Below are 72,089 nucleotides of genomic sequence, written 5' to 3'. Positions count from 1 at the left end.
CCCCACCTCCACGGCACCGCATAAATAGAAGCTAAAATATGTGAAAGAGTGGAGGAAATGAGGTGGAAAGGTCTTCTTTTTAGCCCCAGCGTCACCGCAGATCAGGTGACATGCACCTATTGCATGTCACCGTGTGACATGCGGTTTAAATTCAAATTTGAACACTGCGAACAAATCTGAAAAAAATCATGCATGTTCATAGATATTAAGATAACCCCTAAAAAATTCAAGTCAAAATTCGAAACATACATCGAGAAACAAAAAAGAGAAATCTGTCATGAATAGTTCCCGAATTCAAATCTGAGTTTCTCTGTAGACTATTCACATCTGAGTTTCTCTTTTTTGTTTCTCGATGTATGTTTCGAATTTTGATCTGAAATTTTTAGGGGTTATCTTAATATGAGCTGTGAACGTGCATGATTTTTTTCAGATTTTTTCGCAATGTTTAAATTTGGATTTAGGCCGCATGTCACATGGTGATATGGTGCATGTCACCATGTCACCTCGCTACCGCTCGAGAAATGGAGCCCCTCTCCGCTGGGCTCCATAAAAGCTTCACTGCTCGTGTCAGACTGTTGAAGACACTGGCAAGTGCATGTCAGGGGGACAGAGAATAAATTTCGTCCACGCGTCGGCGCGTCTTTGTCTACCCCAAACCCTAAACTCTGTCTTATGAAGTCAAAGCATGCATGAAGAGAAGTGGTTTTTGGTTTCAAACATGGAAATTTCAAAAACCCTCTCAAGAGCTACATTTTGGAGTGACTAATTTTTCATATTCATGATTTAAACTTGTTTAAATGGGCATAAAAATGGGCATAAAATTCAAAATAAATCAAAATAAATGAAACACCAAGGCACATAGTCTTCTTATGTCATATAGTAAGCATTCAATTAAGTTGATAAACAAGGTCTAGACATACTCAAACCAGAAAAATCATGTATCTACCCCCTAACCCTAAACTCTATCTTATGAAGTCAAGCATGAAGAGATGTGGTTTTTGGTTTCAAACATGGAAATTTCGAAAACCCTCCCAAGAGCTTCATTTTGGAGTGACTAAGAAGCATATATGCTTACTTTTTTATATTCATGTTTTAAACTTGTTCAAATCTTGGTCAAACCTAGGATTTGACCAAGATTCAAATGGGCATAAAAATTCAAAAAAAATTTGAAAAACCAAGGTCTTCTTATGTCATATAGTAAGCATTCAATTAAGTTGATAAACAAGGTCTAGACGTATTAAACCTGAAAAATCATGTATCTACCCCCTAACCCTAAACTCTGTCTTATGAAGTCAAGCATGCATGGTGAAGAGAAGTGGTTTTTCGTTTCAAACATGGAAATTTTAAAAACCCTCCCAAGAGCTTCATTTTGGGGTGACTAAGAAGGATACATGATTACTTTGTCATATTCATGTCTTAAACTTGTTTAAGTCATGGCCAAACCTAGGATTTGACGAAGATTCAAATGGGCATAAGAATTCAAAAAAAAATCAAAAACCAAAGCACATAGTCTGTGTATGTCATATAGTAAGCATTCAAGTTGATAAACAAGGTCTAGACATATTCAAACCAGAAAAATCATGGAAATTTCAAAAACCTCCCACGAGCTTCATTTTGGAGTGGCTAAGAAGGATCGATGCAGGTTACTTTTCATATTATTCATGTTTTAAACTTGTTTAAATCTTGGTCAAACCTAGGATTTGACCAAGATTCAACAAATGGGGATAAAAAAATGAACCCCAATGCACATAGTCTTCTTATGTCATATAATAAGCATACAATTAAGTTGATAAACAAGGTTTAGACATATTCAAACCAGAAAAATCATGTATGTGGCTACCCCTAACCCTAAACTCTGTCTTATGAAGTCAAGCATGAAGAGATGTGGTTTTTGGTTTCAAACATGGAAATTTCAAAAACCCTTCCAAGAGCTTCATTTTGGAGTGACTGAGAAGCATACATGCATGCTTACCTATTCATATTCATGTTTTAAACTTGTTCAAATCTTGGTCAAACCTAGGATTTGACCAAGATTCAAATGGGCATAAAAATTCAAATAAAATGAATACCAAGGTCTTCTTATGTCATATAGTATGCGCGCATTCAATTAAGTTGATAAACAAGGTCTAGACATATTAAACCTGAAAAATCATGTATCTACCCCTAACCCTAAACTCTGTCTTATAAAGTCAAGCATGCATGTGAAGATAAGTGGTTTTTGGTTTCAAACATGGAAATTTCAAAAACCCTCTTAATTAAGAGCTTCATTTTGGAGTGACTAAGAAGGATACATGCTTACTTTTACATATTCATGTTTTAAACTTGTTTAAGTCATGGTCAAACCTAGGATTTGACCAAGATTTAAATGGGCATAAAAATTCAAAATTAAACAAAATCAAAAACCAAAGCAAGTCTTTGCATGTCATATAGTAAGCATTCAAGTTGATAAACAAGGTCTAAACATATTCAAACCAGAAAATCATGTATATATCTACCCCTAACCCTAAACTCTATCTTTATGAAGTCAAGCATGCATGAAGAGAAGTGGTTTTTTGTTTCAAACATGGAAATTTCAAAAACCCTCCCAAGAGCTACATTTTGGAGTGACTAAGAAGGATAGATGGTTAATTTTTCATATTCATGATTTAAACTTGTTCAAATCTTGGTCAAACCTATGATTTGACCAAGATTCAAATGGGCATCAAAAATCAAAAAAATCAAAAAAATTGAAAAATCAAGGTCTTCTTATGTCATATAGTAAGCATTCAATTAATTAAGTTGATAAACGAGGTCTAGACATATTCAAACAAGGAAAATCATGTATCTACCCCTAACCCTAAACTCTGTCTTATTAAGTCAATCATGAAGAGAAGTGGTTTTGGGTTTCAAACATGGAAATTTCAAGAACCTCCCAAAAGCTTCATTTTAGAGTGTGACTAAGAAGGATCCAGGCTTACCTTTTCATTTTCATGTTCTAAACTTGTTTAAATCCTGGTCAAACCTAGGATTTCACAAAGATTCAAATATATGGGTATAAAATTCAAAAAAATAGAAAAATAAAAACCAAAGCACATAGCATTCTTATGTCATATAGTAAGCATTCAAGTTGATAAACAAGTTCTAGACATATTCAAACCATAAAAATCATGTATATATCTACCCCTAACCCTAAACTCTGTCTTATGAAGTCAATCATGCATGAAGAGAAGTGGTTTTGGGTTTCCTACATGGAAATTTCAAAAACCTCCCAAAAACTTCATTTTAGAGTGACTAAGAACGATACATGCTTCCCTTTTCATTTTCATGTTTTAAACTTGTTTAAATTATCTTGGTCAAATCTAGGATTTGACAAGATTCAAATGGGCATCAAAATATAAAAAATCAGAAAAATGAAAAACCAAAGCACATAGTTTTCTTATGTCATATAGTAAGCATTAAAGTTGACAAAAAAGGTCTAGACATATTCAAACCATAAAAATCATGTATATATCTACCCCTAACCCTAAACTCTGTCTTATGAAGTCAAGCATGAAAGAGAAGTGGCGGTTTTGGGTTTGAAACATGGAAATTTCAAAAAAAACCCAAAAGCTTCATTTTAGGGAGAATAAGAAGGATCCATGCTTACCATTTTATTTTCATGTTTTAAACTTGTTTAAATCTTGTTCAAACCTAGGATTTGACCAAGATTCAAATGGGCAGAAAATTAAAAAAATGAAAAAAAATGACACCAAAGTACATAGTCTTATTATGTCATATAATAAGCATTCAAGTTGTTAAACAAGGTCGATCTAGACATATTCAAACCAGACAAATCATGTATCTATACCCCTAACCCCTAATTAAACTCTGTCTTATGAAGTCAAGCATGAAGAGAAGTGGTTTTGGGTTTCAAACATGGAAATTTCAAAAACCTCCCAGAAGCTTCATTTTAGAGTGACTAAGAAGGATCCAGGCTTACGTTTTCATTTTCATGTTTGAAACTTGTTTAAATCTTGGTCAAACCTAGGATTTGACCAAGATTCAAATGGGCATAAAATTCAAAAAAATTAGAAAAATGAAAAACAAAAGCACATAGTCTTCTTATGTCATATAGTAAGCATTTAAGTTGATAAACAAGGTTTAGACATATTCAAACCAGACAAATCATATATCTACCCCCTAACCCTAAACTCGGTCTTATGAAGTCTAGCATGAAGAGAAGTCGTTTTCGGTTTCAAACGTTTAAGCCAAAAGCCCCATTTCAAATATTTCAAACTTATTCAAATTTGGTTCAAATTTGAAAGACATACAAGTTATAGCACACATAGTGCATACATGTTCACACATATTGCACTAGATGCTAATTAACCCTATAGTTTGAGGCCATTTGGATGAGGTCGAAAAATTCTTGGATTAGAAATGGGGTTGTTCGAACCCCGTAGTTGGATTTTTGAACTTGATCTCGTAGTAATCTTGGGCAAAACCCTAGTTTAACCTATTTAATTATAGATTCGTAGGTTGATTTTTCTACATTTTTATTATTACTATGCAGCACATGTGTGTTTGCCCGTCGAGTGAAACTCGGAGGAAGAGGGATCACTCGGAAGGAGAGAAGAAGGGAGAGCATTATGGTGTCTCCCCTTTTTCGGGTGATGATGTTGACTTTTGTGCAGGGTTTGTCAGTGAGCAGGAGGTGCGAGCGAGCGAGCGAGCGAGTCGAGCGAGGCCGAGAATGAGAGAGATTTGTTTTTTTTTGTGAGAGGGACAACCGAAGGATCCTGAAGGACCCAGAGACTTCCAATACGCATCCTGATGCGTCTTCTCTTGACAAAGAAAATGGCTGGGAGTTTGCGTACCTATTGCACGTGACCTGTGCTCACTGAAGTGTGGGACCCCACACATGGGCACCACACGTAAGTGACAGACCTGTTGGTGTAAAAACTCGGTTGATTAGTATAGTGCATTAGAGCAAAGTTTCCTATGGATTCAAGGGTAGGAAATCCAAGTTAACTCATTTACATGACATTATTTTTTCCATTAAGCAAAGTTAACACATCTATCAATTGGTACATTTTGGAGTGACTAAGAAGGATCCAGGCTTACTTATTCGTTTTCACGTGTTAAACTTGTCTAAATCTTGGTCAAACCTAGGATTTGACAGAGATTCAAATGGGCGGAAAATTCAAAAAAACAGAAAAATGAAAAACCAAAGCACATAGTCTTCTTATGTCATATAGTAAGCATTAAAGTTGATAAACAAGGTCTAGACATATTCAAACCAGACAAATCATGTATCTATACCCCCTAACCCCTAAACTATGTCTTATGAAGTCAAGCATGAAGAGAAGTGGTTTTGGGTTTCAAACATGGAAATTTCAAAAACCTCCCAGAAGCTTCATTTTAGAGTGACTAAGAAGGATACACGCTTCGCTTTTCATTTTCATGTTTTAAACTTGTTTAAATCTTGGTCAAACCTAGGATTTGACCAAAAGATTCAAACATGGAAATTTCAAAAACCTCCCAAAAGTTTCATTTTAGAGTGAGTAAGAAGGATCCATGCTTACCTTTTCATTTTCATGATTTAAACTTGTTTAAATCTTGGTCAAACCTAGGATTTGACCAAGATACAAATGGGTGGGCACAAAATTCAAAAAATCAGAAAAAATGAAAAACCAAATCACATAGTCTTCTTATGTCATATCGTAAGCATTCAAGTTGATAAACAAGGTCTAGATATATCCAAACCAGACAAATCATGTATCTACCCCCTAACCCTAAACTCTGTCTTATGAAGTCAAGCATGAAGAGAAGTGGTTTTCGGTTTGAAACATGGAAATTTCAAAAACTTCCCAAAAGCTTCATTTTAGAGTGACTAGGAAGGATCCATGCTTACCTTTTCATTTTCATATTTTAAACTTGTTTAAATCTTAATTTGTCAAACCTAGGATCTGACAAAGAGATTCAAATCGGCATTAAATTCAAAAAAACTCGAGAAAAAGGAAAAACAAAAGCATATAGTCTTCTTATGTCATATAGTAAGCATTCAAGTTGATAAACAAGGTTTGGACATATTCAAACCAGACAAATAATGTATCTCTACCCCCTAACCCTAAACTTGGTCGATCTTCTGAAGTCTAGCATGAAGAGAAGTCGTTTTGGGTTTCAAACATGGAAATTTCAAGAACATCTCAAAAGCTTCTTATGTCATATAGTACTAAGCATTAAAGTTGAGAAACAAGGTCTAGACATATTCAACCTATGCAAATCATGTATCTACCCCCTAATTAACCCCTAAACTTTGTCTTATGTAGTCAAGCATGAAGAGAGGTGGTTTTGGGTTTCAAACATGGAAATTTCAAAAACCTCCCAAAAGCTTCATTTTAGAGTGACTAATTAATAAGAAGGATGATACAGGCTTCCCTTCTCATTTTCATGTTTTAAACTTGTTTAAATCTTGGTCAAACCTAGGATTTGACCAAGATTCTTCAGAAAAAATCAAAAGAATGAAAAACCAAAGCACATAGCATTCTTATGCCATATAGTAAGCTAGCATTCAAGATGATAAACAAGGTCTAGACATATTCAAACCAGAAAAATCATGTATATATATCTACCCCTAACCCTAAACTCTGTCTTATGAAGTCAAGCATGAAAGAGAAGTGGCGGTTTTGGGTTTGAAACATGGAAATTTCAAAAAAAAAAAGATTCATTTTAGGGAGACTAAGAAGGATCCATGCTTACCATTTTATTTTCATGTTTTAAACTTGTTTAAATCTTGTTCAAACCTAGGAGCATTATGGTGTCTCCCCTTTTTCGGGTGACGATGTTGACTATTGTGCAGGGTTTGTCAGTGAGCAGGGAGGTGCGAGCGAGCGAGTCGAGCGAGGCCGAGAATGAGAGAGATTTGTTTTTTTTGTGTGAGAGGGACAACCGAAGGATCCTGAAGGACCCAGAGACTTCCAATACGCATCCTGATGCGTCTTCTCTTGACAAAGAAGATGGCTGGGAGTTTGCGTACCTATTGCACGTGACTTGTGCTCACTGAAGTGTGGGACCTCACGCGTGGGCACCACACGTAAGTGACAGACCTGTTGGTGTAAAAACTCGGTTGATTATTATAGTGCATAGAACAAAGTTTCCTATGGATTCAAGCGTAGGAAATCCAAGTTAACTCATTTAATTACATGACATTATTTTTTCCATGAAGCAAAGTTAACACATCTATCAATTGGTACATTTTGGAGTGACTAAGAAGGATCCAGGCTTACTTATTCGTTTTCACGTGTTAAACTTGTCTAAATCTTGGTCAAACCTAGGATTTGACCAACAAGATTCAAATGGGCAGAAAAATAAAATAAAAACAAAAAATGAAAAACTAAATCACATAGTCTTCTTATGTCATATAGTAAGCATTAAAGTTGATAAACAAGGTCTAGACATATTCAAACCAGACAAATCATGTATCTACCCCCTAACCCTTAAACTCTGTCTTATGAAGTCAAGCATGAAGAGAAGTGGTTTTGGGTTTCAAACATGGAAATTTCAAAAACCTCCCAAAAACTTCATTTTAGAGTGACTAAGAAGGATACATGCTTCCCTTTTCATTTTCATGTTTTAAACTTGTTTAAATTATTATCAAACCTAGGATTTGACCAAGATACAAATGGGTGGGCACAAAATTCAAAAAAATCAGAAAAAATGAAAAACCAAATCACATAGTCTTCTTATGTCATATCGTAAGCATTCAAGTTGATAAACAAGGTCTAGATATATCCAAACCAGACAAATCATGTATCTACCCCCTAACCCTAAACTTTGTCTTATGAAGTCAAGCATGAAGAGAAGTGGTTTTCGGTTTGAAACATGGAAATTTCAAAAACCTCCCAAAAGCTTCATTTTAGAGTGACTAAGAAGGATCCATGCTTACCTTTTCATTTTCATATTTTAAACTTGTTTAAATCTTAATTTGTCAAACCTAGGATCTGACAATTAAAGAGATTCAAATCGGCATTAAATTCAAAAAAAAAACTCAGAAAAAGGAAAAACAAAAGCATATAGTCTTCTTATGTCATATAGTAAGCATTCAAGTTGATAAACAAGGTTTGGACATATTCAAACCAGACAAATAATGTATCTCTACCCCCTAACCCTAAACTTGGTCGATCTTATGAAGTCTAGCATGCATGAAGAGAAGTCGTTTTGGGTTTCAAACATGGAAATTTCAAGAACATCTCAAAAGCTTCTTATGTCATATAGTACTAAGCATTAAAGTTGAGAAACAAGGTCTAGACATATTCAACCTATGCAAATCATGTATCTACCCCCTAATTAACCCCTAAACTTTGTCTTATGTAGTCAAGCATGAAGAGAGGTGGTTTTGGGTTTCAAGCATGAAGACAGAGTTTAGGGTTTTAGGGGTAGATATATACATGATTTTTCTGGTTTGAATATGTCTAGACCTTGTTTATCAACTTGAATGCTTACTATATGACATAAGAAGACTATGTACTTTGGTTTTCATTTTTCTGATTTTTTTAATTTTCTGCGCATTTGAATCTTGGTCAAATCCTAGGTTTGACCAAGATTTAGACAAGTTTAACACGTGAAAACGAATAAGTAAGCCTGGATCCTTCTTAGTCACTCTAAAATGAAGCTTTTGGGATGTTCTTGAAATTTCCATGTTTGAAACCCAAAACGACCTCTCTTCATGCTAGACTTCATAAGATCGACTGAGTTTAGGGTTAGGGGGTAGATACATGATTTGTATGGTTTGAATATGTCCAAACCTTGTTAATTTATCAACTTGAATGCTTACTATATGACATAAGAAGACTATATGCTTTTGTTTTTCATTTTTCTGATTTTTTTTTTATTTTATGCCCATATATTTGAATCTTGGTCAAATCCTAGGTTTGACAAAGATTTAAACAAGTTTAAATTATGAAAATGAAAAGGTAAGCATGGATCCTTATTAGTCACTCTAAAATAAATCTTTTGGGAGGTTCTTGAAATTTCCATGTTTGAAACCCAAAACCACTTCTCTTCATGATTGACTTCATAAGACAGAGTTTAGGGTTTTAGGGGTAGATATATACATGATTTTTCTGGTTTGAATATGTCTAGACCTTGTTTATCAACTTGAATGCTTACTATACATATGACATAAGAATGCTATGTGCTTTGGTTTTTCATTCTCTTTTGATTTTTTTCTAAATTTTTAGGCCCATTTGAATCTTGGTCAAATCCTTGGTTTGACCAAGATTTAAACAAGTTTAAAACATGAAAATAAAAAAGGAAGTCTGTATCCTTCTTAGTCACTCTAAAATGGAAGCTTTTGGGATGTTCTTGAAATTTCCATGTTTGAAACCGAAAACGACTTCCCTTCATGCTAGACTTCATAAGATCGACAGGGGGTAGATACATGATTTGTCTGGTTTGGATATATCTAGACCTTGTTTATCAACTTGAATGCTTACGATATGACATAAGAAGACAATGTGATTTGGTTTTTCATTTTTCTGATTTTTTTGAATATTGTGCCCACCCATTTGTATCTTCATCAAATCCTAGGTTTGACCAGGATTTAAACAAGTTTAAAACATGAAATGAAAAGATAAGCCTGGATCCTTCTTAGTCACTCTAAAATGAAGCTTTCAGGAGGTTCTTGAAATTTCCATGTTTGAAACCCAAAACCACTTCTCTTCATGATTGACTTCATAAGACGGAGTTTAGGGTTTTAGGGGTAGATATATACATGATTTTTCTGGTTTGAATATATATGTCTAGACCTGGTTTATCAACTTGAATGCTTACTATACATATGACATAAGAATGCTATGTGCTTTGGTTTTTCATTCTCTTTTGATTTTTTTTCTAAATTTTTAGGCCCCCATTTGAATCTTGGTCAAATCTTTGGTTTGACAAGGATTTAAACAAGTTTAAAACATGAAAATGAAAAGGGAAGTCTGTATCCTTCTTAGTCACTCTAAAATGGAAGCTTTTGGGATGTTCTTGAAATTTCCATGTTTGAAACCGAAAATGACTTCCCTTCATGCTAGACTTCATAAGATCGACAAGGGGTAGATACATGATTTGTCTGGTTTGGATATATCTAGACCTTGTTTATCAACTTGAATGCTTACGATATGACATAACAAGACAATGTGATTTGGTTTTTCATTTTTATGATTTTTTTGAATATTGTGCCCACCCATTTGTATCTTCATGAAATCCTAGGTTTGACCAAGATAATTTAAACAAGTTTAAAACATGAAAATGAAAAGGGAAGCATGTAACCTTCTCAGTCACTTTAAAATGAAGTTTTTGGGAGGTTTTTGAAATTTCCATGTTTGAAACCCAAAACCACTTCTCTTCATGCATGACTTCATAAGACAAAGTTTAGGGTTAGGGGGTATAGATACATGATTTGTATGGTTTGAATATGATGTACTTTGGTTTTTCATTTTTTCTGATTTTTTTAATTTTCTGTGCATTTGAATCATATCTTGGTCAAATCCTAGGTTTGACCAAGATTTAGACAAGTTTAACACGTGAAAACGAATAAGTAAGCCTGGATCCTTCTTAGTCACTCTAAAATGAAGCTTTTGGGAGGTTCTTGAAATTTCCATGTTTGAAACCCAAAACCACTTCTCTTCATGATTGACTGAGTTTAATTTGGGTTTTAGGGGTAGATATATACATGATTTTTCTGGTTTGAATATATATGTCTAGACCTTGTTTATCAACATGAATGCTTACTATACATATGACATAAGAATGCTATGTGCTTTGGTTTTTCATTCTTTTGATTTTTTTCTGAATTTTTTAGGGCCATTTGAATCTTGGTCAAATCCTTGGTTTGACCAAGATTTAAACAAGTTTAAAACATGAAAATGAAAAGGGAAGTCTGTATCCTTCTTATTTACTCTAAAATGAAGCTTTTGGGATGTTCTTGAAATTTCCATGTTTGAAACCCAAAACGACTTCCCTTCATGCTAGACTTCATAAGATCGACAGGGGTAGATACATGATTTGTCCTGGTTTGGATATATTTAGACCTTGTTTATCAACTTGAATGCTTACGATATGACATAAGAAGACTATGTGATTTGGTTTTCCATTTTTCTGATTTTTTTGAATTTTGTGCCCACCCATTTGTATCTTCGTCAAATCCTAGGTTTGACCAAGATAATTAAAACAAGTTTAAAACATGAAAATGAAAAGGGAAGCATGTATCCTTCTTAGGCACTATAAAATGAAGCTTTTGGGAGGTTTTTGAAATTTCCATGTTTGAAACCCGAAACCACATCTCTTCACATGCTTGACTTCATAAGACAGAGTTTAGGGGTTAGGGGTATAGATACATGATTTGTCTGGTTTGAATATGTCTAGACATTGTTTATCAACTTTAATGCTTACTATATGATATAAGAAAAATAATGTCATGTAAATGAGTTAACTTGGATTTCCTACCCTTGAATCCATAGGAAACTTTGTTCTAATGCACTATAATAATCAACCGAGTTTTTACACCAACAGGTCTATCACTTACGTGTGGTGCCCACGCGTGAGGTCCCACACTTCAGTGAGCACAAGTCACGTGCAATAGGTACGCAAACTCCCAGCCATCTTCTTTGTCAAGAGAAGTCGCATCAGGATGCGTATTGGAAGTCTGTGGGTCCTTCGGATCCTTCGGTTGTCCCTCTCACAAAAAACAAATCTCTCTCATTCTCGGCCTCGCTCGCTCGCTCGCTCGCACCTCCTGCTCACTGACAAACCCTGCACAAAAGTCAACATCATCACCCGAAAAAGGGGAGACACCATAATGCTCTCCCTTCTTCTCTCCTTCCGAGTGATCCCTCTTCCTCCGAGTTTCACTCGACGGGCAAACACACATGTGCTGCATAGTAATAATAAAAAGGTAGAAAAATCAACCTACGAATCTATAATTAAATAGGTTAAACTAGGGTTTTGCCCGACTACTCTGAGATCAAGGTTCAAACCTTGTTTATCAACTTGAATATGCTTACTATATGACATAAGAAGACTATGTACTTTGGTTTTCATTTTTCTGATTTTTTTAATTTTCTCACAGATTTGAATCTTGGTCAAATCCTAGGTTTGACCAAGATTTAGACAAGTTTAACACGTGAAAACGAATAAGTAAGCCTGGATCCTTCTTAGTCACTCTAAAATGAAGCTTTTGGGATGTTCTTGAAATTTCCATGTTTGAAACCCAAAACGACATCTCTTCATGCTAGACTTCATAAGATCGACTGAGTTTAGGGTTAGGGGGTAGATACATGATTTGTATGGTTTGAATATGTCCAAACCTTGTTAATTTATCAACTTGAATGCTTACTATATGACATAAGAAGACTATATGCTTTTGTTTTTTATTTTTCTGATTTTTTTGAATTTTATGCCCATATATTTGAATCTTGGTCAAATCCTAGGTTTGACAAAGATTTAAACAAGTTTAAATTATGAAAATGAAAAGGTAAGCATGGATCCTTATTAGTCACTCTAAAATAAATCTTTTGGGAGGTTCTTGAAATTTTCATGTTTGAAACCCAAAACCACTTCTCTTCATGATTGACTTCATAAGACAGAGTTTAGGGTTTTAGGGGTAGATATATACATGATTTTTCTGGTTTGAATATGTCTAGACCTTGTTTATCAACTTGAATGCTTACTATACATATGACATAAGAATGCTATGTGCTTTGGTTTTTCATTCTCTTTTGATTTTTTCTAAATTTTTAGGCCCATTTGAATCTTGGTCAAATCCTTGGTTTGACCAAGATTTAAACAAGTTTAAAACATGAAAATAAAAAAGGAAGTCTGTATCCTTCTTAGTCACTCTAAAATGGAAGCTTTTGGGATGTTCTTGAAATTTCCATGTTTGAAACCGAAACGACTTCCTTCATGCTAGAATTCATAAGATCGACAGGGGGTAGATACATGATTTGTCTGGTTTGGATATATCTATACCTTGTTTATCAACTTGAATGCTTACGATATGTCATAAGAAGACAATGTGATTTGGTTTTTCATTTTTCTGTTTTTTTGAATATTGTGCCCACCCATTTGTATCTTCATCAAATCCTAGGTTTGACCAGGATTTAAACAAGTTTAAAACATGAAATGAAAAGATAAGCCTGGATCCTTCTTAGTCACTCTAAAATGAAGCTTTCGGGAGGTTCTTGAAATTTCCATGTTTGAAACCCAAAACCACTTCTCTTCATGATTGACTTCATAAGACAGAGTTTAGGGTTTTAGGGGTAGATATATACATGATTTTTCTGGTTTGAATATATATGTCTAGACCTTGTTTATCAACTTGAATGCTTACTATATATATGACATAAGAATGCTATATATGTGCTTTGGTTTTTCATTCTTTTGATTTTTTCTGAATTTTTAGGCCCATTTGAATCTTGGTCAAATCCTAGGTTTGACCATGATTTAAACAAGTTTAAAACATGAAAATGAAAAGGTAAGCATGGATCCTTCTTAGTCACTCTAAAATGAAGCTTTTGGGATGTTCTTGAAATTTCCATGTTTGAAACCCAAAACGACTTCGATCTCTTTATGCTAGATTTCATAAGACTGAGTTTTAGGGGTTAGGGGATACATGATTTGTCTAGTTTGAATATGTTCATAGTACTCCCTCTATAGGAACTTGGAGAAAGCAACTGTTGTGCCACACAATTTTGTTGTTTTCCTATTTGTCTTTCATGAAGCTTTACGATGTGGTTCGTGTGTGGGGATCAAGCTCGTAATCTCGTCTCAATTACACAACCAACTACTCTGCTCATCCTTGCATGTAATTAACCAATATAGGAATTTGATTCCACGGAACTTTTTCAGTACATAAGTCTCCTCCTTAACTCCTCTAGTCTCTACCAAGCCGGCCGCCTCGCTACTTCCCTAGCTTCCTCCCTACAGCACACCTCGCCCCCGTACGCGAGCTAGGTCCAGCCGGAGATGGGGCACAGCCGCCCCCGCTGGAAGAATGCTCAGAGGAAGTTCGGGCAGGAGGACAAGGGTGACGCCATCCCGGATGAACTTCTCGGGCTGGTGTTCCTGCGCCTCACCTCGCCTCTGGATCTCGTCCGCGCCACGTTCGCCTGCAGGAGCTGGCGCAAGGTCATCGTGGCGGAGGACTTTCGTGTCCTCTCCGCTCGCCACGGTGCGCCATCCTCCATAGTCGCCGGCCACTACCACATCAGCTTCTCCCATTGTCACTATCGGCCGTCTGGCTTGCTGCCCCACTTCATTCCCTCTTCCTCGTCATGTTGGGCCGGGGTCGCCGCAAATAATCTCGCGCTCGACTTCCTCCCACGGGCGCCAAACGGCGACCTCAGTTTGGAGCTCGCCGACTCTCGGGGCGGCCTCCTACTCCTTGCGGACTTCGACCACACCGAACACGGAAAGCCTTTCGAGCAGCCTTCACGTCTCGTCGTCTGCGATCCCCCTGGCAGGTCGCACGTGACGGTCCCTCCACCCCCTGCTGTTTCGCACACAACATTCGTAAGCTTGTTCCTGGGCGCCGCCCTCCATGGCGAGGACGCTGCGGCGCGCATCGATGCACAAATTACGGGGTGACGTGCCTGATCTATCATGACGGCATCTGCAAGACCTGCGTGTTCTCGCCTGGCCCCGGTGGCCACACTTGGACCTCCTCCGGCGCCATCGTGCCTCTCCACGCCACGCACACAGCTCGTTTGATATCCTCTTTGTGGGGTGCAACGCCCGTTTCTTCCAGTGGTACGTGTTCGGTGGGCTCGGAAACTTCATTCTTGCTCTCGACAGAGAATCCGGCGAGCTCTCACGCTTCGAGAGAGCTCGAGACGAGGACTGGCTTCACACCGTGCCGATTGAGATGCTGGGCGGGCCCTCGCGCGTGCTGAATTGGTACGTGCTAGAGCTTCCGTGGCCACCTACCTTCCGAGCTTGCTTATCCTAGGATTACGGCTTCTGGGTTGGATTAGTGTCGGCCATGGTGCTGTCGACACGGTCCTGGAGGTTGAAGACGAAGGGCATCTCAAGGATTTTGTTGTAATTTCGTTTTTGTTCAGGTGTTTTGTACTATTTGATGTTTCTCTTAATGCCAGAGGGTTTATTTGCACTAGTCATACTTGACATAGCTGTACGTTTTGAAGATTACATTTAACTTGTTCATCATGATCCGAACTTCTAACATACTCTTAATGCCAGAGGGTTTATTTGCACTAGTCATACTTGACATAACTTCTAACTTGTTTTGAGTAATACGTAGTATGGTATACTAGAATAGGAGGAGTAACACTTTTCGCATTTGGGCCACACTACCTCCATTTCAAGGAATAAGGCGCACACGTACTCCAAGACGTATCTTTTGGTCAGATTACCTTGACCATTGAATTGACAAGACAATACACAGAGCATTGGGGCGTGCTCGATGGTGCTAGCTGCGGCTATACAGACATGTGATAGGCATCGCGGAAGCGTCGCAAATAGAAAACAAATCATATTTTTTGGGGGAGGATGTTTTGGCTCCTGGTTGCGTATGCTCCCTTTAGTTTGAACTGCAACATCTATATATTTTGAAATGTAAAAAAATTCCAAACAAAAAATTAATCTTTTCATCTTCACATGCTAAGAGCGCATAAAGTCTTTCCATAAAAAACAAAATTGTCGTTTGGGCTATGTAAAAAAGATAAAATTTATTGCTAAAAATAAAGTTGTTTGTAATATGGAGTACTTGCTTTTATCTTCTTACATCAACCACAAAAAATATCGGCTTTTCACGAAACTACACGAACACACATAGATTATCGAGAAGTACATGCGGATTTTTTTGTTAGAATTTTTTGAAAATTAAAAATATGTGTTTTTGGGTCGAGGTAGCATATCCGCCCAATAGCCGAATTAAATTTCCGATTTTATTGGACTAACAATTTCATCGGGAAGACATGGATGCGCGCAGACGGCGTGCAAGGCAAGGCATCGATTTGACCGGACGTACTTAGGGCAGGTCAGGCTGCCAGCGTACTTATTTCGGGCAGGTGAGGTACTAGAACTCAAAGTCCTCCTCAGCGTCTCTCTCTCTCTGTCTTTATTGAGTGTACTAGCGCGCGTTCAGGGACTAAAAGTCAGGGAAATGTTTAAGATGCAAAGTAAGAGAATATTTACCAGTATAATTGGTTGATTAGAAGATTAAGTGGTGAAATCACAATAGATTGGAGCAGTACATGGTGGAAACCGCAAAATATCCTTCCAAATGGTGTTTTTGTGCAACATACGAAGTATGAGGTGGTGGAACTTGAGGCCAGTGACTTTACTTACTCCAAAATGCAACTTTACGTACATGAGCCATCGGATCAAGATCCAACGGACACAGTTGATCCAGAATTTGTAGTCACATTTTAAGTTGCTCGAAAAAAATCTAAAACATTACAGTAAGATATATATCTTTCTTAAGTATTCTGGTAAAGTTTTACTTCATTTGAAAATTGAGTTTAATTTTAAGTTTAAAATTTGGATCAACCATGTGCGTTGGATCTTGATCGAATGACTCACGTACAAGTCGCCAGTGAAGTCACTGGATCTCGTTCCTTGGTGGAATCTGCAATTCCCTCGCCTATATATACTATACAAGTCGAAGACTACGACCCTCTATCCCTATCTCCTTCACATCCTCTAAATTCATATTCCCATTTAGAATCGTTGGGCATGGAGGTTCCCCCTGGTAGCTTTAGAGCTTTTGTCGACGATGCTAAATTGAGAAGACTGCTCACCTGCGGTTTGTGCTCTCAATCCGCACAACCTCCATTTTGGCGGGTTAGTACTTTCTTCACTAGGTTCATCAAGATGTATTTTAATTTGGGCTAACAAATGTGTTAATTTCCTTGTATTAAGTAGTGCTGTTCGTGCAAGAAGGTTGCATGCGATACCGCGCTAGGAACCTGCCCTGGTGGCGCGTGCCGGGATGCCGGGCGTCTTCCAAGGTGAAAGTCCTCCATCTGAAAGCATGGACTTTTCCCGTGAATGTGTTATGGAAAAGAATGTGGTGAGAAGAATGTTCATCTGCGGTTTGTGCTCTCAAATCGCACGACGTCCACTATACCGGGTTAGTACTTTCTTCACTAGGTCCCACCCACTGTATTTTTCTTTGGGCCAACAACATGTAAATTTCCTTGTATTAAGCGGTGCATTCGCATGGGGGAGGGACATCACATTGCATGCGGAAGCTGCTTAAGAAACCTGCCCAGTCTCGTGTGCCCGAACTGCGACGACATCTACGAAGAGGATGAGGATTTAAGTAGATTTGCCTCCTTGTTTAAGGTGGATTGCAGCAACGATGGTTGTGACATGAGCGGCGACTTGCTCGAATACTTTCAACATGAGGCGACGTGCCCGCATGCGCCAACGAGACGGTAGGTGGTTGATCTTGCCGGTCTCGATGGAGAAGATGATCGCGCTTTGAGGCTAATCTGAGCTCGGTGGAGAAGGACCGGATGGAGTTTCCTTTTCTAGAACTAGAGTTCTTTTTGTACTTTTGGATGTCTTGTCTGTAGTTTCCTTTTACTTGGAGGGTCCTCCTAGATTGCAGTCTGTAATCCCACCGTCATCATCATAATATAAAAGCAGTGTCGCCAGGTCCTTCGGGACATTTCTGTGTTCAAAAAATGTATGATTTTAGACATGTCGTCTATTTATGTGTGCGATGTTGTATCATCTATTACCATGATTAGTTTGAACGTGTCCATGTCCTAGAACAAAACTTCGGCATGATGTGTCTTTGATTGTGGCAAAGGAACTTTTCCATGAGGTATTAGCTAATGGTTTTTTCCTATAAGATTTGCACTACAAGATTCCTATATGAATAGTTCCTATGAATCAAATGACTTGTATAGGAATTTTTCCCATAAGAACCAAATCCAACATAATTCCTATGACAATCATATGAATCAAAGGAGCACGATTCCCATAGGATTCAAGTAGACATGACATCCCAATTCTATGATTTTCCTTTTCCTATGAACCAAAGGAGGCCTAACTAGTTGGCCATACTGAAACAATTGCCAAATAAATGCCGTGCATCCTATGGCCCCCGTGAGTTTGACCTAAATTTGAAATCATGGTAAAAGGTGCTTAAAATAGGCAAATAAAAGCATGTAGTCAATTTTTTTTGGATGTACTACCTAGGGAAAATACCAAACATGCCATAATGCAAACTGTGTTTTAGAGAGTAGCCCTTCAAAAAAGTTGGCATCCACTTGTTGATTTTGCTATCGACATGACAAAATAACTGATCAGATGACCAAGTGGTAAAAATTGCAACAGATTAGACCACCACATGGTGGAAACTACTAAAAATCATGAAAACTGCGAAGAAAAAGTTAAAGTGGTGGTTTGTGCAGCATATGGAGGATTGAGTAGTAGAAGCTGGATGTGCACTACCGTGTGCCCGTGGTAATGTTCGCCTATTATGATCATGGCAAGAAAAAACTCTGCTGAAACTGTCCCGAGCTGATTTGACGAGACAAAATACAGCTACACGGCGTGCAAGGGACGGCTATACAGTACATTAGCTTCTTCTCGGGTCACACGCCTGCACCACGAAGTGCGATAAGTGCAGCAGAGACCAGAGAGAGAAGGAACGCCCGTATTATATTTGATTTCAATTCATATTGTTTTTTTCCTTGCCTCTCCGTCTTCTTCACCGCCATCTTCTCGGTGTTTTCAAGAGTGATTATCAAGTGGAGAGACAATTGCATTGGGAAAGTCTCTCCACTTGATAATCTCTGTTGAAAAACTCGCACGTCTTGTGAAATGTGAAGGCTGCACGCGTGGGGAAGGGAGACGCAAACGCCGCACCGCATCATTAGTAGTAGTATACCTTTCTCTCCTCAGGCACCCCGGCTGGCCGCCCGCCGCAATAGTTCCTTGCATAGCGCTTGCCGTCTCCTACCTAGACCGCAAGGGGTCTTGCATCCGCCATCCAGGTAAATCCACCGCCGAGTACCTTTCTGTCCTCACCACCGCCGCTGCGCCTATTCCCCTGCCCAGCAGATCCGCTCCGCTACCTGCTACACACTTCGAGCAGACGACTGCGGCGTTGCGTGTGTCGCCGCCGTGTCAAATGGAGACGGAGCCGCTCAACTCCCGAAGGCGGGTCGAGCCAGATCGGGAAGAGCCTCCGTCGAGCCTCGACCTCATCAGCCGCCTCCCCGACGAGATGCTGCACATCATCATCTCCCTCCTGCCCATGATATCCGCTGTAAGGACAACATTGCTCTCCAAACGGTGGCGCCACCTCTGGCGCTCCGTCCCACTTAACCTCCTCGTCGGCGACAACGACCTCATCAGCCGCCTACCGGACCAGATTCTCCACATCATCATCTCCCACCTGCCCACTATATCCGCTGTAAGCACAACCTTGGTCTCCAAACGGTGGCGCCACCTCTGGCACTCCGTCCCACTTAACCTCGAGATCGACGACCAACTCGCCAAGCAAAACCACAAACGCATCGCCGCGGTCTCCAGTATCCTCGCCGCTCACCCTGGCCCCGCCAGAAGCGTGTCAATCGACCCCTTCAGAACCACTTGCAAGGTCGACACCACGCTCGACAGCTGGTTCTGGTCCAGCACCCTATCTTGCGTCGAGAACCTCAGATTTGATGCTGGAACAGTGATGCGCTCCTTCCCGCTGTCCGCGTTCCGCTGCGCGCCCACGCTGCGCATTGTCAGCATTTCTACTTGCTATTTGCCCGAGATTCATGCCAACTCCATGCTTCTTTTCCCCCAACTCAAAAGGCTCTTGCTCTATGACGTCTACATCTGTAAGGCGACGAACATCGACCGCCTGTTCACCCGCTGTATTGTGCTCGAGGCACTTCACCTTGAGGGGGTCCACGGGTTCACCCAACTCAACATTCAAATGCCAAATCTTCGTACAATTAGTGTGGCTAGCTATTGGAAACGCAACACCACCGAACTTATTCAGTTAGACACGGTGCAAATTATGGATGCATCTTGCCTCGAGAGATTGGTCATATGCGTTGATGATTTTCCACTACTAATCCAGGTCGCCAACGCACCAAAGTTGATGGTGTTGGGCTTTGCATCGTACCCTGGCTGCCAACTTGTTATTGGACGCATAAACTTTTTGGTAGAACAGCCTTCTTCTTGTTGAATTAACTCACATTTTTGTTATTTTTTTTTGGCATATGTACCATTGTCCTGTAGAGGATGATGCCCATAAGCTTGGAAAATTCTCTCAGGCATGAAGAACTTGGTTCTAAAATCTGACGGCCCTCGTCTGGATCAACTACTTGCATTTCTTAGATGCTTTCCCTGCACGGAGAAGCTATATATCCAGGTAAATTCGTTGTTGTTAACTGTTTACCACTATGAGCAAAAACTGTAGAGTTACATGGAGTTAACCTATTATTAGCCTAGATCAGTTGAACAATTGTACTAGAAGAACATCCACAATGGAGTTATATTATGTTGGTTCAAAACTAAACTTCTTGTCATACAATGTGTTGTATCTTGTGCATCTGTGAAGTTTCATATAAACACATGATAATATGTGATCTGTGTAAAAAAGAGAAGACATATGTAAATAGTGTGACTTACTATTTACACATCATTTGTTCTTTTTTTGTGTAGATCACATATTATCATATTTTTGGATGAAACTTCACAGAAGCACATGATAGAACACAATGTATGTCCAGACTTTTAGTTTACATTTTTTTTGGAAACTTGGAAGTGTCAAAAGAAAAATGGGGTGCACCCGCAACTAGTTGCGGATTGGAGTTTCCCATGTTGGTAACCTTTCCCCAACTTTACAATGACAATAACAGATGTAAAAGTGCATCTATCAAATTGGAACGTGTCGGGGATTATGTTGTTCCACGGTCCTCAATTAACACATGATTCAACTCACCTGAGATATTCATTAGTTGATAGCTATGAAGTACTTTGTTATTGTACTCGACTACTTAATTTGACTTCTTTGCGCTTTATAGAACCGGCAATAAGGTTCATGTGTTGCATAATGAGCCACTGTCCCATTGAATGCCTTGATCTCCACCTCAAAGAAATTTCGATTTACGACTACCGAGGAAGGAGAAATGATGTTATTGTCTCCGTGTTCTTTATACAGTAACACTAGAATGCTCAAAGTAATGAATTTTGGTGTAAGATATCATCACAAGAAGATCTGGTGGGATACCCAGTTCAAGCGACTAGACACGAAGAACACCGCTTATAGAGATGTTGATTTTCAGTTTGGATATTTACCATCCTTAGATAAGTTCAGCTCGGACGGTGTTCTTAGCTGGTTGGTACATGACTTGTCAGTGGCTGATCCCTTTGCTAGAGGGATATATGCAAGAGATGGGCCAATTTCTGCATAGTGTTAGTTTAACTCCCTATATTTTGTACTGGTCTGAACAATATATTTTATCACTCTGTTAATGTAGTTCAGACTTGATGTTATTCTTGTGAACATGGTCTAATATTCTAATGCTTTCGCGATGTATGTACTACTAGTGATATATACAGAAGCTAGCAATTGGTTGACAAAATTTACTAAAAAAAGCCTGTAACGCATGTTCACATTCAGTTCGTCAATGCTAGTGTTCACGAGAGGAAAGGTTTATTGTTCACGAGAGGTGACATGTGGGGCCCATGAGCCACAGAGTCCTCAACGTTTCAAAGGCGGCAGGATCAAAAAAAAAGGAAGTAGCCACAAATTAGGGTAAAAAATAACTCCAAGAAAGGAAACTTTTTTTGTAAATAGAGGACGACATGCGGGTCCCATTTTGCACGGGATCGAAAGAAAAAAGGCAAGTGACCAAATATCAGGAGCCAAAAATAATCCACAAAAAGAAACTTTTATTGTACATAGAGGATGACATGTGGGTCCCATTTTGCAATAGCGGTCTCATAGTTTCCAAAGTGCACAGATCAAAAGAAAAAGGAAGTAGCCGTAAATCGTGGTGTCAAAAAATCCATGAAAAGAAAGATTTCAATTGGGCTGCATCTGGACATCTGGGCCTTCGAACTATCGTGTTGGAAGCCTTTTGACTCGTACAATTTAAGCCCACTCCAAAACAGGAAAGTCCAATGCTTGGCAAAAACAAAAAACAAGGAGATTCAACATATAAGTTTGTTTATGTAAAAACAAAGATTTAATTTATCCCTTTGCAATAGCTCAGAGCGAAATACACTGTTTATTGTCTGCAAAATAATCAAGATATCACATGTTTCTTGTATGGGGAGGCTGACATCAGGGACCCATGAGCCAGCAGCGTCGTCAACATTTTAAAGGCGGCAGGAGATCGAAAGAAAAAATAAGCCAAAAATCAGTTGGTAAACAAAACCAAGAAAAGAAACATTTACCTTTCTGAGGGGATGACATGCGGGACCCATGAGGCAGCAACATCCTCAACTATTCCAAGGCGGCAGGGGATCAAAAGAAAAAGGAAATAGCCAGAAATTAAGTAGGGTAAAAAATAAATCCAACAAAGGAAACTTTTATTGTTCATAGAGGATGACATGCGGGACCCATGAGCCAGCAGCCTCAACGTTTCAAAGTCGGCATGAGATCGAAAGAAAAAGGCAAGTGACCAAATATCAGGAGCCAAAGATAATCCAAGAAAAGAAACTTTATTGTACATAGAGGATGACATGCGGGTCCCATTTAGCGGCAATATCAACGTTTGAGAGGCGGCGGGCGATCGAAAGAAAAAGGCAAGTGACCAAATATGAGGTGCCAAAAAATCCAAGAAAAGAAAGTTTTATAGTACATAGAGGATGACATGCGGGTCCCATTTAGCATCAGCGGTATCACCGTTTGAGAAGCGACAGGGGATCAAAAGAAAAAAAGGAAATAGCCAGAAATTAATTAGGGGTCAAAAATAAATCCACCAAAGGAAACCTTTATTGTTCATAGAGCATGACATGTGGGACCGACCTGCCAACAGCGTCCTCATCGTTTCAAAGGGGGTAGGGGATCAAAAGAAAAAGGCAAATAGCCAGAAATTAGGGGTCAAAAATAACTCCAAGAAAGGAAACTTTTATTGTTCGTAGAGGATGACATGCGGGACCCATGAGCCAAGAAGGTTACTCCACGTTTCGAGAGGCGGCATGAGATCGAAAGAAAAAGGCAAGTGACAAAATATCAGAGCCAAAGATAATCCAAGAAAAGAAACTTTATTGTTCATAGAGGCTGACATGTGGGACCCATGAGCCAGCGGAATCCTCAACGTTTCAAAGGCGGCGGTGATCAAAAAAAAAGGCAAGTGACCAAATATCAGGAGCCAAAAATAATCCAAGATTTATTGTACATAGAGGATGACATGCGGGTCCCATTTTGCAGCAGCGGTCTCAATGTTTCAAATGCGTCTTGAGATCAAAAGAAAAAGAAAGTAGCTAGAAATTAGGGGCTCAAAAAAATCCAAGAAAAGAAAGTTGATGGACATAGAGGATGACATGTGGGTCCCATGAGCCAGCAGCTTACTCAACGTTTCCAAGGCGGCAGGGGATGAAAAGAAAAAGGAAATAGCCAAAAATCAGAGGGTGAAAAAAAATCCAAGAAAATAAACTTTTATAACACATAGAGGATGACATGCGGGTCCCATTTAGCAAGAGTTCCTCAACGTTTCAAACGTGGCATGAGATCGAAAGAAAAAGGCAAGTGACCAAATATCAAGAGCCAAAAATAATCCAAGAAAAGAAACTTGAATGTACATAGAGGATGACATGCGGGTCCCATTTAGCAGCAATATCAACGTTTGAGAGGCGGCGGGCGATCGAAAGAAAAAGGCAAGTGACCAAATATGAGGTGCCAAAAAAAATCCAAGAAAAGAAAGTTTTATAGTACATAGAGGATGACATGCGGGTCCCATTTTGTAGCAGCGGTCTCAACGCTTCCAAGGCGGCACAGGACCAAAAGAAAATTGAAGTAGCCAGAAATCCAAGAAAAGAAAGATTTCAATTGGGCTGCATCTGGACATCTGGGCCTTCGAACTATCATGCTGGGCCTTTTAACTCGTACAATTTCAGCCCACTCCAAAACAGGAAAGTTCGGATTTTTCTAAAAAAAAACAGGAAAGTCCTATGCTTCGCAAAAACAAAAAACAAGGAGATTCAACATATAAGTTTTTTTATGTAAATATAAAGATTTAATTTATCAGTTTGCAATAGCTCGGAGCGAAATACAATGTTTATTGTCTCAAAATAAGATATCACATGTTTCTTGTACGGGAGGCTGACATCGGGGACCCATGAGCCAGAAAGCGTCGTCAACGTTTCAAATGCGGCGGGGGATCGAAAATAAAAAAACCAAAAATAAGTTGGTAAAAATCCAAGAAAAGAAAACATTTATCATTACGAGAGGATGACTGCGGGACCCATGAGGCAGCAGATCCTCAACGTTTATTGTTTATAGAGGCTGACATGTGGGACCCGTGAGCCAGCGGCGTCGTCAACGTTTTAAAGGCGGCAGAGATCGAAAGAAGAAAAAAAGCCAAAAATCAGTTGGTAAACAAAATCCAAGAAAAGAAACATTAACCTTTACGAGAGGATGACATGCGGGACCCATGAGGCGACAGCATCCTTAACGATTCCAAGGCGCCAGGGATCAAAAGAATAAAAGGAAATAGCCGAGAAATTAATTAGGGGTCAAAAATAAATCCACCAAAGGAAACTTTTATTGTTCATTGAGGATGACATGTGGGACCGACCTGCCAACAGCGTCCTCATCGTTTCAAAGGGGGCAGGGGATGAAAAGAAAAAGGCAAATAGCCTGAAATTAGGGGTCAAAAATAACTCCAAGAAAGGAAACTTTTATTGTTCATAGAGGATGACATGCGGGACCCATGAGCCAGCAGCTTACTCAACGTTTCAAAGGCGGCATGAGATCGAAAGAAAAGGCAAGTGACCCAATATCAGAGCCAAAAATAATCCAAGATTTATTGTACATAGAGGATGACATGTGGGTCCAATTTTGCAAGAACGGTCTCAATGTTTGAAATGCGGCTTGAGATCAAAAGAAAAAGAAAGTAGCTAGTAATTAGGTGGTCAAAAAAATCCAAGAAAAGAAAGTTGATGGACATAGAGGATGACATGCGGGTCCCTTGAGCCAGCAGCCTTACTCAACGTTTCAAAGGGGGCGAGAGGGGATCAAAAGAAAAAGGCAAGCCAAAAATCGAGAGGGTAAAAAAATCCAACAAAGAAAAGTTTTATAGCACATAGAGGATGACATGCGGGTCCCATGAGCCGGAGGTTCCTCAACGTTTCAAACGTGGCATGAGATCGAAAGAAAAAGGCAAGTGACCAAATATCAGGAGCCAAAAATAATCCAAAAAAAAACTTGATTGTACATACAGGATGACATGCGGGTCCCATTGTGCGGCAATGGTCCCAACGTTTCAAATGCGGCTTGAGATCAAAAGAAAATGAAAGTAGCCGTAAATTAGGGGTCAAAAAAACTCCAAGAAAGGAAAGCTTTATCGTTCATACAAAGTGACATGTGGGACCTATGAGCCACAGCCTTACTAAACGTTTCAAAGGCCGCAGGGGAACAAAAGAAAAAGGAAAAAGCCAAAAATCAGTAGGGTGAAAAAATCCAAGAAATCAAACTTTTATTGTACATAGAGGATGACATGCGGGTCCCATGAGCCAGATTCCTCAACGTTTCAAACGTGGCATGAGATCGAAAGAAAAAGGCAAGTGACCAAATATCAGAGCCAAAAATAATCCAAGAAAAGAAACTTTATTGTACATAGAGGATGACATGCGGGTCCCATTTTGCGAGCGGTCTCAACGTTTCCAAGGCGGCACAGACCAAAAGAAAAATGAAGTAGCCAGAAATCGGGGGTGAAAAAATCCAAGAAAAGAAAGATTTCAATTGGGCTGGATCTCGGACATCCGGGCTTTCGAACTATCCTTCTGGGCCTTTTGACTCGTACAATTTCAGCCCACTCCAGAACATGAAAGTTCGGATTTTTCTCAAAAAAAAAACAGGAAAGTCCTATGCTTCGCCAAAACAAAAAACAAGGAGAATCAAGATATAAGTTGTAAAAATAAAGATTTAATTTATCCGTTTGCAATAGCTCAGAGCGAAATACACTGTTTATTGTCTGCAAAATAATCAAGATATCACATGTTTCTTGTACGGCGAGGTGACATCGTGGACCCATGAGCCAGCGGCGTCGTCAACGTTTCAAAGGCGTGGGATCGAAAATAAAAAAAACCAAAAATCAGTTGGTAAAAAAATCCAAGAAAAGAAAACATTTATCGTTACGAGAGGATGACATGCGGGACCGATGAGGCAGCAAGATCCTCAACGTTTCCAAGGCGGGGGATCAAAGAAAAAAGGAAATAGCCGTAAATTAATTAGGGGTAAAAAATAAATCCACCAAAGGAAACTTTTATTGTTCATAGAGGATGACATGTGGGACCGACCTGGCCAACAATGGTCCTCATCGTTTCAAAGGGGGCAGGATCAAAAGAAAAAGGCAAATAGCCAGAAATTAGGGGTCAAAAATAACTCCAAGAAAGGAAACTTTTATTGTTCGTAGAGGATGACATGCGGGACCCATGAGCCAGCAGCTTACTCAACGTTTCAAAGGCGGCAGGGGATCGAAAGAAAATGGCAAGTGACCAAATATGAGGTGCCAAAAATAATCCAAGAAAAGAAAATTTATAGTACATAGAGGATGACATGCGGGTCCCATTTAGCAGCAGCGGTATCACTGTTTGAGAGGCGGCAGGGGATCGAAAGAAAAAGTCAAGTGACCAAATATGAGGTGCCAAAAAAATCCAAGAAAAGAAAGTTTAATATTACGTAGAGGATGACATGCGGGTCCCATTTAGCAGCAGTATCAACCGTTTGAGAGGCGTGAGGGATCGAAAGAAAAAGTCAAGTGACCAAATATGAGGTGCCAAAAAAAATCCAAGAAAAGAAAGTTTTATAGTACATAGAGGATGACATGCGGGTCCCATTTAGCAGCAGCGGTATCACCGTTTGAGAGGCGGCAGGGGATCGAAAGAAAAAAAGGCAAGTGCCCAAATATGAGGTGCCAAAAAAAACTCCAAGAAAAGAAAGTTGATTGCTCATAGAGGATGACATGCGGGTCCCATTTAGCTGCAGCGGTCTCACTGTTTGAGAGGTGGCAGGGGACCGAAAGAAAAAGGCAAGTGAACAAATATGAGGTGCCAAAAATAATCCAAGAAAAGAAAGTTTTATAGTACATAGAGGATGACATGCGGGTCCCATTTAGCAGCAGCGGTATCACCGTTTGAGAGGCGGCAGGGGATCAAAACAAAAAAGAAATTGCCAAAAATCAGAGGGTGAAAAAAAACCAAGAAAATGAACTTTTATTGTACATAGAGGATGACATGCGGGTCCCATGAGCCTGCAGGTTCCTCAACGTTTCAAACGTGGCATGAGATCGAAAGAAAAAGGCAAGTGAAAAAATATCAGGAGCCAAAAATAATTCAAGAAAAGAAAGTTTTATAGTACATAGAGGATGACATGCGGGTCCCATTTAGCAGCAGCGGTATCACCGTTTGAGAGGTGGCAGGGGATCGAAAGAAAAAGGCAAGTGAAAAAATATGAGGAGCCAAAAATAATTCAAGAAAAGAAAGTTTTATAGTACATAGAGGATGACATGCGGGTCCCATTTAGCAAGAAAGCGGTATCACCGTTTGAGAGGCGGCGGGGATCGAAAGAAAAAGGCAAGTGCCCAAATATGAGGTGCCAAAAATAATTCAAGAAAAGAAACTTTTATAGTACATAGAGGATGACATGCGGGTCCCAGGTTAACGCAGCGGTATCACCGTTTGAGAGGCGGCAGGGATCGAAAGAAAAAGGCAAGTGACCAAATTTGAGGTGCCAAAAAAACTCCAAGAAAAGAAAGTTGATTGCACATAGAGGATGACATGCGGGTCCCATTTAGCAAGCAGCGGTCTCAACGTTTCCAAGGCGGCAAGGGATCAAAAGAAAAGGAAGTAGCCGTAAATCGTGGGGTCAAAAAATCCAAGAATAGAAAGAATTTTGGTTCATAGAGGATGACATGCGGGACCCATGATCCTGCATCGTAAACGGCTCGATCGGAGAACGTTGAACGAGATGGCGCGATCTAGAAAAAAAACAATGCCAGAGAGGCTGCCATCTGGGCCCTACATCCCTCGGCGGTGCGGATTTGCGTTGACTCGGCCGGCGAACCCGAGATTTCGAGATGCACCACGTCCCGGGCCACCATACGCGACGTTTTGGCCGCTTTCGTCGGGCTAGGTGGCCTCAAAAACGAGAAAAAAAAAGTTTTGACATGCACCACGGAGGGACCCAAAATCGTCGGCCATGGTACACCAGCAACCACGGCGCGACTTCAACTTCGTCGGCCATGGCAACTTTTCTTGTAGTGTAGGGGGTAGGGCAGCGCGGCCCCACCCTTGGCCGCGCCGACCTGTCTCCTGGGCCCCTCGCGACGCCCCCTGACCTACCCTTCCGCCTACAAATAGCCTTCGTCGCGAAACCCCCAGTACCGAGAGCCACGATACGGAAAACCTTCCAGAGACGCCGCCGCCGCCAATCCCATCTCGGGGGATTCAGGAGATCGCCTCCGGCACCCTGCCGGAGAGGGGAATCATCTCCCGGAGGACTCTACGCCACCATGGTCGCCTCCGGAGTGATGTGTGAGTAGTCTACCCCTGAACTATGGGTCCATAGCAGTAGCTAGATGGTTGTCTTCTCCTCATTATGCTTCATTGTCGGATCTTGTGAGCTGCCGAACATGATCAAGATCATCTATCTGTAATTCTATATGTTGTGTTTGTTGGGATTCGATGAATAGAGAATACTATGTTATGTTGATTATCAATTTATATCTATGTGTTGTTTATGATCTTGCATGCTCTCCGTTATTAGTAGATGCTCTGGCCAAGTTGATGCTAGTAACTCCAAGAGGGAGTATTTATGCTCGATAGTGGGTTCATGTCTCCGTGAATCTGGGGGAGTGAGAGAAACCTCTAAGGTTATGGATGTGTTGTTGCCACTAGGGATAAAACATTGATGCTATGTCCGAGGATGTAGTTATTGATTACATTACGCGCAATACTTAATGCAATTGTCTGTTGTTTTCAACTTAATACTGGAAGGGGTTCGGATGATAACCTGAAGGTGGACTTTTTAGGCATAGATGCATGCTGGATAGCGGTCTATGTACTTTGTCGTAATTCCCAATTAAATCTCACAATACTCATCATAATATGTATGTGCATGGTCATGCCCTCTCTATTTGTCAATTGCCCAACTGTAATTTGTTCACCCAACATGCTGTTTATCTTATGGGAGAGACACCTCTAGTGAACTGTGGACCCCGGTCCAATTCTCTATACTGAAATACAATCTACTGCAATACTTGTTCTACTGTTTTCTGCAAACAATCATCATCCACACTATACATCTAATCCTTTGTTACAGCAAGCCGGTGAGATTGACAACCTCGCTGTTTCGTTGGGGCAAAGTACTTGGTTTGTGTTGTGCAGGTTCCACGTTGGCGCCGGAATCCCTGGTGTTGCGCCGCACTACATCTCACCGCCATCAACCTTCAACGTGCTTCTTGGCTCCTACTGGTTCGATAAACCTTGGTTTCATACTGAGGGAAAACTTGCCGCTGTACGCATCACATCTTCCTCTTGGGGTTCCCAACGGACGCGTGCTGTACGCGTATCAGCGCGGGCGGCCATCGCGGCCCCTCCGGCCGACGCCGTCATCCACGACATCGCGGACGACGACGTCCCCGTGCCCATGCGCTTCGAGTGCGCCGGCGAGTAGCGGATTCTGCTCGCGTCCTTCGAGTCCCTGGCTGGGGACGCCCAGCGCCGTCAGGCTTGGGTGGAGGAGGAGGAAGCCCACAGCTATGCGATGGCCATGGCTCGGGGGTTAATGTGCTCCGACCTGGACTCGCTCCAGCGTAGGGGCCCTTCTCCCGCGCGGGTCGAGCAGGAGAACCGCGAGCTGGAGGCCGCCATCGCCGCCAGGGACGAAGCGGTGGCGACGGCGGCTAGGCACAGGGCCCGCTTTATCGCTGACATGGCGGCGGTCCAGGGGGCGGTCTAGGCGAACGAGGACGCGGCGGCGGTCCAGGCGGCGGCGGACCAGGAGCCCCGGGCGGCGGAGGCGGCGGTCCAGCGGTGGCGGAAGAGGAGGAGGCCCGGGCAGCGACGGAGGAGTCCCTGGCGACGGGCCTGTGGGACAGCGCCCTGGCCGAGGCCGTCGAACGCCGCAGGAGGCAGGACGAGATGTCCAGTCGCCGGCGTGCGCGGTGCGTGGAGTGCGCGAAGCGCTCCCGCTTCGATGACGCCGCCAGCCCTTCCGGCGGCCAGTAGTAGGGCGCGCGACTGCGAGTAACCGAGGCCGGTGTAGGCCGCGCGACGGCGAGTAGGTACGGTCGTTGTAGTTTGAGGTTAACTCGACTAACCATCTCTGTAAAGATGGTCCTTTTGGCTAATCAATAGTAATGAAAAAAATCTTTTGCTTACCTAGTCACTGCCGACCGGGCCCGGATGTACCCAACGCGGACACATTCCGCGACCGCCGAGCGTCATGAGACGCAAACCTGGCGCATATTTGGGCCAGGTTTGCGTCTCCGCGCACGGCCCGATCACTTTGCGTCGCCCCGCTGGAGCAGGTCCCAGACGCATTTCCGGTCACGACGGACGAAAACGGTCGCTCAGCGTCCGTTTGCGTCGCGCCGCTGGAGATACCCTTATATATATATATATATATATATATATATATATATATATATATATATATATATATATATATATATATATATATATATATATATATATATATATATATATATATATATATATATATATATCTTTTATCTTTAATAAAAATATTATAATTGATGATTTTTTTGGGGGGAAATAGTAAATCGGTGTATTTATAAATTGGTATCACTAAAAGTAGTTTCATAATGTACCACATACAATGTCATATACTTTCTCCGTTCAGAAATATTTGTTGCCGATCAAACCAGCTCCTACACGGGTTACCGCGGGCATGGTGCATCTGGACAGCTCTTGCGGTGTAGCGTGGTGCCCCAGCCACCCAACCTTATGTTCTTTCTTCCTCACCTCTTCCTCGTGATTTAACTTCTTTCTTCCCCGTTTGCCGAACAACATGTGCACACGCGCAGACACAGTGGCATGGAAAAATTGGCTCACATAAAAGGGTAGAGCCAATTTCGAGAACACGCCTTAGGAGCTGATGCATCCCATGGAGATGGTGCGAGCTCGTGCGCTGCATCGAAAATAAGGTCAACGTCCGCAAAAAAAAATAGCTCCCTAATTAGATGTGCCACTCTCACCGCCCAAATCCCAAATCCAAATCCACCACCCCCTCCCTTTTGAGGTCATCACTCTTTCGAGTTCCATGGAGATGGAAGGAGTTTATTAACCGAGTTCACCCACGTGCATGGGAACAACGGTCGTTAGCGGCCATCCGGCTTCCCTCTCTTCACCGAGCTATGTGTTGGATGCTTCTTCTGGTGCTTGTAATTAAGCAAACCTCTATCCCTTGATGGTGTAGCTTAGATATGTAAGAATGTGCTAGATATGGGTAGATGTGGATGAATCTGATGGTTCTTGTTGATAGTGATTCTCTATTTCGGTGATCTGCTGACGATTTGCATGATTAACATTGTACTTTCTAGCAATTTTCATGCTTAGCATTGTTCTTTAGTTGCATGCTATATATAGATTGCTTGTGTAGTACGTGATTTTCATAGCTCTATAGTATACGATTAAGGGTGATTGTTGGTTCGAGGATCACTTGTACACATGGTAGTGTTCTTTCTTGAACCAAGAAGCTCCTTAAGCGTGACATCATGCAATAAAAGTTTGTTCATTTGCATGCTTATCGTACAAACTATAGTTGTAATTAGGGATGATCAATGTAAGATTTTAGTTGCATTCTTACGATGTTACTACTGTAGGACATCATGTCACATAGTTCTTTGGATCTATTTGCTCCCTCAATGAAGCATAACATGTCTTCGATGCAGCCTCCCAATATTGTCTAGGACTTAGCTACGTATGTTCGCAAACCTGCAACGGTATGTCATCCTAAATAGGATTTTTGAGCTCTTGGACAACAGGCAGGTGTAAGAACGACTTCTGGGAAAGATACCTACAAATCATTTGCAATGGGTTCTTTACTTTATTTCAATTACAATCACCACTACTCGGCTTTTCAACCACATGAAAAAGCGGAGACAGTAGTCGAGCATGGTGTGCAAGCTCAGATAATTTGAAGGAGTCACACGCTGTCAGGAGACCATGGCCATTATAACGAATGATTAAATGTTGATGAAGCACCTCATGACTAGATAGCATACTACTTTTTTTGGTTTCACATGTTCATAGCTTATATATTGATATATGAACTAACACGTTGTCTTCTCGGTCTCAGGAGAACCCTAAGCACAATGAATATGTGAAGAAGTTTGTACTATGCTAGCTTAGCTTAGATGAAAACAATCTTCACATCTAAGTATATTCAGACTGGCCAACTCTTTGATCCACGTTTACAAGGCTGTAGAGTACCTTGCGAACAACAAAGCTTAAGGTAGCACTACGGGAGAATTGTTGTACGCCGATGCGATGTGTCGACGGCAAAATGTTGGGGCCGTCGGCACAGGAGCCTCCGGAGTGCGGCGACAAGGATGGCCGTCGGCGTTAAATTGGCCGTCGGTACAGGCTGGAGGTGCCGACGGTCACCGTCGGCACAGTTCTGGCCGTCGGCACAGGACCAGTCTGGCCGTCGGTACAACATTTTTTTCCTTTTATTTTTCACTACATACCTGTGCCGACGGTTATACCATCGGCATAGCTTTTTTCTATTTCTCCAAGGCAGTCTTCAGAAAAGCATAACTAAATCATTCTAATTGAGAAAAAATAAGTATAATATATCAAATTTTGCAAAAAACAAGATATATCATAGAAAAATATCAAAAATGGAATATTTCAAATACCTAAACAAATCTTCTTAGAAATGAGCTATAATGTTCGAGGTTTCATGGCTTTCACACACGCCAAAAATAAAAAATGATCGCTCGTGGGTCGGATTAGAAATCCGCGCCCGGGGTATTGCTTACCATCCTAGGGCCCACACATATGCCAAATATGACCTCGTTTCGGTAAACTATGTCATGTTGAGGCCGTTTCCCACCTCATTTCCCCTGAAATCCATAGAACTCCGGATGTGATAGCCTTTTTCGTGAAGGGTTTTTCAAACTAATTGCCATATCCCAGTTTTGAAAAAGAGATTTCTATTTTCGTGCACTCGGTTCCTTAGTTGTGCTCAGTTTTTCTCAGCTCCTTAGTTTTTCCTCAGTTTTCCCCAAGTCCTTGTTTGAAACCCGCAGAAGCAGCTCAGACGGCAGGATTCCCGTTAAGTTGACCGTTCCGTGCTGACGTGTGGGGCCGCGTCGTGTGGGCCCTCGTCGCGTGGAGCTGGTAGAAAGGGACCTTGTGGGATAGGACGAGATAGCGTTTGGTTGCACGTGAGCAGGAGCTGAGTTTTGTCTCTCTCGGCCCAAATTGGCATTTTCCCTTTTAAGAGCACATTTTTCCCTCTTTCTCTCTCTGTCTTTTTCACCAAATTAGTATGAAATCTAGAGAAGCTTCTATTTCTGCCTTTTGACCCTCGTTTTTTTCCCAATATGGCAGCAAATCTAGAAGCTAGTATATGATAAATTCACAGCAGCATAATCAGAAAACTAAGTATAATACATAAACTGCATACATCAGCCAAAAGCAGCCAATAACATTGTTAATGTTCACGACAAACTAAGATGAAAAAAATACAAGATGCACGCAATGTATGGCCAGCTAGAAGATTCCTCATTGCTCATATATTTCTTCGTCGCCCCATTCGTGCATTATCCCAAGGAAATATTCATTGAACTCCTTCCGTCTGCAGTGTGCGGCCAATACATCCTCCAGACGGTATGGCCTGTGTTCATTCCTCAGACCGTAGTTTCCCATTCTATCCACATATCGTGGCCACTCATCCCAGGCCTTTGTATCATGAATGTACTCTCTGATATAACCCAAATCGGCGTAGTAGATGCAGCCAGGTAGAAGTGTCGGGTGCACTCTGGTGTCGATGGAGATACACCGGATATAATGCACTAAGAAGGCATGACTGCTAATGTTACTGACCGGATGGAGAGAGCGGCTCTGAGTGTCCACACGGTACACCAATGGCTGGTCCTCCAAAAGCATGTTGTCCAACAACACAAGCAGCAGATCACCATCCGACTTCACAAGATAGAACTTGTCATTTCTAAGTTGTGGAAATTAAATTAGTGTCTCCATCTTGACAGTGCTCGCGCGCTGCTACAACTGTACATTGGTGCATACTATTCTTCCGAACTCAAAATTATCCACAGCTATTGCATACAGTTCACCATTGAACGGGGTAATGCAACGCAAACCATGGTTCTCCATTGAAAAACTACCATCTCCCCAATCTTCATATATATCCTTAGTTGGAGTGCTCTCATCGACCCAACTAATTTTGTTCGGGTAATGTGAGCAAACGAAGACCATAGTCGGGGATTTGATTACAGAGACTGAATTCAGAAAAACAGATGGCATCTGCGCCTCAAACATAGTGTTCGATGCCTTTGTGAGTGGGTTCAGAAGCCGTATCTTGTGCGGCGGGTTCTTCTGGGCAAGCACGATGACACCACAGCAAAAGCCGACGAAGTAGTATCTAAAATATATTGATGAAGATAGCATTCAGCACTAAGATTGAAAATAAGAATAGATTAACCCTATAGATATGGAGGAATTTGGAGGAATTTGAACCTTGCACGAACTTCCGATAGATCTATGGTGACGTAGCGGGATGTGCCGAGTTGGAGGAAGGTGAACTCAGCGGCGCGTGGAAGGGCGTGGTCTACCATGATCCATTCGTGCAGGTGCACGTCGGGCTCAGGTAAACCTGAGCGCCAATTTCTACATACTTGCCTCATAGCAGAGTAGGCGTCCACGTACTCCTCATTCGCCAATAAGCATTCGCCAATCTTGTGAAGTGGTCCGTCACCCATGAGAGAGGCCCAGCTCACGGAGGCGCCACGCTTGGATGCGCCGCCCTCGGAGGCGACGGGCTCGGCGGCGAAGGGCTTGAAGGCGATGGGCTCGGGGGGCGATGGGCTCGGAGGCGACGGGCTCAGCGGCGACGGGCTCGGAGGCGACGGGGCTCGGATGCGACGGGCTCGGCGGCGACGGGCTCGGCAGCGATGGGCTCGGACGCGACGGGCTCGGAGGCGACGGGCTCGGGGGGCGTTGACCGCCGGCGCATTCTTCTTCTCCATCGCCGGCAGGGCTCGTACGGCGATTGGGGTTTTTCCTTCGATTTGGAGAAGTTGATGGAACGTGAGAGGCGTGGTTTCGTGCGTGAGCGAGAATGAGACGTACTGTGTGCAGAGGGAGGGAGAGAGGGGCTTACGCGTCCTAAATGCGACCCGCGTCCTACGTGTCCACTAGTGCATGTTTGCACCGCGACACGCGTCAACAATGGCACGTCTTCCACTTCTGCACCGCAACACGCGTCCTCGAGTCTAACCTTGGAAATCTAGATATACTTAGGTATACCCTCGAGTCATATACTAGCATTTTTTGTGTGCTCAATTTTCCCCTTGGGTGCTAATACTGGCTAGTGCAATATACTCAGTTTTACCCTCAAGTGGCTGGTCAACAGAGAGTCAACAAATGGGATTAACTAGTTAAATGAGTTATTTAATGTGCAAAAAAACCTAAAAAGAGTGGCACTTACTCATTGAGTCTTTACCACAAGTTGCCACTTCTCAAATCATAGATAAATCAAGTTTTACCACAAATTGCCACTTCTCAAATCATCTAGTAGCTATGAAGGTGCATGGTTTTCCACAATAAGCCCTACCCAAAACAGCTTTCCCAAAACATACTTTGTCTGAATGAGGCCATAATTTTCACACTCATGTATATTTGTATTGCAAATAGTTTGAGGTAGGCCAAGATGGGTTTCATTGTACAAAACACACATTTTTCGTTTTTTAAATCTCATATTTGAATCCCTTAGTCTGTTTACTACTCACTTGCCCTTGGTTTCTTGATACTACTCAGTTTTGCCCTCTCCCTTCACAAATTCTCACAGACGCCCAATATTGTCCTAATTGGTCTAGCCCATGTCACGCGGATCGTGCCCGCCGACCGTTGATCGTATGATTTAACGGGCAGGATAACCCCTATCTCTCTCTGGTCGGGGCCACCACCCTCTCTCTCTCTGTCGGCGGTTAGCTTCCACCCTCTATGTATGCTAAAGGGCGGTTACCCAGTACGCTAAAGTTTGCTTTTCTGTATTATTTTTCACGAGCTAAATTATAAACTCTTTTAGGTATTATTTTTCACGCAAAAAATGATAAACCATCACCGATTTGTACTTTTCACGCAAAAAATGATACACCATCACCCATTTATTGTAGCCATTACTTTTCACGCAAAAAATGATACACCATCACCAATTTGTTGTAGCCATTACTTTCCACGCAAAAAATGATACACCATCACCCATTTCTTGTAGCCATTACTTTCCACGCAAAAAATGATGAACAATCACCGATTTCTTGTAGCCATTACGGTAAAATGATAAACTATCATGAATTACCATTTCTTTTAGGCATTACTTTTTACGGTAAAATGATAAACTATATCACGATGTTCCATTTCCGTCAAGATAGTCCGCATTACTTTTTTGTTGAGATATACTCCCTCCGTCCACAAATAAGTGTACTTTTAGCTTTTGTACTAAGTCAAATATATGATGAGATTTTGGTATAATTTGAAACTACATTTCAAAACAAATCTCGGGATACTAAATTAGTGTCATAAATGCTACTACTTTTTCCTATATATGTGGTCAAAGTTTAAAGGGAAGTTTGACTAAACACAAAACCTAGATGACTACCCCCACAACGATCATGTCCTCCTTAATTTATTGTGTAAACCCCCACGACGGTCACCTCCTCCTTAATTTATTGTGTAAACCCCTACAACGGTCATCTCTCCCTTATAAACACCCACAACGGCTATCCCTTGTGTCAATAGGTTTTGCCTCTCTCTTCTTCGTTCACATACACTTAATCCATTGCCATGGCTTCTACGTCTCGGACGCGGACCGGAAGGGGAAGGGGAAGGGGCGGCCGGGGTGGTGGATCATCATCATTGCCACCACCACCGTCAACACTGCCATTGATCATAGAGGAGTTCTTCATCGTCGTCTATGAAGACCCTTTGGTCAAGAAGGTACGTCCGCGTTTCCACATATATGATGCATGTGATTAATTATGGGCATGTTCTAAAAAAAACCTTTAATTTCAAACGGATCGGCGCTCGATCTCTTTGCAGGCACTCCCAAAAAAGTTTGCGGACTATCTTGATGGCCAGGAGCCAGCTAAGGTGTATCTGCGAGCAGCTGACTGTGGTCCTCGTCTCTGGACCGTGGAGGTCCTATTTGACGGTCAAGGCCGGATGTACCTCGACAAGGGCTGGGAGAATTTCGCCATCGCGCACGGTGTGGATTTCGGCTGCTTCGTACACTTCAAATATGAAGGCGATGATGTGCTCACAGTGAAGGTGTTCGACGAAACAATGTGCAGGAAGTACTACTACTCGGACGACAAAGATACTGACGATGAAAGCGACGACGACGTGAAACCATGCATCCATCCCCTTTAGATAAGGGGATTATGACCAAGAATATATATGTAGCTTCATATGCATCGATTTAGAGATCTAGCTATTTTCCTATATATTATGCATTTAAAAAATTATATCGCAATTTCCACCATGATTCGAGCACCACAGCCTCCAAATGATGCCGATATCGGCATGGTCAGAACGGCTATGCTCGCCGCCACTGCTAGGTCACCGTCGGGAAGCACCATGTTTAGTATAAGATTCACTTTAGATTAAGCTGCGAAAATAGTCACCTGCCATTGGCTGAGGCGGCCCCACATAGCGGCTCTATATGATATTCTCTAAATAAATAGACGACCCCAGCGGTCATTGGCTGCGGAGGCCCCACAGAGCGGAATATATGATTTTCTCTAAATAAATAGAAGACCACACTGGTCATTGGCTGCGGCAGCCCCACAGAGCGGTAATATATGTCTTTTCCTGAAAAATAGACGACCCCACTGGTCATTGGCTGCGGCAGCCACACAGAGCGGTTATATATGTATTTTCTTGAAAAATAGACGACCCCACTGGTCATTGGCTGCGGCAGCCCTATAGAGCGGGCCCATTTGTCATTGGCAGCACCGCGTATACAATCAGGAAATAAAACGGCCCACGCGTCAGCGACAAATGGATGGCTACCCGTCAGCACGAGACGGTCAGAGAGGAACTGCCCTCTGTGCAGCCCCACCTCTGTGCAGCCCCACCCGTCAGATTAACGGTAACGGTAAGGCCTCTGACCTGACGGCAACCCTCCCGTCCGAGGGGTTTCAAACTAGAGGGAGGAGAAAACTGAGAAAAAGTTAAGAGGCTGGGGAAAACTGAGCACAACTAAGGAACCAGGGGCACGAAAATAGAAATCCCTTTGAAAAATGGAATAGTTACTATGACATATAAAATGATGCCACGTAGCTCCGTGGGATTTTTTGACTTCATTCAAATTGCCATCTGACCAAAACAGGGCCCCCGGGGCATGCGGTATCGCCGTACCGGGCGTGCGGGTGCACCCATTCACGAACAAACTAAACGGACAAAAATTAGAATATATAATGATGCGTCGTAGAACTAAAAACATTTTTTCCGGAATTTCTGCAGCGATGGATAGTTGACTCCTAGTTCAAATCCGGTCAGTTTCCAGCGAATTCGGCAGGACACCGCCGGAAGCCGCATGGGTTCCCAAAAAACTAACACTTGCACATCTCATGTGATAGGTGGTGCATATGTGGTCTACTATCATCGCACGGAGGTTTCACGTTATACTAAAATGTGCCCCATGTAGCTGCTTCACAAATAAAAACCGTTTGGGCATGCTAAAAATGAAAAGATGGTCGCTCGTGGGTCGGATTAGAAATCCGCGTCCGGGGTATTGCTTCCCATCCTAGGGCCCACACACGTGCCAAATATGACCTCGTTTCGGCAAACTATGTCATGCTGAGGCCGTTTCCCACCTCATTTCCGATAAAGTCAATCAGATTTAAACTAGAGGTACTTGATCTAATGCTCATGATTTTGGGGTAAATTAACTTTGTAGGTTCAAATATGATATGGATGTCATATTTGTATTCCTCTCATTTTTCTGATCAATTTAGACATATTATTTGCCAAATTCGCATTTACTGATATTAATTATTCCATATTAAATAAAAAGACAAAAAATAAAATCATTTAATTGTTTTTCAAATTCTATATTATTATTATTTATATATATTCATTGTTGTTTACTTAAGTAATTGTTTAGAATTCAAAAATATAGAGGTGTGACATCACGGTCAAAGGGTTAATATGATTCATATGGTAGTATTAACAATAAGGTGTCATTTCTATCTTGGAAGCTCATCCGAAGAGAACCAAGGAGTTAAGCGTGTTGGGGTGGGAATAGTGTGAGGTTGGGTGAAGTTTGGCTACAAGTGTAATTTAACCTAAGATTAGGTGTACTAAGTGTGATTGTGAAAGATTATCAAGTAAAAAAGAATAAGAAAAAAATTGGAAAAAAAATCAAGAAACGTAATTTGAATATTTTTTCTAAAAATAAATTTGAAAATTTTGAAACACCGTCGGCACAAGCAATCTGTGCCGACGGCCAGTCTGTGCCGATGGTGATTGGGCAGTCCCCGACCAAAACTATGCCGACGATGCTGCGCCGACGGTCACTGTCGGCACAGCCTGTGCCGACGGCCTTCCGTGCTGTGCTGACGGCTGGCGACCATCGGCAGACTCCAGCTCTCCCGAAGTGTAGCATCTACACTAGGATGAAAATGGCAGGAGGACCTGCCTGCGTAGGCACTATACTCGTAGTGCTACTGCTTTGAGGTATCATGGTGGTTATGATTTGTTGATGAGGTCATGTATATTTTAAAAGATGATAATATTGAGGAAGGTGATATATATTATGCGATAAAGTTGTGATATTAAATTGGTCCAGCCATCCAATCATGCCGTTGATTGCTTCAGTCCGCAGCCATTCTGTGGTGGATCGAGCATATCTGCATATATGCGTTCATTGGAACGATCGAGCACACAATAAGTTGACTGAAGCGACACGTGTGGCAGGTATAATTGGGTGGGTCCGTGCATGCATAGCCAACTTGTGGTGGCTGTGAAACGCCTTTGCAGCGCCGCATCTGCGCCCTACACGTATGTACGTTCGCGCCTGAGTGTGCGTGCTAGCTAGCAAGCTTGTCATCGGACATTAACGTATCATTTGCTTTCGGTGGCCTTTTTCTTCATGTGGAAAAGAAAACAAGAGAACATGCTGTCCATCTCAACATTAATATAGTATATCTACTTTTTGGGGAAAATTATGTTCCTGAGCCCGTAGGTGCGGATCTTCAGAACGAGAAGACTGGTCGATCGATCGATAGTCCGTGGTAAACGTAGTTCTTAATGAATGTCGAAACGTGCAGTACAACGCAGCCAGATAAAGAAATGATGCAAGGAGCACCAATAACCAGCTTCATTGGTCCTCAGCTAGCTAGCTAAGCTAAGCTGATCTTGTCCGGCCGCCTGCATGTACAGGACTCGTTGCATGCTTTGATGTAACACAGTATACCTAACTAAAAGTATACACATATATATGTAGCTGATGTGCCATAAAAACCAAGTTAATTAGTCAAATAAAGAGACTATTTTCTCATGACAAGCCAGAGGCAAGCCTTAAGTGACAAATAAGCATGTGTGTATTTCTCTTAATGTATATATATGTTTTTTTTTTGGGACAAATTGTGTTCTTGAGACCAGCCATAGGTGCGGATGTTCTGAGTGAAACTAGTGATCATCTATGATGAAAGATAGTACTACCTCTGACCATAAATATATGTCCGAAGTTTGACTAAATTTGGATGTATCTAGCTTTAGTGTATAGATACATCCAAATTTGAAAAAGTCTTTGACATCTTTTCATTGGAGGGAGTAATTAATTCCTCTGTTCTCTAGCTAATTCTTGTTGTGTCGTATAGAATGAAACATATTTAAACTAAAACCATGACAAAAAAATATTGAACAGATGGAGTATTTTTAATGAATGTCCAAACATGTAAGACTCGTATGAGGCAACCCGGTGATTGGAAAATGACAGCGAGTAGGACCGCAACCAATGTAACAAGTTTTCTCGATCAATAGTCGGCCTATGCATAGCTGAGAATCTGAGATGCACACAGCCGCTCAACATTCGTTTGATCTTATCCTTTTGCATCTGCTGGATTCTTGCATATCGTTGGATGCAATGTACTTATGCCTAACTAAATACTCATGTAGCTTATGCTCTACCCAAACCAGAAAAAAGGTTAATTAGTCTAAAGATATCAGTACCTGAAGGAGTGAAGGATCTGTTCTCATGACAAGCCGGAGGCAAGCCAGCAGTGACAAACATAGGCATGTGTCGTATCTAAGGGGGTGTTTGTTGTGGCTTTTTTTGGCTTTTGGCTTTTGGGTTTTGGAAGCCAAAAGAATAGGATCTTTGTTTTTGGCTTCCAAAATCCAAAAGCCAAAAAAAGCACCTATTTAGGTGCTTTTGGTGGCTTTTGCCAAAGCCAAAAGCCAAAAAGTTATCCCAGCAAGTTGAGGCTTGTAGCTACTAGCAAGACACTGCACGGGTGTGTGTCTACTTACGTTGCATCATTCATGTTGTTTGTCTGCTGCTGTGAGACTGTGAGTGGCTACATAACTGCTCATGCATCCTGCGTGCGTGCGTTTCCTCGCATCGTTTTCAGGAGACCAAATTAGGAGTATACGTTTTGCAACATATACCAGGATCGCTCGGGGTGCTCTCACAATATTATGCATTTCCATTAGCCAAGTGGGAGACGCATCGATCCCTTTCGCTGGAAAGCGCCGTGTTTTGGGCTATGTGAGATGAACTGAATCTATCTCTCTCGCATTAATTCTCGTGAGGTTCTCTCGTCGTCATCGTCGTCACCCCCGGCCCATCACTTACCAGGGGCTTACCGGGGGCGGCCGGACCATGCATACAATGGGCGGAATTCATCGACGGGATCGAGCAGCCGGTTACTTGTTTCACATACTGCCTAGTGCCTAGGTTTCTGCATCTGATACCAACAAGATGCTAGCTAGCTAGGGCAGATGCGACCAGTCTTGTGTCGTCTTCAGATGCCCGATCGATCAACAGCAAATGTTGCAACAGCGTATTAATCCTTGGCGATATCTATATTGTCTGCAATAAAGATGTGACGACTGTGATGACGACGACGATGATGATATATAGCAACATCTACCATGCTGGCGCCTTAACATCATCGCTGCAGAGTTCCTCCAAAATCCACCACATTCATTCAAAACAAATATATATGGACTACAAAACAGTTAACAGTTTCATCCATCCTGCCAATCAACAATTTCTCAAGATTTCAGCAGTAACTAAGTCTAGAATAACCATACAATCCACCCAGCGCAGAAGAACCTAAAGCCGTTTCGCTTTCTGTTTTCCATGCCTTTTCAGCCTTACACTCCATTCAAAAACAAAACTGCTATGTGAATGGCAATGCGCATGCTACAACAGATCAACAACAACAACAACAACATTTCCACCAATTAGCTAGCTAGCTACATCGACCTCCCCCGAAAGTCACGCCTGTCATGCCCCCCGGTAATAATTCGGATTGATTCCGTAAGGTAACAGCCTGCCATTGCCATCATACTGGATCTGAGGAGCCCCGTTGAAACCATAGGGGTGAGATGACCCATTAATCGCCCCATGATTTAGCAGAGAAGCAAGCATATGCGGGGAATGCTGATGCCGTCGAGCCCCGGGATTCGGGTGGATGAAACTCCCTTGTGGCTGGCCTATCATATGAACACCTGGATGCAGATGCGCTTGTGGTGACCCGTAAGCAAACCGAGAAGGAGGAAATGGATGCTGCTGGGGTAGGGGGCCAAACTGATAAATTGGTTGGGAGGAACCCACTTGATGCACAGGAGGAAGGGGCATCAACACAGTGGGAGTTGGTAAAATAGGAGCATAATGGCCAGGTAGCGGGAACACAACAGCGGGAGTTGGTAACTTTGGAGTAGCGCCAGTAGCAGAACGGCGAGGTTGTGCAGTGTGCTTCCCTTTCTTTTTCTGCTTCTCATGTTGCGAGTCCATCTTCCTCTTGCTCTTACCAGGTTTCAGACTGGGCTGCCTGGCTGGGACATCCTCCTGATTTAGCGCACCGAATATACGGATCTTCAGTGTCGGCGCGTCAATGTTACCCTTAAAGAAATCACTCAATTTGGAAACAGTTTTCCTTAGGCATCCATGGATGGTTCGCAGCTCAGCCTTCCCTACCGCTCTGGCAAAATTCTGAGACCGGTCCAAGAAGTCTTCAACCTGCAAAAAAGGCTGTATTTAATAAACAATGCTCTGCAGAATTTGGCGCCCGGATTCATAGGAAACTTACGGTCAAGCTACCAACTCCTCTTCCCCAGGTCTTTGAGATCCAGCATCCGTCAAAATTGCTGGCACAGAGCCCATGTTCCCATAAACCCTCCACTGCTAGAAGCTGCATGAGATAGGCCACAAGTATCTGTGAGTGTGAGGATCAAGAGCTACATGTTGGCTGTTGCAGTATGATATCATCCCATAATTACTCGAAGCAAAACTTTAAAGTGACTCACTTTACTCATTAGTGATACAAATAGTTCAGCAACAGATTCTTTATTACGGCTCCCAAACCCCCCCAATAGCACAACGTTCTTCTGAATACTTGCAATGTCTGTACCATCTAAAAAGGACAGAAATTATCTTACTGTATGTTTAATTAATACTTTAACCAGAAATCAGATGATAGAAACATGATGCCAGAAAATGTAGTAGCAAAGAGCCAAAAAAAGAATAACATGTGTACTTCAATGGAGGGAGTACCTTTCAATAAGCCAGAAAATGCAGGTAATATTGGAGGATGCCGAGTCTGCACTTCACATTTACAAAGAATAAGTTCACGTATTTATCTTTGTTCAAACAGAAAAAGAGCTTAAGTATTAAATCTCAGCCTGAGCCCCTCTAACAGAAGTATCGTATAACTAACATCCAAACTACTCCTGACCATTAAGTTTGACAGAAAATCAAACCGAAGTAACAACCCCACTTTACCTGTAAATGGAAAGCAACTAAGGAGATAATTGCCATTGAGCTCATTGTTCCATCTTTGGGACAATTTACATTATGTGTCTTAGCCCAGAACTTCATCTGCAGAATAAACAGAAAAGTCATTGCCATATCTTTTACATACGTAACTTTTAAGGGGAATTTCATGCTACTTAGATTCCCCAAAAAAACGAACATCAAGACAGAGGATTGCAATACCAGAAAACAAAGTATCTGAAATCTTTCATCAATCGATGAAACAAGTTTAAATATCTCTGATCGTGACATGCCATCTTTGTTTTCGACAGAAATATCACACTCAACCCCAGTTCCCTTATCAGTAACCTTCAGCACGGGGACTTTAGCACTTATAATAGGTAAAACACCATAACAACGACCACTGCCTGAAATTAAAATAAAGATAAGAAACAAGGAACACATTAACATTAGCAACTAAAAGCTTCTACTAAGCAGTTGATCACATGCCAAATACGTATTTGTCGTGAACAATTTGCTGACATCAAACAGAGCAGTGCTGATGTTATTAAATTGTAAATGCACTGCAGCATCACTTCGAATGGAGCATGCAAGATAACCAATTAAACTCTTTCAATTCTACATATTTGGTACATGGCCTATCTTACAGTTTATAGAGAGAAAACACAGGGTGTACAAAATTACAAATTTGAACGTTAATTGGAATTGGGAGAGTTCCACAGACACCCTCCAAAATCACCTCCTCACAAATTGACCATTTCAGAAACAAAAATAATATTTTAAAAACACCTCAATCAACAAAACTGTAGTCACACCTCAATCAACAATACAGATCAGCTGACAGAACGGAGCAAACCAGCTTGAGATATTTTCATAACACACATACACTATTAGCTTCAAGATACCCACTTCTCACATCCACTCGTCCAGTGTCCCTACTTCTACAAGTGCCCACACAATTAAGCACTGCTGACTGCTCCCAACTCGCAATAGCAGTCATATAACCACTTTGTATGGCATTTAGAACACTTTGGCTTTCGTGGAGAATCCAGATTTAACATTTGCAGGGCCAAATCTAAAACTCGGGTAGGCATCAAACTAAGGTTTTTAATCCCATACATTAGTATTCTTAGCTTTCCTTTCAAAACAACTCTAATATGCACGTTTTAGTACATATGTGTCAGTACTTACTATAAATGTTGAATTGCATCATTGACTGTTATCTGCATATGCCGGTGCAAGCTAAGTAGAATATTAGTTTCTGTTTATTGCATGACCAGTTCCCTTACAACTACTTCTGCAGTCTTACAACTACTTCTGTAGTTATGCACTTAATTAAATTTTATGGCCACTTCAAGAATGATTGATGTGCCAGTCCAGTTTAATCCCTTGTTCAAATATATTAGTTCCAAATACACAATTTTCTAGAATAAATGGAATATCAATTTAAGATTGTGTTTTTAATGAACCTGAACCACAGAAAATGAAATGTTAGGAGAGATCTGAAGAAAATTCTGCTTAAGACAATACTTACTTTGATGCTTACGTAGAACTTTTGTCAACTTCCTAATAACTGAAATCTGATCAAAGCGAGCAAATTGCCCATCCATATCATTGCTAAAGTTGACAGAGAGGTCGAGGTCACTTTTAGCAGTAAATAGATCCATCGTGAATGACCCAAACGCTTCTACAACTGGAAAGCCATTTGTTTCACCTGAAAGGAAGCATCAATCAATTAGGTCACACCATGATGCACATTTCAAATATTCAGACGGAGACGAAACCTCCCAAGTAAAATTGATATCTGGATTTTGGAGATCAAGTGCTAGAATCAATTAACAAACTACCACAAAGAAGAACGGACATTGTTACTTAGGAATTTCCACTGTTAGAGTTAACTAATCCATAAGAAGTTTGACACTTTAGGCATAAGCTATCCAGAAGAGGTACATGGTGAAATCCAGTGGCGGCACTATGTACAAGCAGGGCCGGGCCGGCAAAATACGGGACCCTGTGCCAAACTTTGGATTGGGCCCTTGCAAAGCACAGGCATATTTTCTAGTACAATTAGAAAAATAGAACTTTTAAAAATAATGGTTCATATGGTAGAGAAATGTTTGCACATATACAAAATAAATGTTCACTGTGTTTAATATAAATGTGCGCAAGAGGAAAAAAAATGTTCATATAGTTAAAAGAAAATCGAGGCACACAATAAGTGTCCGCAAGATGTAAAAGCAAGGAAATATTTGCAAGGATCAAAAACATTTCATATGAGAGAGAAAAATTGCTGAAGATGTACTAAATATTTTTTGACGAGGTTTAAAAAAATAATCAAGTACCGCTCATATGAAGATTTATCTTATTTTTAAAATAGCGTTTGTTATGTCTAAGTCTAACAAACAGTTCAAAATCGTCAATGTTTTTTTATTTTTAGTTTCAAGTTTTTCCTATTCATGCCTTTAAACATCACGCGAACAAATAATATAGGGTTTAATAATGTCAATAAATAGGTGAGAGTCCGTGGAATAAAATCGCAAAACAGCCACAAACGTGGGCTCACATTCCAGAGTCACGACAGTGTGTCCGGCAGTCCGGCGGCAGCATCCAGACTGCAGTGGCCTTTGTGAGGTTGGCATGCCTTGAATCAGATATTTTTGAACATCACTCATTCTAATGGCATGCCAAGCCTATAAGGGTATATAGGCCCATACGGAAATTTCGGGCCCCTAAATATTTTGGGCCCTGTGCGGGCTGCACAGTTGGCACATCTGTTGGCTCGGCCCTGTGTACAAGCTGTAGTGTATATTTCCTTAACACCCTTTCAATTCATAGAAATTTGTGTATTGATCCTTGATACCTAAGCAGTTTGACCCCATAGGTTTTTGCTGCTGGCTTCGCCACTGGTGAAATATATTCATCTTAACTAGCAGGTGTCTGAAATAATAGACACTATTACTTAGAAATTTGCACTGTTGTCTGACTACCTGTGAACTCATCTAATTGCATATGTGCATGTGCCATGTGATCTATATATCATAGGTGTTCTACAACCATGCATGAAAGTGATATTTTCAATTGGTATATCTGTCTATAAAATTTCTCATTTTACATAGTCGATCCTTGGCGCAGCGGTAAAGCTGTTGCCTTGTGACCAGGAGGTCACAGGTTCGAGTCGAGGAAACAGCCTCTTGTAGAAATTGCAAGGAAAGGCTGCGTACAGAGACCCCAAGGTGGGTCCGACCATAGGCGTATAATTCAAAATGAGAGCAAGTTCAGTGGACAGAAACACCTCGTACCAAAAATATCTTTGGCGATTTTGTTGAAGACGTCTATCATAGTACGCCGCTGCTCATAGTCGGCTGGCTTTGGGCGCAAGATTTCATACAGTTCGAGAAGTAGACCTTCTAGAGTTGGAAGTAGAGCAGGATCAATAAAGAAGGCCTCCGCCTCCAGCTCGCAGGTTTCTGCATGCTTGCATAGCGCTGCATGAAATCCAAAATTGAAATCACACATTATCATCTTCAATGCCCATGGGAATATCAAATCATGGAGCTGAAAGGCCAAATCACTGGCGGCAAGCATGGTAAGAGACATCACCCCAACTGCATGCGAATTAATGTTACTTGGGAAGTCGTCGGAAGCGACAAAAAAAAAAGTTACTGCAGAATAACTTGGCCAAAGGGAAATAGTAGAGAAATAAAAAAACCTACACAACAAACCTACTATCACCCGTTGTGTCCTACGAGATTTAACGAGCTACTTTAGTCTATGTTATCGGATTCATCTTTTAACTCAAAGGATACAACACGTGTCTGCCTGTACTTTACCGCCGGATAGAATGGATAGCATTGGGGTTCATGACCGACCGATCTTCTAACGGGATTTTCTTTCGAACTGCATCTCAGAGACTGTACAGTTCTAAGCGATCATTCGACACGAGGAATTACATGACCGCATTGTTCTCCACCATCATTACCAGAACATGAGGGATGGGCATTGAACAGAATCTTTCGTTTGCTATGCTAACTTTGCTAAGGAGAGCTTCCACACAGAGAGATGGTACCTTGGGGATCCCATGAAACTGCCTCGCGTGACCTGCAGAATTCGACAGAAAAGGAAGTTCGCGTCACGCACCACACAAAGGAAATTTCTACATAGTGGAGATATATGATGCAGGAATACGTGGCAGCAAATTCTCAAGCCAAGCCCAAGCACGCATCTTTCTTGCATCTAACATAGTGTATCGAAGGTCCAGCCAAGATCAGAGTAGAATTTAGTCTAACAAGGTTACAATTTAGTCCGGAGACTCGAGTACCACCGTGTCTCCAATCGTCCCAAGAATCTGTAGATAGAACTTATGCGAAGGCACCGGCGAGAATTTTACCCAAATAGGAAAGGACGGCAAGTAAAGAGGAGGGGGTGGGGGGCAGCGGCCCGAGCGAGCGAGCGAGAGGGACCGCGTGACTGACCTAGGGAGGTCGTCGGACGGAGTTGGAGCCTCGGGTTTGGGCGCGGGGGGCGAAACGGCCGCCGTCGCCATGGAGATGGACAGAGGGAGACGGCAGACGGCGGCCGGCGGCCGGCGGATCGACGACGCTGGCGAGCCGGCGAGGGTAAGGAGGTTACTGGTTGCAAGGTCAACAAAACCGCAAGCCCGTTTTTTTGCAGCTTAAGCGCAGCCTATGAATAGCACCAGGTCGCCGACGGATGGACCCGACCGCCACGGTCATGCACGGCCCATCGGCAGACAGCCCAGTCCAGCTATACACACCGGAACGGCCCATCTGAGCGAAACAGATAAAACACGAGGTTGTTCTAATAATAAATAAATAAAAACGAGGTGGAGAGCGAGCTGTTCAAGGCACGAAGTTCTAAAAGTCTCTCCATATGTGACACATGGCGTGTTGTGGTGCCAGAATTTTGGTAGAAAATGATCTCTTTGCTCACCAAGTGTCACAAGGGGAAGCAACATGGGGATGATGGAGGGGAGAGAAGATAGAGGAGGGTCAGCTTTTCCTTTTTTTTCTAGATTCATTTTTTGAAAATAAAATATCTTGAGAACCGTAAGTTCAAATGACGAACCGTTTTCATTTTTGAGTTCCTCACGTCGAGATCTTTAAAATCAGATCTCATGTTGATAGGTTTCGAGATACCTTTTTTTCGTACTTCCAATACCAATAAGGATGTACTCGTGTTGTGTACCTAACTGTACTCGTGTTTCAACTAATAAGTACTTCTCTTTCTACTCCGTAGTTCATTTAGTGTAGTTTTTTCCCTTTACTCGATAATTATATTTGCTCGTGTACGCGAACCTGTACTTACTCGTGTGTGCGACTTTCTGGTCGTGTGCGCGACTTTACCTATTCGTGCGTGCGGCTGTACTTCTATACTTGTACTTACTCATGTGCGTGACTGTACCTGCTCGTGTGCGCGATTGTACCTGCTCGTGTGCGCGACTGTACCTACTCGTGTGTTTGATTGTACTTGTACTCGCCCATGTGTGTAACTGTACTCGTGTGTTATTCGCAACTATACTTGTGTGTTGTACACAACTATACTCGTGCGTTATACGTAGTGTCTTTTTTATACTTAGTCATCTGTGTGTTTTGAAAAAAAAAAGAATCTGCTAGCTGTACTTACGATCGAGCGTACGCGCCGGAGGGTCCGTGCGGGAGGCAGCTGCCACGTGGCAGACATTTGCTAGTCCAGCTTCCCTTTGCGAAGGTTGGTCTTTATGTAGTGGTACCCTTCAAGGCATCTACGGAAGTGTGATCCAAATCGGTGATCGAAATTGTCCCATTTTGTTCGTTTAGATCGGTCTGTAGATAAATTGCCACAGTGCACATCGCACGACCCATTCGGCCCACGCTGACCATTTGGCCCGCTGACCGCATACACAAAAATAGACTTAATCTAATAAAGTATAAAAACATGCCACAATTGATAAATAATAATTCGTTCATTCAAACATATTTTACATAGAAAGCAATTTTAAAAACCCTAATTTCCAGTGTTGTTGTCTTCTTCTTCATCGGAGACGAGGTCATTTCTTTGTTGAATTGCACCTTGAACCTCTTAGCTAAGTTGCTAGCCAATAGGCTACAATTTGTTATTCAATAGTTGATCTATACAAATCAGTATGGGCTTATCAAGTCTAGAACAATTCAATACTGTTTGGCTTGGGCTTATGAGCACATGCATCATTGTCACATATCTAAGAAAGAAGTGGTAACCCTCAAGCTAGATTTTAAAAAGGTTTTTGATAATTTGGATCACTCCCTCATCATGTATGTGTTGCATGCAAAAGTTTTTAGTAATCAATGGTGTATTTGGATCAAGCACTTACTTAACAGTGCTACTTTTGTTGTTCTCCTTAATGGGATTCCTGGATCTTGTAGCTGATGTGCTCCAGTCTATGATCAGTGCTTCCATGAAATATGGGTTGCTACGAAGACCTTTGAGTCCACAATGCTCTACTTCTTTTTCTATTATTCACTATGCAGGTGATACTCTTATCCTCATGCAAGCAGATGTTTAGCAACTAACATACCTTACTGATCATTATTATTATTATAACCTATATAAAAGCCAACCCTCTTTGCTCAAACCTCAGTGATTTGAGTACTACTACAACTGTTCACCAAAGAATTTTATCCAATGAAGGGATGACACGTTTTTACTGTTCATGAATGAACAGTTGTTGTAGGTCTTTCCACTAGATTTGTTTCCTTTTTTCCCGGCTCTTTTCCGGTGTATTTTCTTTCCCTTCCCCCACTGGTTTTAATTGGTCAAAGCGGTGCTCGATTTTCGAAGAGACACACCGCAGAGATACACCGCTTAACGATCTGAATAGAAAGAAGCTAAAATTGTTCTCCAACCACGTGTCCAACAATCATGCAATGGAAGAGCTCCACCGCATCAGAAAACTGACCACAAGGGAGCGGACCAGCACCAGCCCCACCTCTCCCACCTTCTCTCTCTTCATCCGCATCGCCGCTATTCTTGGAGCGAGAAGGGAGCAGAGCTGCAGCGTGCGCTGCGCGGTCGATCTAGAGGGCACCGGAGATGCCGGCGAGGCCGAAGGGACGATGGCATCGAGCTCATGGGCCACCTGCCCGACATGGCGAGACCTGGCCCACAATAAATGCGGTCAAGGTGACCAGGAGCCCTTCGACGGCGGCTGCTCAAGCAAGTGGGCCACTTGCGCGGCGGCGGGGATCATCTCCGCGTCCTCCGGTCAAGTACTCTTCCTCACGGCCACGCCGTTGCCGAAGGCGGTCGCGAGCGCGTCATGGTGTTCCTCTCCGCTGGAGTGTCCCAGCGCGGTGGCCACTGCCGATGCTACCACCGGCCACCGCGTCTAGCCGGTCGGTCGTCCGTCGTCGTTCATCCCGCCCTTGTTTCGCGCCTCAGCCACGACTTCGCCTTACGTCCTTCCCGTTTTGTGCAGCAGGAAACAGAGGATAGGCGGGAGCGCTGCGGGCGACGCGGCGGTGTCTCCACACCAGCTCAGCTACACGAGTTTCATACTTGCTCCGGCACCACCGAGCACGTGGAACACAAGTGTGGCGTCGAGTCCGGCAACCATCGGCGCGGGGGCTCCAGCCGGTGGTATTTCAAATTTCAATCCATCGACTTGATCTGGTCAATTTTTATTACCCATTTCAAGTTCAGTCAGGTCGGTTTGTCTAAAAGAAAGTTTAGTCAGATCAACAGCACCAGTTCACCGCAACGGTATTCTCCTCTTGATCCATTCCAGGTTTGCTATTTCAGTCCCACATTATTGCTGAACACACAAGCAAGTTTGCAGCATCTGCCAAGTGTCATGCAGCTGTGCCAAATTGGAGAACTTCGTTTTAGGTGGAGGCGTGGAGCTCTCAGCTCTGACAAATTGGGAGTGCACTGGTTCGTCTGGTAAATAGATGAATCAGTTATATTAACTCTTGCTGCTTCAGTCTTTGTAAACAGAACTAGCAATATTTCATTCGTCTTCATAGGAGGACATGAGTACGATGCTATTGGGAATAGATGTAGATGATATAATTAGAAGGCACCAGGCTATTATCAATAGTAGTTAATTTGATAAGTAGGACCAGCTCAATAGTAGTGAATTTTATAAAACACGTTGCTAGAGGTGTTGACTGTTGAGGCAATTTTTTTTTCTTCACTGAGAGCTTAGAAGTTCAAATTCAGATCAGTTGAGTATTTGCAATCCTAATGTACACACCGGTTTGCAATCCAATAAACTTGCAGGGAAAACGATACAAGCTACAAGTGGTTATTACAGAGGTCAGCACTCCTGATGATTGGTGTTATTTGTCATGCTAAGACTGCTAGAAAGAAACATACCCAAATGGGAGCGCATACATCTGCCTTAACTGCTTTGCAGGCAATATCATGTACTCCCTCAGTTGCAAAATAACTTATATCAAGCTTTTTACACATAAATATCTGACATAATACAAATTTTTTTACCCAGGGAAACAAGCTACACATACGAGAAAAAGAGAAGGAAAAAAATTGAGGGTCTATTGCTGCAGCAGCTAAAAAGGGTACATTTTTACCTCTATTCATGTTAATAGAACTACAGCAGGAGTATGAACTCACTGTCTATCCAGTGTAAGTCATAATTATAACCATCCCCTTAATTATCATGTACCCAGTATTGACATGGTATGTATATGTCAGTTCTTGCATACATTGCTTCGGCAGGTAAAGGGTGTCAAAATTTCATCACTCTGGTGCAGGATACATAATAGGCCGACATGCTCTGCTCTCAAAACTGTATGTATTCTGAATAGCTGAAATCAGTAGCAGGTATAAATGTACTATGCCGCATCTCCTCAAGAACCATGAATGATTATTCTCTTCTCCCTATTGCCTATTGTTTTCTCTCACTTAGAAGAGAATCGGCACATTGTCAGAAGGTGCTCTACTTGGCTAGGAATGTCCAACGTCGAGATGGCGGTGTTCCAAGAACTCCTGTGTGAGTTTTTTGGCCTGAAATGTTTGAAGTCTGTAATGGTTTTGCCTGAGTGTCTCGGCTTGCTCTTGTGTGAGCACTAACAATCTGTAAATCAATATTTGAGGTTTCTAACAGAGCTTGCCACTCTACGATCTGTAACCAATATGGAAGTGATTTTAGGTGGTGTTTTTTTTACCTTAGACTATAGATGGTCTGCCAGCAGACATTGATACTTATAAGTTTCGAGATTTTTTTAATACTACACTCTTCTATTTTTCACATCATAATTACCCTCGCTGCGCCACAGAGAACTATTTCACTGATGGCTACACCATGATGGTATACTGTATAATCTTAACACGGAAATTTAGATTGCATTGGTATCCAGAAAAATGAATGCAAACTATTCTGGACGCACCTCACAAACAAATGCATAGAAGGATTGGTAATCAGGGCGTAAAATCCTTCTGTTACCCTAAAAAAAAGTAAAATCCTTCTGTTACCCTGCTAACTGTTTTCTTGACAGCTTTGAGAGAAGAATAAATACTATGTTTTGATTATCCTCTTTTAGTTGTTTGTACCGACCTGTTCCTGTGCTCATGATTTATTTTTTATTTAGAAAAATCAATTTTATCATAGATAAGTGAGATGGGGACTATTTAGGTTGGATTGCAATTTTTTCAGTAAAATAGTATTTTATTGTATTGCACTGAAGTTCTATGTAGGACAATTATGAAAGCTGAATTTCTTGATGCATCTTGGCATGATTTAATTTAGATTCTAATGATTTCATCACATTTCATGTAATTTATTATGCTTTGCACCAGATTGTTTGCCATCTACTCTTTTATCAGCTTGGCTTCAGCGACGCATATCTCAAAAGAGTAAGACAAAACTATAGAAGTGTGTAGCGATTCAGATAAGGTTTGACGCTATAGCTCATAGAAAAGGTCAGGTAAGGTGTAATTATCTTCATAAATTGTTGTCTTTTTTCACTTCACAGATTTCATTGCTACATGTATAATGCAACTACCTTACGTACTGTCACTGGGATAAACGCTACAGCAGTCATGTAATCATGTAATATTATGTACCAAGAAGATCATCTATAATTATCCAGATTAGCCTTCTACATGTATAGAACTATCTAAAAGCATCTTCCTACTATGTGTAATTGCCTGCTGTGTTATCTGTATGCCAGATATAACCACTTGCTCTACTATGTTTATTGCAACATAGAAAAAAAAAGGTAACAGCACGGGCGCGGCGCCGCGCCCCCGCGCCAAAACTTCCTAGTACTATATATTAAAGTTGAAGAGGTTTGCTTGCACCACAGTGCTCCACGTTGATGCACTCTAGACAACTATTTTAATCCAATCAATCTCCGCCACATGGACTACTACAATGTGCTTTTGTTTCCTTTTTTCCTTCTTCTTTAAGACTCTTGGATTATATAATTTTACATGGAACAACTTTTTATCTTTAATTTCCGGATGTACGTCCACGTCTCAAACAAAAAAATTACATACATCTACAGCAATATTTTTATGTCCTTTCTTTTAAAACTACTTGCCGGTATTTTTGCTTGACAGGTCTTTATAGCCATATTTCGTATACCGTATATTTTTTAGCTCCTTAAAAAAATACTTGATGGTAATCTTATGGCACAACTTTCCGGCCTTAATATTTGATGCAACTCGATTTAATACATATTTTCGGCCCTAACATTTTGACGTTAGTTAGCCTGCATCAACGGTTGTATTTTCCCAACTCTTTTTATTTACTCGATGGCTATTTTCCAGCACAACTTTCCGTTTCAATCAGCCTGCGCCATGTAGCATATGCTACAATATGTTTTTTTCTCTTTTGGGACTTTTGGTATTTCAATATTTTATGGTGCATATTCCAGCGACGATAATTCCGCAATGGTGCAACTACATAGTAATTTCAACCTCAATTAGTTTCGATAGTAATTTTTCGCGAGGCGGCAACTACCTATATTTTTATAGAAAGCAATTTCTCAGTAGACATCTTGAACATTGCCTACTATTAATTATTTAAGGCCGCATATTTCTCCGTAGTTCATTTTGCAACAACGCACAAGGGTACTAATTTTTACACGAACCTTCAACCTCAACCGTGGTTCTAGACAATAATTACCCGCCAATATTTTTTTAGTAGTGAATAATTCTTCAACGGTGATTCAAAAAGAACCCTTTTACTCGGGGAAAATAATATTGTGTTCTTCTATGGTAACATCGAAAAAATATACTTACTCCACCATCCGTCACATTTTCACCTAGGATGAACTTCTTCTACGATAACTTTAGAAGATAAATTTACTCCATCACCCATTGCCTCTTTCGGCCGGAGAAATACTACCATTTCCTTTTGCAGCAACACCGAAAAAAAGCACTCCATCATTTGCAGCCTATTTCATCGGCACTTCCGCGGTACTTCAACAACCCAGATATTGTTTTATTTCTACAATCTTTTAACCAACAATTTTGAGACAAAAGCACTCCACCATTCACCGTCTATTTCACATGCACTTCCACGGTACTTCAACAACCCAGATATTTTATTATTTCTAAAAAAGTGTAACCAATGATCTTGATACCGAGGTGCGGTCGAGTTTTAGATGTTTCTTCAGCTGTTTTTGTAAAGAAATCCCGCATTCTTAAACCTAAAACATATTGTTTTTTAAAAAGAATGCCTTACCGTAAACAACACGGGCGCGGCGTGCGCCGCGCCGCAAACTTCCTAGTGTTCTACAAGTCTTTGGTATGAAGGTTAATTATTCTAAGTTAAATCTTATTCCTATCAATGTTGATGATGCTAGAATTCAGACTTTAACTGCTCTGGGTGAAAGTGGACAAGTTCACTGATGCAGACATCACACCATCACACCAAAAAGATAAGAGCCTTGTACTTGCTCATATTCCTAATTTAACCGCGGCATAGTTGTTCGAGCCTCAATCTCCCAAGGAAAAATACATGACCAGAGTATTCCTTAGTGCAGCTTCGTCCAAATTCCTAACTATAAACACAAGCTTGTTGATTCATATGCCCATTCATATGCCCTTGACTGTACCACTTTTCAGCCTACTCCTATAATCACTAACAACTCTCCCACCAATGCTAAATGATGGTTCGGATACCACAGTAGACGCTTGGACAACTAGCAGGTCCCGTGCAATACAAGATAGGATAGGAAACTTAGATGCATTTATTTTCGACCATCCCAAAATGTCAAACACTTTCCTTTTGGGAAATAGATCTTCATTCAGGTACCTATCAAGTTTTGATGCTACCTGTTTCTTTTGCACATTGTGATGGGATTCCCAATCAACCAAAGGATTCTCAGCTTCTGGCACTGCATCCACGCCATCTTCTTCTTCTGAGCTATCAACGGCAGATTCTCCAATTTGAATAGAATATTCTTCGAAGAGCTTATGCATGACCTCGTCCACTTTTGCTATATGATGTTCTGAATCCTTCTTTCCAAGAGCGTGTTCCAGTCTAAACTTAACAAACCCATGATTGTACCTTGGATCCAAGATAAGGGGTATGCAATTTTCTAAATAGGATTCTTTCCGGTACTTATCAAAAATTTCCTGCATTTCATATACCATTGATGCAATGATGACATTCGTATTCTTGGCTTGTCTATCTGACAACACCTTCACATTCCATATTTCATGGAAATATCTGTTTGATGTAGGATACTTTGTACCTGACACCACCTTTGTTGCTACAAAGAAGGTCTGTAGTAACTTCCGGAGTTCTTCAGCCAAAGCCCAATGTTTTTCTGAAGGCGCAAATGTAAATTGCTTATCTTGTTTCCCTAACTTCACAAATGCTTCCTGGTAGGGGAAAACTGACTCAATCATCAAATATCTTGAGTTCCACCTAGATGCAACATCTAATGAGGGCTTCTTGGTACACTCAATTCCTAGCTTCTCAACTACAAAGTCAAAGAGTTCCTCTCGGGCTTGTGAGCTTCTGATGTACTTTACAGATTCCCTGATGCTATCTATTATTCCACCCATCACTCGCAATCCATCTTGAACAATTAGATTGAGCACATGAGCAGCACACCTGATATGGAAAATTGCAACGCCACCAATCAAGAGATTCCTCTTGAACAGATTATTTCTCAAATCATCTATCATAGAGCCATTGACTGATGCGTTATCCAAGGTAATGTTGCATTGCTTGTCTTCAATGTTCCAATACTGAATAGTCTTCAACATTAGATTGTACATTTAAAGACCGTCATGTAGCGACTCCACAAGAGCAAACCTTATTATCCGTTTCTGAAGCTTCCATCTGTTGTCTATGTAGTGGCAAGTAACACATAGGTATCCGAGTCTCTAAACCGAAGTCCACATGTCTTCTGTGAGAGAGACACGACAACCAGAAGTGCAGATAATTTGTCTTAAAGCTAACCTTTCCTCTCTGAAAGACTCCAAACAATCATCTCTGACGGTTGTTCTACAAACAAGTTTGAATAGAGGGTTCAAGGACTTCACAAACTTCTGGAATCCAACATATCCTACAATTGAGAATGGGAAATCATGTAGAGCAATGTGGTGACCCGGCATACCACTGCATGGTGTAGTATGCAAGTCTGATATAACACCAATGAAACACCGTTCCACTAGTATTATATCGCTCAGAGTGGTACAATAGAAACATATGCGGGTCCAAGGCATGTCTATAGAATTACAACATTGACTCTGTTACATAAGATCATCACAGCCTCCTACTTTACAATGAGGTAAATCTGCAAATAAACTCCAGAAGAACGACTCGTAGTCTAATCCTATCACAAACTCTATTTGTAGAGTATTTGACTAGCTATAGAGGCTATGAATAGATTCTAGCTAAGTAGGAGCTAGGTTTAGGAAGCTAGTTCCATTCTATGGCTAAACTAGGTTTTCTCCTTGTTAGATGTGGTATCTGACTCCTCTGACAGGGTCCTGTCTCTTGAAGTAGTTGTTGAATCCTCGGCCTTCGAGTTGCACTGTAGATCCTCCTTCGATGCCTCCATATCTAAGCAGGGGATTTAAGAGTGGGATGAGTACGAGCGTACTCAACAAGTTCATTATAGGAAAGAGGTGTTTAATGCACTAGCTACGGCATTAGACCAGAAAGTCTAATACCAATGCAGGTTTACATAACCATTTCTTAAAAAGGTTGCTTTTATTCAGAAGAACTATGTCCGTCAGCCTTCACCGGTTTACTAGAACTTCATGGAGCTCCTTTCCGGCAGCGTTCGCAGTTCCATATCCCGGAACAGGGAGTGACAGGTCACGATTCATTACACTCTGCAGAGGTGTGTTGCTTTACCCATAAGAGATCTTAACCTTGGTGCCAACCGGGCTCGAGTTTCCCGTCCACACTTCCTTTGGTGTCAGGCCCGGTATAAGGTCATAGCCAATCATATTCCTCCGCTACCTCGCACACCCACCCTTTGTTGCAAACCCCGACCCTGGGTCCTCGTCGGTCCACTTACACCACTTAAGGACGGACCCCGACCACGACGACAGTCTGGGATCTAACCAAACTCCTTCGCCGGCAGCCGCAACCCATCATAGACCACATTACCATGGGGAATTAGAAGGGGATCCCCACCCACCAATTGTTCCACAAGCAGCAACCGCTACGGTAAGCAACAGCTATACCGTGGGGAATTAGAAGGGGCTCCCCACCCACCAATTGCTCCGCAAGATACAACCGCTACGGTAAGCGCATCCGTTGATGTACAAGAGGTGGAAATACGATTGACTATTCCGTCCCACTCCAGATCTTATGGTTAACACGGGTATTACGGCACAAGAATCACTGGACGACATTTGTTGTTTAATCCTAGATGGATATAAACCCTTGCAATGGAACCTCCACCATATCAACACAATCCATGGTTCCATTGCCCACCACATAGTCATATTCATAGTTATGAAAATAGTGGTTTTGGTTTTTATGCAATAGTGATAAACATAGTACTTTTTAAGTAATTTGTTAAAAATACTAGAATGGCATGAGCAAGTGATAAACTTGCCTTTCTTGACTGCAAGATTATGCAGGCAAGGTCTTCGATACGTAATAACTCCAAATTCTGAAATAGCATCATCGTCCGGTAAGGACGATGTTTAAAAGATTGGCAAGGATGCAATAATGCATAAGAATGAGATGCAATCGCTCTAAGCGTGACCTAACCCCGATGATTTAGGATCAGTGAGTTGTAATGATTGGTTTAGGGTGTGTTGTACTTTTAGAGTGATTCACATACAAGGTTCTTATTCAGGTGTGATTACTTGGTACCATGAACAGGTAGATAATAAAGCATAGTAATCAATTGAGCACATAAAGAATGATAATTGGCATAATGTTAACATGTAAAGAACAGTTGTCAGTTTTAGTACTATATGGCATGGTTTATGATTGATTATCATATACTTTAAAAGAATAACTTTTGAAGAACATGTTCTTTGATAAAGAACAAGTATGATAATTAGGTTGGGTTTCTATGGTTGACTATGGTTTCATGTAGTTGCTGGAGTAAGTATTAGATGGATCTCAACAAAGTTGGATTCATCAACACCTAGGGCTTGTAAGGTTAAGATAATCCTAGGCATCCTAAGTAATTCATTATACATGGTTGTTGTCAAGGGTGGTTTATCTTGCTAGTGATAGCTGGCTAGGGTTTATAGGTCCTTATAAGCAGGGTTTATGATGATTCCTTATTTTCTTCAAAAGAATAACTTTCGAAGAACATACTTCTTGAGTAATAAGAAGTATATCAATTAGGGTTGAGGTGGTCTAGGTTTTACTGTTGGTTCTATTAAGTAAGGAATAATTGGCTCCTAAATAGGATGGTTGATAAGTATCCAACACTAGTAGGGTTTAGTTGAATATGGTTAGGTAATGCTCAAGATTTGGCATAGTTGCCCCTGAGGTTCATCACATTGGTGTGATGCTAAATAGGAATGAATAAGGATGATGGCTTTGGTAATAGGATCAAGGGTTTACACTTGGTTGGCCCTACTTGATTATTTAGGTCTGATGAAGATGAACACGTGGGATGCCCATATATTAGTGATAGGTCTTCTACATTTTATGTGGCCAAGGCAAGTATTTAGTTGCTACTATGGTTCTATGCTTTGAAAGAAGGTACCATAATCACATGTTCTAACCTAGGGTTTAGGTTAGAAGTAATTTAGGGTTCACATGTAATAAGGGAACTAGGGTTTCTAGTTGAATTAGGGTTTTGGGTTTACACATGAAATGATGAGTTCCTAGTTTTCTTCCTTATGGAACTAGGGTTGCATAATTATTATTTAGTTCATAAGTTAATAAATTCATTAATAAATTTGAAGTTATTAATAACTTTGAAATAATAATATTGGATTTGGTATTTTATTAATTTTCAAGAATTAATAATTAGATAATTATTAATTAGGGTTTAATTCCTATTAATAAAGATTTAATAAGTTCTCATTAAAGAAAATTAGTTTTAATGTTTTCTATATTTACTTTACTGGTTTTTATTTCTTTTATAATCTTTTTCTAATTATTGAATTTTTAATTCAATTAAGAATAAAAAGAAAAGGCTTAAATAACAAGTATTAAATAATTGAATTTTTATTAAAAATAAAAATTTCATATTATATTTTTATTGGATAGAGTTTACTTTTCTAAGAATTTTGATATCTCATTTATATTTTTCTGACTTAATTTGATTTTTCTAAATTCGTTTGAAGTTGCAGTAATTTATGAAATTGAATTTAGACAAACGAAATACTAAACGTACCCGAACCTAAGCTAACCAGGGTCACTGACGAGTGGGCCTATGCCACGTTGGCTGCCACATGGTGCCGATGTGGCAACCATATGCTCTGCCAGCGGCCAGTGATGGACGGCGCCGGTGTTCCCGTGGTCCCGCGAGGGCGTGCTCGTGCTTGTTGGAAAGAGGACGCTGAGGCGAACCTCATAGTGGTGGCGCCGCTCCGGTATGGTCGCCGGAGGGTTCCCGGCGGCGAGGAACGGCGGCAGTGCTCACGGGTTAACGGCGCGACGGTGCTACAACGATCAATTGAGCGAGCTAGGCATGCTGGGGAACTCAGGAGCTCACCAGGATCACGACGCGCATGACGGCGAGGCATGCCGTGGCCTGGTTCGCCGGAATCGACTGCTCCCAACGTCGGAGAAGACAAGCTCGACGGCGGCGCTACAGGTCACTCGGGGTCGATTCCTCTTGCAGGTCGAACATGTCGAGGACGGCGATCTCAGCGGTGGTCACGGCGAGGCTTAGGGTTGCTCCAGTCGACGGCGATTGACGATGTCTGAGCAGCTAGGGTTCGGGGTTTGGGGACAAATCGAGCAGAGGAGGAAGAAAACCGAGCTAGGGTTCATGCTGGGGTTTTTATAGGCGCTCAAACGAGCCTCGTCACGTCGTCGATGAAGCAGAGATCGCCAGCGAGAGAGGAGAAGCTGGCCACGGCGTCGTGGTGGCCTCCATGCGCGAGGAAGAGATGAGGACGACCTCCTCTCTCAGATATTTTGGCGAAGGGGTACGGTGGTTTGCTGGGCTGGCTTATGGGCTGCGGTTTGGGCCGTGCTGCTGGGTTGCTGGTGGGCTGCCACGACCAGGTAAGGTTCAGGTATGCTTTTTCTCCTCTTTTCTATTTTCTATTTTTCTGTTTTATCTTTTCTATTTGAATCTGATTTAAATTCAAATTTGAATTGCAGGGTTCTTGTTATGTTAATTGAATTGAGATGTAGTGCAAGGACTATTACACCATTCTTTAATTGAAACAAATATTTTGTATTGGATTATAATGCATAGTTGTGGCTTGTTCATAATAGCAAAAAGGCATGGGTTTCAATTCTCATTTTTAATTTCCTTTTTCTTGTGAATTAATTCTGTTAGGATTTATGAGAGTTGATAATTGCAACTCAAAGTATTTCAGAGGTTATTATTAAGACTTGGTTCCCATTTGAGAAGTGGATGACTTACATATGATTTTATGTGATCACCAACTTATTAAGGTTTTAGAACTTCTATTCTAACCCCCTTTTAAGGTTAACACTATCATATCTTTGAAAGTATCTAAGGTAGGTATTGTTCCATCATGGTTGATCTTGGTTACAAAGGTAAATAGTTGATCACTACACATATGGTTTTAATTATAGTATTTAGCACTAGGCTAATCTTAGGTTCAATAATTGAAGCCTAAGATTTAGTTTGTGAGAAATTCTAAGGTTCTAATGATATTCACCTAATGGTAATTGGTTTGAATCTCAATTATGGTCTGGTTTTATAATTGTAATCACCCAAGTGATTCACAACTATGGTTGAGATATAATTCTAGGGTGTAGAGATGAGATGACACCATATTGCATGTGCTAGGGTTTAATCTCCCCTAACCATGATAAGGTGGTTACTTGCTTAATATTTCATGTGCTTCTCTAATTACTAAGGATTTGAGAATGGGTTCTATCTTATTCCATTGGTCTTCTATTAGAATCCTTAATTCATCATTGAAGTAACTAAATTGGTTATAGTTCTTTTTATAGTTAACTTTGGTCATATGGATGTATGGTTTCTCACCATATAAAGTATAGAGTTTAACTGTAAGGTTTTCTTAGGTTCTTAAATCTATGGAATATAGATGTGGTAGGATTCTACTTATGATCACCAAGTGATTCACAAGTTAAGGTTGGAATATAAGCATATGGTTGCTTACTAGTTACCTCCCTCTGATTTCTTGTGGTGAATAACATCTACTAATCCTATTAGGATTTAACTTATCCTCACATACCTCAAGAGCATGATCATGGATTAGGCATAATCAACTTGTTCTTAATCTCTCTACCTCAAGTTCTTAGGATTTATGATCATCACTCAATTTATAATGATAAAGGTTTGGCTTCCTAAGGTATCTCTCATTAATTAGGTTTCTCACTTCCATGATCAAGCATTGTCTTGATCAACTAGGGTATACTACTTCTAATTTACCTTCTTGAATGGGACTACTATGGTTGTCTCATTAGTTTATATCCCAGGAGAATGCCTGAGATATTATTTAGGGTTCTTTCCAGGGAATGATGATATAATCATCTGGGTATATGGATAGTTCTTTCCCTCAAATCCAAGTGTTGCCTCACTAACTTGAATGTAACACCATAACTTGAGCTCCCTCATAAATGAATAGTTATTCTTGGGTTTAGGGTGTACTATTAATATCTTCTTAGGTATCTAGGCTAAGACTCCACTTGGCTATCTTGGTTGGATTAGTCTCATTCTTACTTTATCAATTCATGGATATAATCTTGTTTCACTTGATATTAGGTTATCTCACCACTCCAAGAGGAAATGGTTTGCAACCTAATACTTTAGCTCAAGGTTGTTCTTGATTCTTAAATATGTAAAGATAAGATTGGTATGAGTGGTCTCTCTCTCATTTGGGGAAGGACTTTAATACTAACCTAAGGTTAGGCTCCATAAAAGTTGGTGTGATCTCAATATCTATGTTTAACATATTTGGGTTCTCTCTCTAGGGATGGTCTTGAATAACATCCAAGGGTTTCTCTTAAAGATGATTATTTGAATACATGGATGCATATCCAAGGTTTATCATTGATCCACTAATAAGTAACATAGACCTCTCACTTCTCTAGGTTTGATGTATATTAATATGTAGTAGAGAGGAATATATATTTCTAGAGTTTATCTCCTTGTCTTGTTTCCAAGAATGAAGTGAAATGGTTACCATGAGGTTCATGGTAGGATCAAGGATTAGTTTAAGGCATGGAAAAGATGAGTGAAGAATGATTTCTCCATTTTATTGTTACTTGGTTTGTAATTGAATAGATGTTCATATGCTATGGCAAGAATTACCATATTATAATCTTTTATAGGATCAAGCAATTGATCATTGAGTAAAGTGTTGTTGTGTTGATTATTAGTTCCATTTGATCTAACCCCTTAGATCAAATCATCTCTACCCAAAACAAGGTTTTAGCAAAGTCACTTTGAGGTTTATAGCGCTTGACTTGATGAGCTACTTCAATTCCACCAAGGTCAAGTGAAACTTCAGTTACTGTGACTGTTTTACTTTAAAGCGTGAAAATTCCCCATATTTTCTATGCATGAATGCAATGCACACATCTGTTTCCTCTATTTTTGTAACCCCATTATGTAACACCCCAAATTTCAATAAAAAGAAAGTTAGAGAATTCCAGAAAGCAAAATTTCAAACCAACAAAAACTTTTTAATTTGCATATAGTACCATGCATAGGACTTGTGCATTTGAGTGATATGCCATGATGATTGTTATTACTTGTATTTGATATGCTCTAAAACCCTAATGTGATCATATTAAGATCACCAACCAAATAAATCAAAGAAGGAGAAAATCCAGTAAATGAAAAACCCTAAAAACCCTCACATATGCCCTATGGCATTTTTATAAATTTTGACCCTAGACCTATTTGGTCTTCACCAATAGTTGAATAATGTTATTAAACACTTATTACAACTTTTGGAATCAAAGAATCACAATTCAAATGAAATTCAAACACAAAACTAGCTCACATATGATATTGGTCAAAATTGACAATTATAGTCTGATCACTACTTTGAGCCATTGCCATTCAATTTTCCCAAACCAAATCTTGCTAACTCTTTGCACCATTTCAAAGTCAACATCAAGGTGAACAACTTTGGTAAAGATCATCATGCCAAAATCATCTTGGATCATGAGCCATGCTCATCCAAAGTCACAACTTTTTAACATATGGAACATTCTCCACTTAGCTATTTTTTGCCATTTCTTGAATTCTAACTTTCCACCACCACCTCTAATAACCTCTGGTCAAATACAACTTATATCAACACTCACATTTCAAAAAGATTCACCATTTGAATTATTTCAAATTTGGATATTTTTGCAAATTGCAAAATCGGGCACTATTTGCAACTATTGCAAATAGTGATCTACACAACCTAATCTACTCCAAATACAATCTACATGGTCCCCTGGTCCCCTTAAACCAAATTAATGTCAAATAGCATGCTAGGGAGAGAGAGGGCAAGCTAGGGCATGGCCATGCCGGCCATGCCACACACGTCGAGCTCTCCCCTCCCTTTCTTCTTCCCTGGCCGTGGCCACCTTGCCAAACCGCACCAGCACGCCACCCTAGCGCCGCCTACACTCGCCGTTGTCGAGGAGGACGACGACACACGCCGGACGACGCGCGTCCTAGACGCGCTCACCATGCCGATGACGTCGCGCATGGACATGCGCGCGGACGTCACAGTACACGCACCGCGCCGCCACCTCGCTCTCGCCCTGGACCCGCTCTCGACGCCTTGAGCATCACCACGACACCTGGACGCCGCCAGACACCCGCCAGACCACGACCGGCGCCCACCGCCGCCGGAGAAGGAGACCCTGCTCCGCCGCGGGCGCGACAGACCTGGAAGCAATGCGACACAACCAGGCCCTCCCCGACCGAGCTGTCGCCGCCATTCGCCTCGCCTGGACACGTAGAACACCGCTACACCCTCGCCTAGCTCGACCAGCCACCGGAAGCGCCGCGCCATGGTCGACCGCCACCCTGCCCCGCAGCACTCAAGCAACGCTATAAAAGGAGAGCTCCCCTTGCTGATCCAAGCACACCACCAGACTCCCCACCCCTCACAGCCACTCAACCACCCCACCGTTCCTCTGATTCACGCCGGAGAAGGGCCAATTGCAAGATCGCCGCTGACAAGGTATCAACTTGTCAATGCCTATGGATTGTAGGCTAGGGTTTAGTTGGAAGTAGAGGGTAAGTAGATCTCGAAGGTTTCAGCCGAAAAGTACTCGACGATTATGAAAACTAGGGTTTGCAGATAATGATTCGATCGATTCTTCGTCCCTCGACTCCCCCTTTATATAGGAGGTGGAGCCGAGGGATTCGTGCTATACAAGTTTACAGAGTCCGGGACGGTTTCTAACTCATCCCGCCAGATTACAAGTAACACTTCCTATTACAACTCTATCTTTCCCTTAAATACATCTTGGGCTCTCGAGTCTTCTTATTCTTCGGGTAGTGGGCCTTCAGTAAACCCCGGGTACTATATTCGGCAGGCCCATTTGGGATGCTTATGTCAGTAGCCCCCGAGATTTTGCTTGAATCGTAGAGTCAGGGAAAATCTCCACTGTTTATTTTTATTCGAAAGCTTTAACTTTTTATATTTCTTCACATAAAATTCTATATTGTACAGGGATACTGGTAGTTGGGGCTAGTTCATCTGACGGATCAGGTACTAGTTAACTGCTCTAGTGGCAATCCGCAAAAACCTACTTCAAAATCACGTCCCCGGACATGATTTCGGGATACTGGTGTAAACGTCGACAGGTGCCGCTTAAGGTCTTACCATTCTGTCGAGTCCCAGTCAAATTTATCGGGTACCTAACGCGTCCGTTAGGATTTTTCTTCGTATCTGTTGATACGGATAAAAGTAGCAGAGAGCAGTCTTTGGCGATGCCACGCCCAGCAGAACGGATCTGGGGTCTTACCTTCGCAAATTTGCGGCATTCAGAAATTGATCGCAACTTCGGCGTTCTGAGAATATATTGTCGAGTGCTTTTCCGGCTGTTGGAATGGCACATTTTATCGAGTCAAATATGACTTATATTGTTCTCCCGATGGGAGTATATGTAGAGTTAATTATAACTCGAAATATACTCTCTTTGCTTTTCTATTTTTTCCTTTGTTAATTTCATCGGGCACGCGAACAGCGTTCCCGATGGGAGTAGCCCCCGAGGCTACAACCAAGAACTTGTGCTTGGTTGTAGGCTCAACATTTTAGTCCACCTTGTCGCTATATTGTCATTATTTCCCAATATGATCTCTTTCTTCTTCTTCTTCTTCTTTTTATCTCTCGGGTGCGCGAACAGCGCTCCCGATGGGAGTAGCCCCCGAGGCTACAGCCAAGGACTTGTGCTTGGTTGTAGGCTCCCGCAATTTCTATATTGCCATACTCGAAATTTTACTTTCTGTCGAAGTAGTCCCCGAGCATTTGGGCAAAAACTTGTTTTTGATCAAAGGCTCCCGAAGTATTGAATAATTCTTCCTGTTGCCAATCTTCTTTTATTTTTCTTGTCGACATGCTTCCCTTAATCAAATTTACTTCATCCTTCTCGAATAGTCGTGATTTTCCTGCCCTGTGGGTCCATTGCTTCCACCTCGTTGACACGTCGTGCAAGTGGGGGACACACGTCCTCCGCTTTTTCTGGCGCACGTACGGTAACGCCTATCTCAGTAAAAATACTTTTTTGCCCTTGTATCTAGAAGATCTATTCTCACCACACGATTTCTTCATCCAACGGCACACTACTTCACCCAATTCTTATATAAACCTTTCTTCAACCTCCGTTCATCCCCTCGCTTGCGCCGCTCATCTGTTCCTCTTCGCAAAACTTCCCCTGCGCCCAACTCTCTCTGATCTTCCGCACGCTCATACATTGCTTTGCCCATTGCCGTTGATGCCACCGCGCGCGTCGACTCGCCACAGCACTCCGGAATCCAAGATGGCCGCCGAGGATCTTGAGTGGGAGAGATCCAAAATCTCCAACCAAGACACCAACATGCTGAAGAGGCTCGGCCTCATGAAGAAGGAGGACGCCATCCGCTTTCCCAGCGAAGAAAGCTACCCCAAGCCTCCAATGGAGTATCGGGTTAGTTTTGTTGATCACCTGATCCGCGGCCTTTCGACCCCCATCCATGATTTCCTCCGCGGCCTTCTTTTCGTTTACGGGATTCAACTGCACCAGTTGACCCCTAATTCCATCCTTCACATTTCTATTTTCATCACGCTCTGCGAATGCTTCCTCGGAATCCCTCCCAATTGGGCTCTGTGGAAACGCATTTTCTGCCTCCGCCGCAATGGCTCCCACAACGTCACTTATAACATAGGTGGCGTTGTTATCTGTGTTCGTACTGATGTCGACTATTTCGACGTCAAGTTTCCTGATTCTGTCCAAGGATGGCGCAAAAAGTGGCTCTACATTCACGAAGAAAGCGCCAACTCCGTTGAGCACAACATAATCCCTTTCGACGGAAGTGCCAGAATTCAGCGCCGCCGTTCCTGGGATGCCGAAGCTTCCAAGGATGAGAAAAAGGCGACAGAGGCACTCATGTCTCGTATCCATCAGCTTCAAAACACTCGAGGCAAAGAACTGTCTGGCGTTCAAATTACTGCCTACTTCCTTAGGATTAGAGTGCAACCTCTTCAAGCTCGCAAAAATCCCCTTTGGACGTATTCTGGTAAAAATGACGCCAACAGAATCTCCGGTGATCTTTCCACCAAGGACTTGGAGAAGTTGGTTCGAAGACTTTCTCGCCTAGGCAAGGACCCAATTCCTTCCTCTTGTCGCGTGGAACCGTACAGCTCCACCAATCCACTCCCCGAGGTATTTTGTCTTCCCGAGTTTTTATCCTGTTTCGCACTTTCTCTGCCTCTCATTGTATTGTCATCTCTTTAATTTTCCTTTTGTCGCTATTTTTACAGAACCATCCTACTATGACTTCCCTTCCTCCTCTTCCTGAGGGTGGAGAAGTCGAAGAACAGGCCATCGTTGCCGAAGATACTCAAGGTTCTTCTGTTCCTGAAAGTGAAGTCGCGGGTTCTCACAAATCTGCGGCTTCTCATGACAAAGAAATTGAGTCTGAAGCCAGTGAATCGACGCAATCCCTTCCTCCTGCTGTTTCTCCAAGGAATAAAAGGAAAAGGAATGATGCCGAGGATTCTGGCACCTCTAAGGCTGAAGAAGTTGTTCCTTCTCATCCGAAGGCAGCTTATGATCCTTATGTTGAATCCCTCGTCAGCTCGTAAGTCGTCTTTATTTCTCCCTATTTTTGTACTCGAAATATTTATCTTGTCTTGCTTTTTATGCTGCCGATTTTTTGGTCAACAGTGATGAGGAAGAAGAAGTACCAACTACTGACGTGGCTCCTCGGACAAGCACGTCGCGTACTGTACTTGCCTCAGACACGCTAGTTGAAGGGGAAGAAACGTCGCCTCCTCAACAAAACGTCGTCACCACTACTCCACCGTCAAGCCCCCTTGCTCCTTCACCAAAAAGGACAAGGGTGGAAAAGATTGTTGAACCTGCCCCTCAGTTGGGCAGTTCGTCGACTCTGCTCCTAGATGATGTAAGCTTGTCGACATCTATATTTTCCTTATTTTGTTTTTTCACACCTTTTCTCTTTTTCATGCCGATGTTTCTCTTGCTGTGTTCACGTTGAACAGCCTATGATCAAGGATCTTCTCCGCATCGGTTCCCAATTTATTGGGTACCGTGAATATGCTAATAGAGCCGAAGGTAACGACTTTGATACCTGCTGTTTTTCCTTGATTTTTTACTCCTGTTGCTTGTCGCGATTTTTGATCTTTCTTCTCTCTCTTTTCCGTATCTCGACAGAGAAACTTGCAGAGGCCAACGAACGCGCCGACGCACTTGCTCGAAAACTTGAGCAAAGTGAGGCGGCCCGCAAGAAAGCCGACCTCGCTGCTAGCAAAGCCAAGACCGAAGCTGATGAAGCCAAGGCGAAAGCTGCTGGTGTCGAGGAATTGCAGAAAAAACTTGAGGATGCTACAGCTGCCTTAGATGAGCACAAAGCTGCGCAAGCTTCTCGTGAAGAAGGAATCCTCAAGCGCACTGAAAACTCGAGTCGCCGCACTTTCAGTAAGTTTGCTGATCCCTTCTATTTTTATGAGAATCGTTGTTTCTTGTCTTTTCACTAATGCTTTGTTTCCTTGACAGCCCAAACAAACCAGGATTTTGATCTAACGAATCCTGTCAATGACCCTGTCCTTGACGCACTTTCCTATCTGGAGCTTCATGGGTCCGAGATTCGTGAAGGTGTGTCGAATGCTAGCGCCGTGTTGTCGGCATTGTTCCCCTACTTCTTCCCGAAGAAAGAGGAGCCTGCGACTTTCCTCAACCTTGCCAAGATGTTCAATACACCGGAAGACCTTGGACTGAAGATGCGCCAAGAAAATATGAAGGTTGCCGTTGAGAACACATCGCGTTGGTTCTTGTGACGATGACAGACTATTGACTGGATGAAAGTTGGCGACACCGAGCAAATAGAGCAGTCAAGGTGGAAGTCGCTGATTAAGGCGGCCAAGCCCAACACAAAGAAGATCTTGGCCTATCTCGGGATTAAGCCATCGTCGACTCCTAGCTCGTCAAGGCCAGAGGTCTAGTTGCATGCCTCTGTTTTTCTTTGTTTCTTTTGCTCTTGTCGCCAAAGTAGTCATTTGGCGACACGTATTTCCTTAGCTCCACTGTAATGCCCTTGTAATTATTCCAAGAAATTAATGAAAAACTCTATCTTTGCTTGTTGTTTAATGTTGTCTTGTTTAAATTTCAGTTGATATTTGATAACTATACTCCATCTTCCGCTCCTTCCAATGTTTCGCCTTCTTCTCGCGCGAAGGGAGCTTTTGCTGATACTGCTCCTGTCGACGATACCTTGTCGCAAGAACTGGATGAACTTCGGCAGCAACTTCAGTATGCGAAGAAGCAAACACTTGTGATGATGGAGCAATCTCGTAAGTCATCTGAAGCCGAAAAAGTTGCTCTTCAGCAAGCTCGCGAGGCCGTGGCTGCTAAGGAAATTGCTGCTTCCGAGGCTGAAAAGGCGACTACTCGAGAAAATTTCATGCTCGAATTAATGAATGAAGCCAGTGCAGATATGTCGGGTATGCTTGTTTCATCCTCTGATATCTTTCATCTTCATGCTATTGTCTCTTAAAGGTTTCCACTCCGTTGTTTTGATAGGTGCCTTTACTGATGCTGCTGCCGAGGAAGAAAGGGTAAATGCCAGGACGAACCTCCTTGTTAATCTTTCCCTGGACCATGGTTCTTTGTTTTGGGCTACCCCAGAGAGGACTCGCCAGATTGTCAGATTTCAAGATCGCACCTCTCAAACTCGCGATTTCCTTGACTTTTGTACCAAGACCTTGTCCATGGTTTACAACTCCATGTTTCCTCGAAACGTCCAACCAAAAACTCTTCCTGAATTGATGGAAAGGTTCAAGGATGCTCGCAGTATCCACGATTTTGTCAAAGCTCAAGCTGGTAGTGGCGCCAGATTTGCTCTTATCATGCTCCAGATCTGCCACTCGAATCTTGACCTTACCCAAGTTGTCGCGAAAGTTCATCAAAAGGTAAAACGTCGAAGAGTTGGTGTTGACAGGATTAACACGAAGGTTACGCCTATAGCTGAAGAAATGATTGAGGACCTTCTTCGGATGGACGCCGACTTTTTTGCCGATGGCCATTACGCCGATTTTCTTGGTGCTGCTCCTGAAGAAAACAGAGTTACTCTTGATGACATATTGAATCAAGACTAGTTATTTTCCTCTTGTAGATATTTCTTCTTTGTAATCCGTGACTATATTGTAAAGCAATCATTATATTTCTCTGTTTATCTAGCCCCCGAGTGTTTCGGTGACTCTTTACTGTATTTGTATATTTGCGAGGTTTTGAACCAAGGCATTTATATTTTTATGGCGAATATGAGCCCCCGAGCTTTTTATTGAGTACTATTTTGTATTTTTATTGACTCACGAGGTATTTGAATACCAAGGCAAGACTTTTCTTTTGTCGATGAACTATATTGAAATTCGTCGGAGCAAAGACTTTGATCATGTCGATAAAGAAGAAAGGTTATATTTTTAC

General features: G+C 41.8%; 1 protein-coding gene and 1 long non-coding RNA gene across 11 annotated transcripts; one reads left to right on the top strand and one right to left on the bottom strand.

The window, feature by feature from the left end:
• Window positions 1-42,553: 42,553 nt before the first annotated feature.
• Window positions 42,554-49,021, bottom strand: LOC127315656 (protein HESO1). Its single transcript, XM_051346127.1, has 10 exons — window positions 48,841-49,021; window positions 48,435-48,466; window positions 47,668-47,853; window positions 45,903-46,082; window positions 44,591-44,775; window positions 44,378-44,473; window positions 44,150-44,195; window positions 43,903-44,009; window positions 43,686-43,787; window positions 42,554-43,615 (listed from the first exon to the last, which is right to left on the bottom strand). The coding sequence occupies exons 1-10, from the start codon at window positions 48,909-48,911 to the stop codon at window positions 42,881-42,883; spliced, it is 1,740 nt and encodes a 579-aa protein (XP_051202087.1). The 5' UTR covers window positions 48,912-49,021; the 3' UTR covers window positions 42,554-42,880.
• Window positions 49,022-51,310: 2,289 nt separating this feature from the next.
• Window positions 51,311-53,623, top strand: LOC127315658 (uncharacterized). Of its 10 annotated transcripts, none has more exons than XR_007860160.2 (4): window positions 51,311-51,738; window positions 51,822-52,015; window positions 52,131-52,770; window positions 52,851-53,623. It is a non-coding gene; the product is annotated as an uncharacterized lncRNA (long non-coding RNA). The 10 variants fall into 10 exon arrangements; XR_007860154.2 differs by having other exon boundaries at window positions 51,312-51,738; window positions 51,822-52,049; XR_011748269.1 differs by having other exon boundaries at window positions 51,312-51,738; window positions 51,822-52,770; window positions 52,851-52,923; window positions 53,060-53,623.
• The last annotated feature ends 18,466 nt before the right edge of the window (window positions 53,624-72,089 follow it).

The sequence above is a fragment of the Lolium perenne genome, chromosome 7 (genome assembly GCF_019359855.2).
Source record: "Lolium perenne isolate Kyuss_39 chromosome 7, Kyuss_2.0, whole genome shotgun sequence".
NCBI lineage: Eukaryota > Viridiplantae > Streptophyta > Magnoliopsida > Poales > Poaceae > Lolium > Lolium perenne.
This window is presented reverse-complemented; position numbering and strand designations above follow the sequence as displayed.

Coding starts and splice junctions, on each gene's coding strand:
- LOC127315656 (XM_051346127.1), bottom strand. CDS start 48,911: ATGGCGACGGCGGCCGTTTCGCCCCCCGCGCCCAAACCCGAGGCTCCA. Junction 44,010..44,149: donor ATTTTCTGGCTTATTGAAAG/GTACTCCCTCCA, acceptor TGTCCTTTTTAG/ATGGTACAGACATTGCAAGT. Junction 43,788..43,902: donor TTGTATCACTAATGAGTAAA/GTGAGTCACTTT, acceptor TATCTCATGCAG/CTTCTAGCAGTGGAGGGTTT.